We start from the raw sequence: 61,319 nt of genomic DNA, 5'->3' as shown, positions 1-61,319 counted from the left end.
GGTTCCTGATGAAATCCCATCATCACGAATTCCCAACCTATGAAGGTCAATTTATAAGTGCATTTTGTGTGCATTATTTCTTGTTATTTTTATGTTTATTTTGTGTGCATTCATTTTATTTTATGTATTTTTATGTGTTTTAAGTGCATGTGTGTGTATTTCACTCCTCGTGTTGATTTTGTAGGAAAGTGGATTTTTGAAGTGTGAATTATGGAGCAGCTTTGGTAGAAAAATCATATTTAATTTTAGATAGATCCAAATCCAATCTATACCGTTCAGAATAAATTTCAAGATGTTTTGAAGCTTCTGTCCAAATTTCAGGTCAATCCGACGGCTAAAACTTAAGATATGAATTTTTTCAGGATAACTGCGCGCTGAAAACTGGAGGCAGAACTTTTCAGGCTATGACGTGATTTTTTACTGTGCCATGGCGTGAACAGGTAAAAATTTAGCGAATCGAGACAGAACTTTTCACAGCTATGGACTTGACTTTTCTGCGCCATGGCGTGACGCGAACTGAAAAAATATTAATTTTCTAACATTAAAAGTTGCGATTATTTTGGGGCTATATATTTATGGGCTTTTTTGAACCCATAATTTAAGGGAGAGAGTTAGAACGCATGAGAAGGGCTGGAGAAATTTAGGGGTTTCCGAAGTTCCACACAACAGAAACGCAAAGGAGGAGGCGGCCATCCAAAGAGAAGAACGAGGAAGAGGGAGGAAACTTGAAGAACTCAAAGACTCGCAACACTAGTTTTCTCTGTCTTTCTTTTATTTTTGTTGGGATTTAGGGGAACCTACCCCCAAAACTTTGTTTTGATTTCTTCTTGAAGATTGAATTTGGTTTTTATGGCATTCTTGATTAGATTACTGTTTTTATTGATTATTTGGAGATTGATCAACATCGAATTGATTTTAATGTGTTATTATTGATACTGAAAGGAGATTTTATAACATGATAGGGTAATAGAGTCCATGGATCAACAACTTACATAGACATATGAGGTTGGATACAAGTTGATTGTCATAGTCCAATAGGTCGAAAGCTAGAGGATTCCACAAATCGTAAATGCAATTGCAATTGTTAAATAACACAAGGACAACTTGGTTATTGCACTTTTGTTAATTAGATTAATATAACTACGACAGAGTAATATTGATAGATTAGGGAATTCCGACAAAAGCATGACTTTAGAACTGAATTTCAATCATAAGAGAAGAAAAAGAGGGTAGGTGAACCGAGATCCTAACAATCGTTTATTTATTTTCTGAATTTAATTATTATTATTTTTGTTTTTTCCATCTTTTATTTTAGTTTATTAATTTATTATCAGGTTATCTGTAATTAACTAAAGATTATAATACTTGAGTAATTCTTGGTCCAGACATCAATCTCTGTGGGATGATACTTCGTAACTTTGTACACTAATATGTAGATTACTTGACACGTGCAATTGCTGATATATTCGAGCTTAATTGATATATATATTTAGGATGTGATTTTCAATGGTAGTATTGCTCGGACCATCAATGAGGCTACTGTATCTACCGAAAACAACCTAGAACGAAAACTCAAAAATTTCAAACAAGATCAAAATTCCCATGCCCCAGATGAATCACCTCATCACTGGCACTAACCCAGTCGAATGACTAATTAGGTCAATCCTAGGAAAACACCTAGACTAACCCCATGGCAATCGTTACCGCTGGCATACTCAAAATCCATGAGCTATCCTAGTTGATTAGTCAACTAATTCCAAGCAAACTTTATAAAATTACTTGCAATCAATCACGAATTGCTGAATAAGTAACACATGTATCATTACTTCAAGTTTGTACAATTTCTTTATTACAATTCCATGTAATATCATTACAGTATTCCGAAAATACAACAACATGTACATCCAATAACTTGATATGATACAACCAAATTCTGATGATATATTACAACTGAAATACTATTTACAAATACATCAATACAGTATTTAAAAATCATCGGACTTGTCTTCGCTCCTTGAGCATGAAGCTTCCAATCGACACACGCATCGATACAAGCATACTTCCGTCCAAGTCTCTCTACATGTCCTCCAGCGAAGAACTCCGGAGAAATGGCACGTGATAGCTAACCAGCTATGCTCTGCGTCATTGCATGTCAGTCAACTTCTTCTGCTCACGATCTACCATCAGCGTTCTTCTTGTACCCAAATCATGCTTTTGAACATGAAGTTTCCCGTATGCCTACCAAAAGCATCGATACAAGCCATACCGGCAAAACCATGTTTTGCACGAGTTTACAGACCTTACGCTTGAAACCTGTCATGCCTTAGGCACTCAAGGTATCTCCTGTGAAGGTCTATCTGACAATCTCTCAGCTACGAGTGGAGAATCACTTTGGACTGAAACCACATGGGTTATTATAGATCATTCGTTCCAAAAAGCCCTCAGAGATATTGGCGCGATATACCCAATCTTCTCTTCCAGTCTTCTTGGGCTGGAATCCATATATTCATCGATCAGCATTCCAATGCATCGAATGATGAACTGTCCACAGCAGTCAGTCTATCTATCGATATGCTACTACTGGTGTTCTCATCACTGCTGCATTCCTTATTGTAAAAACTTATGCCGCAAACCTTGGCAATGAAGAACAAATCTTCTTTCGCTAGGCCTCAATAAATCCTACAAGGATAATCAAGAAGTCTTATTTATCAATTTACTAAGTCCCCTTGCATGCAGCCTCTGATACCATAAATTGTAGCGACCCGACCGGACCCACTACCTAATCAGAGGTTAAAGAGCATAATTAAGCATGCATTAAATAAAATCACTGCGAAAAGACTTAAATACAAGCAGACCGGTAGTAGAATAACAAACCGGCCTAACAAACTCAATTTATTACAAACCCAATCGAATTAACTTAGATAAAAACCTACAGGCTAAATAATGCTGTCTTCAAGGTCGCTGGCTCCTCCAGGCTCCTGGTGCTCTAATCCTGCCACCTACACACTGCCCCGTTCGAAAAATAGGGTTATCCAGATACGTAAAAAATACTGGACGTGAGCTCTAAGCTCAATACGAAAAGCACGGATAAACATACAAATATGATGTCATGCAAAATGACCGGGTAATCCATTATCTAAGATAACTGTGTATACCGAAACTGCTCAGACTGGCGCTTGGGATATAAAGCTTCGTCACATCTGGGTAGCTAACCACTGTGTGACGACCACTCATTCTCGAATCACGGATGTCGGACCCACGGAGTCCTTCAGGGTATCAGTACCTAAGGGTTACTCGATATCAAACGTCCTAACAGAGCTGAGCAACCCCTAACTGGCTAATCTTCGAAAAGATATTACAGATGTACAGGCACAAGATTGATATATTCACATGGCCGCATAACAATAATAACATGCAAACACATAAATGCAACATATAAGCATTCATAATCCGCTGGCAATCTCAGTCAGACACAACTACTTTCGTACCTTTCTATAGGCAGTCCTAGTAGTTCCCACCTCTAGAGTTCCAAGCCTATCATCAAGTCTACAATACAAATACCCATGCATTCATTCAATAAAGCTCTAATAGCCTTAACTAAGCTATTGCATACTCCTAAATAATTTAAGGAGACCATAGCTATATCTTGCGTCTCCGTCGATCAGCCCACTTGATGGCGACTATCCCGCAACTAGGGCACTCCCCTGCTGCGACATCCACAGTCCTCAAACACGGCTCTACAAACACGAGCACTGCTCCGCTACTATTTCAGACATCTGTCTGACTATACTAAATACAAATTATTCCCTACTCCAACTCTAACATAGAGAGTACCCAAAGCCCTAAAATAGGACCACGAGGGCAAAGGGAGGGTAATTGCGGGAATTGGTGAAGAAATGCATGCCTCGGACCTTATATTTATAGGCATCGATCGGAACCTCCCGATCCTCGATCGAAACTTCCCGATCCATGATCGGAACGTTCGATCCTGCCATCAGAGCTTCCGAACATCCTCATCTACCACGTGTCAAATTCTCACTGGTTGACTTTGGATAGGGGTGATCAGAGCTTCCGATTCCTGTTCGTAGCTTCGATTAACCACACGTCATGGATGACGTAATTCGATCGGAGCTTTCGATCGTGTCATAGGAGCTTTCGATCACAAATTTCGGACGCATCCAGATCCCCTAACTTCGGAGCTTCCGATCTCTCTGACCCTCCGGACCATTTCTGATCACTTTTGGGTCTATTTCCGGGGCTCCGTTAATCCTATTTTAGAAGTCTCCTTCAAATCACGTTTTTACTAAATTCTAACATGAATAACACAATAATTACTCATTATCGGTTTTTAATTCTGGATATGGGCCACTACACATAGGCTCTAATTCTCGCAACTCTTCTCCACTAGTATATTGGGCAAATGAGACTCGATCAATAGGACATAATTTGCTTATAACATAAAGCTTGGCTTAATGGCTACAAATGAAGGATAAGAAATTCCAAAATTATAGAGTAATTATTTATGCTTCAAATTACGACTCCTTTTCATTCACAATTTCACGCTCTTATACACTTCCATTGATTTTTTCAACTTTTCACCCACCTTTCTTTCACAACTTTTTTTCTTTTTTTCAACAAATTTTTCAACCACAATTTTTTCAACTCTTTTTTTTTCTACTACCTCTTTTCAATCATTTTCAGTTCATTACCACCACACCATTCCTTTTTTCACAAATAAAATCTAGGAGCATATAAAATTTTAGCAATTCAATAACAGTTTTAGGCTATTCAGGTATTCAATGTAGGACCTTGAAATAATGACGAATGGGGTTTAATCACAGAAGTTTACACGCATGCCATTCGATTTTCAATAAAGCTCAACACAAGGTACTAGGGATTCATGCATTACTGGGTAGCTTGAAAGGCTCCAAACGAATTCAGAAAAAATTGCCTAAAATCATCCCTAATCACAGTTTTGCCCGTATTTCACCTCGAAGAGTGTTTGAACTAGTTCTAGACAAGTATCAATCCACAATTAAATCATACAAATCTCAATCAGTGCAGAAAAAGAAAAATCAATATATCTAATACCAGCAGTAAACGATGATTTTCAACAACTTCAGATTTTTTTCTCACGGTACCTCACTTGTTACTAATAAACGTTTGTAGCTCAAATGGGCAACTTAAGGATAAAATTATATTCTCAATGCAATTTAGGCCCAAAAAATCCAAACAATGCCTCAATCATATCTATGTCTTGTATGTCTCAAAAATCAGATTACAAGTAATTAATCATAGAGTAATATTAGGAAATTATATTCTTCACATGGTTCCATTTTTTTCAAAAATATTTGTCATATAGGTAGACAATCAATGGAATTTCAGTTATAGGCACAAAAAAAACTTTCATCAGCCATGCATCCATTTATTTCTTGACTTCTTTTTCAACTCAACTCAACAAAACTCTAATCTATGAAGCACACAATAAAGCTCAACAAACTCAACAAACTCAACTATCAACCAACTAACTTAATCAAACACTAAATCATCCCCCAAACTTAATATAATCATTGTCGATTAAAAACAAGAAAAAGAACACGGGACTTATACCTTCGACACCGAGCATCAGTACTCGGTGTTATCATCCTCCATGAGAAAAAATTCCAGCATGTAATAAACCATAAAATAAACCCTCGGGGAACATGAACATGCGTAGTAACGTCATGGCGAGCTTCATATGTGAATTCGCATGGAAAAAGAGCCCTTGGAGACGCATGGATAGGGGCTGCAGCTCGGGAATTGATGGAAACGCTGCTGGGGCTTTATGGCTGCGTGATTGCACTTGAGATGGAGCGCTGATAGGGAATTGGAGGGCATGGAGAGTAGCAGCTGGTAGGAGCTTTTGGCATGATGAAGCGCAGATGATGTAGCAGCTGGGAGCATGCACTGAAGGGGAGTTGGGATGCGCGATAGTGCTAGCGAGAGAAGGGCTTGGAGCGCGATAGCGCAGGATGGAGGGGGGTGGAACGCGCGATAGCGCTAGCTAGAGAAGGCTGGTTGAGAGGTGCGCTGATAGAGCTTATGGGAATGCGCCAACTAATTGGAGCTCGTTAGCGCATGGAGGTGGTGCTCGATGGCGCTAAGGTAGCAGCTCTTCGGGCTCTGCGCCTGGATAGTCGCTGTTGGTTGCCGCGGATGTGATGCGCGGCGATAGCGCTTGTTGTTGCGCTGTTCTCTTAAATCAGTGAAACGAAGCGGTAGGCGCGGGGCGCTTGAATGGAGATGCGCGGGCGCGCCTATTGCTCGCAAATTTCTTCAGGGTATGGCGCGGGCGCTCCGATAAATGGGGCGGCGCGCCGCTTTCTCGAATTTGATATTTCTGGAGCCTGAAAAAAATTGAAAATTAAGAAAAAAAACTCAAAAATTTAAAATAAAAAATACTTAAAACAATTAAATAACAAAAATTAAATAAACTAAAAATAAAATCAAATAAAATAAAAGAAAAAAAATGCTTGGGTTGCCTCCCAAGTAGCGTTTGGTTTAGAGTCGTCAGCCCGACTTTCACTTGTGTTAGATCTTCCCTTTCTCTTTAACTCGCCAAATCAATTCCAAGAACCGCCTTTTAAATTTTGCTTTCTTATTCTTCGCGGTTTTCTTCGTCGATAAATTTGGCGCTTTACTCTTTGATTCAACCTCAACATTAGCTCTTGGACAGCTCTCCAACTTCACAACCGGTTCAATTAAGCACAATTCTTCAATGGGTAGAGTGGGTGCTTTCGTGAATAAGTTGAAGACCACTCGGTCGTACTCCACACCCATCGATAATTCACCCTTCTTGACATCTATTGTGGCATCAGCAGTAGCCAAAAATGGGCGTCCAAAAATCAGCGGAGCACCATGATCCGCTTCAATATCCAAGATCACAAAATCCGCTGGGAAGATAAATTTATCCACCTTGACTAGAACATCTTCAACAATTCCTAGTGGATATGTAATGCTCCGATCCGCCAATTGCAATAAAATCTTAGTCGATTTCATATCTCCCAACTCCAGGCCCTGTAAATAGATAATGGCATTAAGTTAATACTGGCCCCTAAATCACAAAGTGTATTATTAAAATGAGAATCTTTAAGCTTTTGTGGCATCTTCTTTTGAAGCACCGCATTGCACTCTTCATTCAAATTCACCACCTCGTTCTCTAGCAGTCTCCTTTTCTTGGACATCATCTCCGTGATGAATTTTGCATAATTTGGCATTTGCTCCAAAGCATCAGCAAAGGGGATTGTTGATGTGAATTTTCTTGAAAATCTTCAAAAATTTGGAGAACTGCTCATCCAATGCTTACTTCTTGAACCTCTGTGGGTAGGGAAAGTGGAGGCTTGTACATCAGGTTTTTGGCTCTGGTATCGGACACCTTCTCTTCGACTTTTTTCTCAGATTTCTCCTCTTCAACAGCAAGTGTCTTGGACTCTTCAACTTCTTTTCCACTGTCTCAACTCTATGGCATTGCACATGTTCCTTAGAGATTCTCCTCAGTATTTGCTAGGGAACTGGCCGCGGTTGTTGTACTTTCAGGTGCATTTGCCCAACTGCCCAAATGCTCCAGTCTCCATGGATTGCAATACCGCGCCCATGTTGGCCATGTGCGTCTCCAAGCTGTCAAGACGGTAGACTCAGTTCTGGCCATCCTCTTACCTGATTCCTGCACAAAAGTACTAAACCAACATTCCTACCAAAGACGGCTTACCCTCACTCCTTATTTGCTCATGAACCCCGAAGGATTCAACACATTATTATTGATTAGCATAAGAAAATATTTTAATGATTTCGCAAGCATAGGATGGTAAGTATTAGGGACAGGGTTACCTCTGTACGATCCATTAACCTCGGTAAGCCATTTTAGGAGTGATATAATTAACTTCCTCTAGGGCATGTGATCCTTCAACTCCAGTTTCGAATCTGCAACATTAATCTCTATTTCAATTGAAGCTATCTGTGTAGTCAGTGCAGATAATTTGAGCTGGTGATGGATGTGAGAGGATCCACTGCATACATTCCAGCTGGCTTCTTGATCTCATACGCTCAGATGGCCATTGAAAAATATTAACCGTCATCTGTTCCAGCTATATCGTAGGCCTGTATGGGGGTTCCCTTTGGCAAAAAATTAGTTCCTCCAGAAGCCGAATCCACCGTTCATCCTTGTAGGCGCATTCAGTCCGTTGTAAAACCACTCGATCTGTTCCCAATCTGCAAAAAATTGTGGTTAGGAACAACGTCTAAGTAATTCTTTGTACCTTTCCCACGCCTCGTATAACTGTTCAGTGATACCAACGGACCGGAATGTGTTGAATCTCTATTCTTCAGTTGAGGGTGGATTTTGGCAGGTGGAAAAATATTTCGCAAAAAATTTTTCTGTCTTTCTCTCACCATAGTAGTGATGCTTCCTAGCGGCAGTTATTGCAACCCCCAAACTTCTGGTCTTGATCCTGTGGAAAAAGGAGACAAGCAGTAAGCGGAATAATATCCTCAGATACCACCATTTAATTTTTACATATCGGTTTATTCTCCAGAAGATAAAAGTACGTAGGTTGTCAGGTGAGGATCAGCAGTGGTTGCTCCCATTTAAATTGGTTCTGTTGAACCATATTGATCAAGGCCGGCTTCAGCTCTCAAATTTGTTTTGCGTTGATAGTCTCCACGAGCTATTCCAGAATAGTGAGCTTGGATTACTAGCTTTTAAGTGAATCTCTAATTGGCATCAGGGGAGCTTGTTGTGCTTCTTGTTCACGCCATTCTCTCAATTTCTTCTCTTATAGCTCTTCTTAAAGCACTGTAGCAGTGCGGCTCGATCTCCGGATCAAAGAGTAGAGAATTCGCACTTTGAGATCGACCGCATAGACTGCAATTAAAAATAAGAAGAAATTAATTAGTTTGTAACTTAAAAATAAAATAAAATTAAAAACTCTAAATTAAATATCTAGGACTATATTGATAAACAAGACTAAAAAATTAATCAAAATTTACTCCCGGCGGCATACGGCGTCCAAATAACTTGTTGAAAATTCCTCGCAAGGCCGTACGAGTGTCAATTTTTAATTTAGTGAATTAATTCAGATATCGATCCCACAGGGAGTAAAATGAAAATAAATCAGTACTTGTAATTAAATATAGTCTAAACTTTATCTATAATAAATCAAAAATTTCAGAATTTCGCATAAAATAAAATAATAATCAATGAGTTTTGATAAGCACGCACACAACTTTCAGATATAAATCAATCAGAAAAAAAAAAATGGTCTAGAGGTTTAGATTTCACCTGGTTTCAAAACAAAAAAACAATTCAATCCTAATTAATTAATCTTCATGAATTTCAGTCAATTAATAGCCAAGGATACACTCAAGTTTATTTTTTCCCTCTACCCGAGCAACAAAATAATGTTTATTCAACTTACAATTCAAATTTCAATATCCCTATTAAGAATTTAATCGCAGTGATCTATCACAAAACAATGTTCTTTTTAAACGATGCTATTAAAATTATACACTCTTCCGAGCTGTATTAAATTAATTAACAGTGTATTTTCCAATGGTCCTATTCAAAATCCCCTTCTCCCGAGCAATGATTGTCAAATAATATATAACAAATCATATTGTTGATCAGATAATTGGAAAAAAAAAAAGACAATCAATTCTAAGAAAAAAAACAATTTAAATCTAGACAGAACATTCAATTCAATAAAATCAAAAATTCATGGAAAGTGTCTACACAGGTTCCATCCGAACCTCTTACACGGGGGGGACTCTAAAACATTTAGTTCATTAATAATGAATTCTGAATAAAACAATAATTCATTAATCCAAACATAAATTCAGAATTAAAATAAATAAAAGAGAAAAGAAACAAATCCGTCGTCGATGCGTGTCCGGTCTATCGATCTCCGTCTTTGTTCTTCAATTAAGCTTCCATAAATCTTCAGAAATCACGATCAAACATTCACAAATCTCTCTGATATCTTACCCGTGCGTAATGTGTGTGGCGGCTCCTCTATTATCTGATAAAAGAATCCTTTATATACCTGTCTTCCAAAACCCCAGTTCAAAAAGCCAATAGAATTAATTTCCCCGAAATAATAAAACTTTCCAAACAGCAACGGGACGGGGGTAGCTGCTCAATAGACGGCGCTGGTGGCGCGCCTTAGTTTCGCTTTCTCAATCTTCAAGCCACAGCGCGATAGCTTTTCCTCTTCTCCTCATTAGCGCTAAATTAAGCGCTGACTTTTTGGCCCATTTAAACAAAAGCCCAACACTATTCCTCTTCTTTTTCTTCTCTTCTCTGTACGTTTCTTTCCTTCTTTTCTTTTTCCTTTTTTATTCTTTCCTCTTCTAAATTCCAAATAAATTCAATAATTTTTTTTTTCTCCACAAAATTCCATAGTTCACGGTAAACACAAATATAACAAAATACCCACATAAATTCGTTCGAAACAAACAATTAATAATTAAAATCATATATAAATTAAGTGTATAAATACACTTATCACTTCTCACCGAGGTTTGGGATGTATTTTGATGCAGAAAGGACATGTGGTTGCTTATGCCTTTTGACAACTGAAACCACATGAAGTCAGATATCCAATTCATGATCTTGAATTGGCAGCATCCCACAAAGAGCATGCAGCCTTTTGACTAGTCACCCGATGTTTGCTTCGAGCTTAAACAAGCTTCTTTCGAGCTTAAACAAGCTTTTGAGATGATCGATAGGGACAGGGATCAGAGTTATCAAGAAGGAGCGAGTCCTTGCTCAGCCGTCTCCGGGCAAAGCCTCACATGCCAAAGGAACTGAAATTGATGTTGAACGAGGTGGATAGAAAATTTGTTAATGGGCAGGGGTAAATTGGGTATAGAAAATATTTCTCAAGTTTTAATCCTGCAAACAAAAAATCAACCAAACACAAAATCATTTTATCTCAATATTAAAAATCCTTGTATAAAAATTACTTATCCATCATATTATCTTTTTATTAATAATCTCATCACATGTACCAAGCAGCCCCTTAAAGGATTAAGATTTCAAATATTGGTTTGCCTAACAGATACACGAAGTTTTCCGTTCATTTACAGATATAACATAAACAGCACCTGAGCTGAATTCAACTCAGGCGTTCCTGACCCAGTTCAAAGGTGAAAACAGACAAACTAATGTAGTAGCAATGACCCCCAAAAAAAAAAAGTTTCCCAGAAATAACTAACAAATTAACTTCTGAAGTAACAGAATCATGACTTCATCAGATTTCATGAAGGAGTAACAGAAGGATCTCCAAGTGATCCCCTATTCTACGAACGGATTCTAGTGCAGTAAGGATTATCAACAAGATGATGAAATGGAATCAGTAAAGTGAGGCTCCACTTTCTGGCAGCTTCTTGGACCTATAATGCAATTGACTAAATTAGACGACTATCTCTCGAGAAGACAGGACCTACTAAACCAAGCGACGATCAAAATCAACGTTTTTGCTTCTGAGACACAAAACGGATTCCTTGCTTCCCCAGTTCAAAATTCTTGGCCTTTCCCTCATCAAGATCTATGCAGACAGTTGATGTACCCTCAAAGACTTCTATTACTGTTCCCTGTGCCTGAAAAGAGATAAAATCGAGAAGTTAAATACCTATGCACCAAGTAATTGAAAAAGGTTGATCATTTGAAGAGGAACAAAACACCAACACAACCGGAAACTGTCAAGTTGGATTGGCAATACTTTATCAAATCACCAATTCTATGTTTGGGCAAGAGGGAACATTGTCTTGGAATCAGATTTCAGGAAAAACCAATTAAATATTTAGAAAAAAAAATTAATTATTTACAATTTAATTTTGGATCGCACATGGCCCATCCTTGGTACCAAACTCAACTAAAACCCTTGAAATCTAAGGTATCCTATAACACTTCATTTCAAGAGACTCACTCACCAGGCGTTTGTGGAAGCTGATGAATTTCCACCCTTTTCCCAGCAGCGTTTTTTCCTAATTTTTGTAATACCCAGTTAGCATCAGTGAACTCCTTCATTGTGTTGTCTTCTTGCCATTGAGATGCATCTTCATCTGCTTGTGCTGGTCTCCTACGTTTTGATCTTGGACCCCTGGTATATGTTATCTCTTCCTTCAGGGCAGTCTGGCTTCCGTACTTTGAATTGTTGGGAATTTTGAACTTTAAGTAAGGCTTATGATCTTCTTCTGATGCTTGTGGAATCGATGGAATGCTAACTTCAGGCTCGTCTTCTGCATACATCGTAGAAGATTCTTTGTTCCTTCCTGCTGAACTAGGATATCAGATCCACTCCTTGCAGATTCAATATCTTCGGTGGCCCTTTTGCCAAGTTTCTGAATGCTTATTCTTTGGAGAAACAGACTCATACCCATCATTAATGTCAGAGGGTTCTGAATTATCATTCTTGATGTTAATCAAGTTACCCCCACGTAACATGGAAGCTTTCACCGGGTCGGCATGGTAATGCCCTGCAACTCGAAAGATAGATGATTTTTTTTCAGCAAAAACAATAAAGGGGCCAAAACTACTGCAAGATGGAAAAAGAAACCTTCTTATCACTGGCTCAAACAGATCTATGAGTAATAAGTTTGTATCACGCGCTAAAAACAATAAAAAAAATAATTTTGTAACTCTGTTTCTCCAACATGAGACAATAGACATCTATCCTCATCTTGTAAATTTGGAAAATCATAGCCTGCAGAGTGCAGATACGTAAAATGATTTGTGCAGACAATACGGTCACATTTACATTGCATTGACTGATGAACCTTCATCAAATGAAAATCAAGGATTTTAAGTTTTCAGAACATTCACCGAAAGAGTTTTTTTTCCCAATTTCTGTTAAATTGAATTCAAGAGAAAGAATATTTAAGATGTGTGGCTACATGCTCGTAGATATCACTAGCGTGCAAATAGCCAAATAATGAATACAGAATTCCCAAAAAGATTCAGTTACTGGTAAATAACAATTGATAATGTGTAATTTTCTACAGAAAATGACCTTTAGCAGAAACTTGATACCCAACATATCACGAGCATGCAAGACTTGAATACCCAACAAGATTCAGTTGTCAGTCAGTAAATAACTACTTAAATTGTGCAATTTCTAACAGAATATGATGTTTTGGCAGAATAAACATCTAATTGTGTGCCCAGCAAAGCTGACCAATTCAATAGGAAAACGTATACACACAACATCACATAGAACTTACCATTTGATGAAGTCAAATCTTGTCCCTTTCTAACATTTGTTGCGTCAGATCTAGGAGTACTGGAGATATTTCTGCTTCGTCCACCCAAATGTATAACTAGCTTTGGTCCTTGAGCACCCTTCGCCACATTACCATCGTTGCCAATGTCCTCCTTGTTAGACAAATCATGAGGTTTATTACTTCTTATTTTGACTGTTCTCGATGTCTTATTTCCATTTGTTGCTGTAACCTCGTCTACATATTTGTGTTTAGAGACACCAGATTCATCAACTGAAAAAATGGCTTCTATTAAATTTCCAGTCACAGGATCAGAAATTTTTTCTTTCTTTTCATCACCTGGTCTATATCCAGACAAAGGTCCACCCATGTGATCTTCAAACTCTGGGGACCATCAGTTCCATGCGTAAAAGATGTTTCATTCCCTTTTTTCTTTACATACTTCTTGTTCGAGGTCTTTTTTCCATTTTCTTTGTTCTTTCTTGGTGAGTTATCACCTATCCCTTTTAGAGAGAACTTCAATGAACTGCTGGGTTCATTCTTTGGCAACAGAGATCCACTCTCTTCATCATCTGAAAAGGGTGAAATGTCAAATATTTCTTCTTGCGTTGGCAAACCAGCAGCTGCCTCAAGCTAGCAATCAAATCCTTATCGGCTTCGTCTCTTCTTTTCCAAAGCTTCCTGAACAGCCTCGTCAAGATTCCTAACCTGATAATGTGAGAGATATTAAGGGAAAATATGAGAAAGGGAGAGTTTACATGGCACACATATCTAAAAACCAGTTAAACCAGAAAATCTAACTGGCAGCATTCTCCGCGACAAGTAGGGCACACATATTGGAGATTTCCATCAACTTGAAATTGAAGGTACTTGGCATCACTACAATGGTGACCAGAAAGGTTGAGGCAAGAAAATCAAAGTACGATGCAATTAGATAGCGACTACTAAACAACCAGCAAGTTCTCTACACTAGAACACAAATTTGATGTTGTGCCAGATAAAAACAAAGCAACTTGAGAAAACAACTAACAAATTCCAACTAGTCATTAACCATTCTGTTAGGAGATGGAAATACCAACTTCCTTGAGAAAGTCATGGATCCATCCTATCGTTATGTCAATTACTGTTGACCAATTTGGAAAATATGGCCAAACTGATATTGCACATGCCTACAACTCAAGCCACGCATTCATGCCAAATCCTGTGATTGGGGTGCTAATTCAGGAGCCAAACAGCAAGGCAATGCAGTATAATACGTAATTGAATCCGCCCAGATGTTCTTATATTTCCAGTGACGAAAGGGAAATAAAAAAATGTTTCTGACTAAGTAGTGAAGACTGAAGAGGAAAAAGAAAGAAGATATTTCACGGCACAAAGCTGTGTTTTTTGGGGTTTCTGTTCACTTTTTTCACACAAAAATTTGTGAACATTTTTAAGAATGGCGAAAAGTGAAATTTTGATATAGTATTTGGCTTATATATATTTTGTGATGGGATAGGTAAAATAGGTAATAATTTGTTTAAATTACGTTTTAAAATAACTAATTTGGCAATTGAAAATATGACAACGCCAAAAATGAAAGGAAAAGGGCAACTGAAAAGGGTTGAGGAACAAGTTTTAGAGAAAAACCTGATCCCATCACAGGGACAATGTACCCAGCGTTGGCAGATATCACAGCAAACCATTGGTGTTGACTCGGAATCTCTGTAGACCTGCAATTTTTAGAAAATAAGCAATCACCTTGTTTTGCATTAAATCAAGTCAATATGTCACCTTGTTCATATCAGGTATGTAGGTCACATGACTCACATTTGGCGAATGAATACTGAGGATGCACATAAATCCACAGGAATATCATAGGCACTATGGTCGTACTTCAAACAAACAGGGGCAGTAGTTTCCCTTGACAAATAATCTTCCACACAGCATCCACCCTCAAACAAGTATACCCCAGAAACCATCCTGCAGCAATTCCAACACAGAATAATGAGAGGAGATACTTATGGTTACAAAATTTCCATGTTTTCTGGAGCAGAAAAGTGGATAAACCCTAAGATAAAATTTATGGGGGCAAACATTTATAAAGATATAAATAAATGCCCACACTATATATTCAATATATTTGTCATAAATTTCAAAATAATTATGCCTAGGTAGTTCGTTAATTAATTAAAGACTTGTTAAAAATCTTCAACTAAGGCATTAAATATAATTAAGATATTAAATTGTTTTGTATATGTTTAAGTTCGAGTCGATTGATTCAATTAGAGCTTCAAGTGTCATTAATAAACTTGGTCAAATTAGAGAAAAATATTAAGGGATTGCTTTTCTTCTGAATAAAAAAATATGAAGAATATCCGGGGATTGCTTTTCTCCTGAATTGCCACTCAGAGTTTAACACCTTCACGGTTTCAGCTATATATGCAAATGTTACTATCACGATAGGAAAGCAAAACCTATGAGGATACAATGACATCAGCATGGTTGTCACGATTGCACCCTGACCCCTCAGAAAATAATCCAAAAAACTCTCACACCATTTTTGTGATTGTGGTCAAATACTAAAACCCATTTTTAAAAAATCTCAACAATTGTAATTCGTCGAAAATACGCACTAGTACTTTATGCATCAAATGAATTGAAAAGAGAACATGATATCAAAGAGGTTGATATTATATTTCAAAAAAAAAAAAAGTGGATATTCTTCAGCTAAAAATCTATATTAATTTTTTATCTGTAAACATTGGAGAATCTAAGATGTAAAAGTAATTCCATCGGGACCAGGTGAGTGGTTTAAAACAACTGACATGATATAAACACCATATTAAGTGAGAGGACTTTACAAAAATAAAATAAAAACAAACCCCCCCACCCCCCAAATCATGATGTGCTAGCTCAGAGAAGCTTCCCTAGAACGCATACTAAAAGCTCACATTCGATAATGAATTTGGTCAAAACACTGAGGCCAGATAATGAAACGCTTAGATCTGCATGATCCAAAGATCAGTAGAGTCACAAGGATAAAAGAAAATATAAAGACAGAAAAAATTCAAGAGTAAAAAGGGAAACATTCAAAAATGAAATTCATACCGAACACTTTGGACCATTTCCTGGGTCAGAAGAACCACAGCTGTGGACACTTTGTATGCTTAGGACACAAATAAGGACAGTGGCCTACATTCTGCATGTTTAACAAAGGTGAACTAAATTGAGCGTAATATAAATATTGGTATAGTTGCAAGAATAATGCGATACGCAGAGCCACCTTAATGAGGGAGGTTTGCTGGCAAGTAAACCAATGGTATGCGCCATCATAATTCTTTTGCAAAACACAACTTTATTGGGATCTCCGGTCCTTCGACAAACTAGGGAGAAAGGCGAAAAGGCAAGGAAAAGTTGTATCTACATTTTCATTAATTTCCATAAACAATCAGAATTTATATGGGGCCTTCAAATCAGATTGTCCAAGAAAATATTTGAAGGGTAAAAAAATTTGCGTCCTCACTCCATCCTGGAAACATATTAAATCATCAACTTTTAATGAAAAAAGGTTTATTTTTAAGTAAATGGGTTGGTCAGAGCAAAAATGTTTGTGCCATGTATGCCTCAATTTTTTGTTTATTGTGCTAAACTGACAATCTCCATACACAATGGGTGAGAGGCACAAATTTTCTATAGAAATTTATCACAGCAGCATAGCTTTTCCGTAATGATACAGCACTATCTATAGTTCAGATTTTTAACAATCACCTCACATGTTCGGCATGAGGGGCAACTCCAAGAACTCCAATGAAAAAGATCTGCGAACCAAAAATTCCATCACAAAAGGTACAACTTACAAGCTTGCTTTCCACAATTTGTTGACCACATATTAGTACCTCTATTTCGAGACCAAGATTTTAGACAGCTCCTGTGATACTTCTTGCCACAACTATTGCAAGCTAGCATTTTTCCCATCCTTTCACTTCCGTCATTTTCCCCGCAAAAGCATAGCCGGCACATTACTTTGGTATTTGATTGACCCCTCTCTTCTCCAGCGACATCTCTCACATAACCCTGATAATTTGGTAAGCAGGTCAAGGAAACAGACGACTTTTTTAATCAGAATTATATTTACAAAACCTTAAAAAGGAAAGTATTCAAATGCATGTACCCTGAATAAAAATAAACTCGCATTAACCAACATGGTCACACGTGTGAGTACTATGCATGTAATTAGCATATCCCTACACATTACAAGTCAAAAGAATTCACTAATAACGGGTCGATTACTAAAACTAGATTCGTCAGTGACCATAAAGAAAATCTTAACTGTTCATAAAATCATGAACTAAAAGTTATTAATACCGTTACCAACAATTCGGCGACAAGCGACAATATCTGTTGCCGTTACACAATAACATTTAATTTCCAATTCAATTGATATCCTTAAAGGGCAACACCATCAAGTTAGCCGGAATCCGGATCATAAAAGCGGGTAAGAAACTGCTAATGCAATTATAAATTTCCCATGCACACGAGACCATGGTTTGCCCGGAACAGCCATTTAAGAACGGAATGGCGCTTATCACATCAAAGTTTCAGGCACATGATGTCCTGTAACAACTGTCGATTTCAGAAATTGGCGTCATAGAAGGTATCGGACATCACGAAACATTTTTTATGCTCTGTAGCGGCGCTTTTTTAACAAATCATGGTGATTTCTTGGGATTCTGAGATGATTTTTTTTGTTATGATGGTGAATTTTAAAATTTCTGAACTTTTTTAGTTTTCTTCCAAAAACTTCCACGGCCGTCCACGACAATTCCGTTAAATGTCAATAAAACCGGAACAGTAGCCTATACGAGAGACCTCAGCATCCGTGCCCTGACTGCATGGTCAAATTTTTCACATGGAAAAGAACTCCAATGCGGAGAAAACATTTGCTTGATCTCGTTGTAATCAACCCCAAAAACTATAGAACATATGCATTACAATACCTGATGCAAACATGTGGAGAACACATTTAGGGTTTTTTTTTGTGACAATAGACCTGTCAAGTTTTTAAAATTCAGACCTCAGTGATCGAAAAACACGCACGAGGTCTGTATCTTTAAATTCTTGTTTGCACAGACCTATTCTTGCAATTGACTCAACACATTTACTGGTGGATATTACCCAATAAACTACAAAATGCATCGCAATATCAAATGCACTACACTAAGGCGTATGATACGCGGAATTGAAAAGAAACATTAGTTTGGCAAAAAAAAAACACACACACACACATTGCATGAATACTAAAAACCCTCACCATCTTATCACCAGACTCAAACCTCCTCGCATAATCCTCGGCTACGCTTGAGGCGGCGGCAGCTTGTTTCTGCAGCGCGGTCCTCTTCACCTTTGCGGAAGCATCAGACGCTGACACTCCCTCCCCAGCAAGGGTTTCCGGAATTTGCGGAAGCGGAGCCGGGGAAACAATAACCTTGGGCACCTTGACCTGAATCGTGGCATTCTCCCTGCCTTTGATCAACCACGGGTCGTTCAAGAAATGCTCGACCCCAGCAACATCCTGCAAAAACTCCTTCAAGCCCTTCTCGCTCTGCAATCTTCGAGGAAACCCAAGTGTGCAAAAACATATCTTTCGACTGCAAACAACAGAGACAAAGATTTATCCCAACTGAAAACCCCACACACACTCCACTGCGCGTAAATCTACACATGGGTCGAAAAATAATGGGCTCAGTCCACAGATTAAGAGAGAGATTACCAGGTAATTGGGCAAGCAACATGAAAAGCCATCAAATTTGAAAACAATTATATATATTTCTTTTTTAATTTTCCTTTGAGCGAGTGGTGTGATGGTATTATTTATTTTTACGGTGCACGTATATTGGAAAAACCCATAATTATTTCCAGGGGGAAGAGGGAGACGATGGCAATTTGTTAATGATTAGGGCTCCGTTGGCTTATATATTCTCGGGAAATATGATTTTCCTCCACTCTATTTTATGGAATTGTAGATTTGACCCTTTCATATTATTATATATATATATATATTACATTAATTAAATTTTCCGATTAAAATAATTTTCCATTATTGGCTCGTCATGGGGTATAAAAAGATATGATTTTATTATATTTTTATTTAAATTAAAAATATTCTTTATGCTAGTCTAAATATCGTATAGTTGTTAAAGATTTATCGACAATCAGGCTTGAACTAACGAATCGTATCAAGCCAAATTATTAAGAAAATTCTACGATTTGAAGACGTGAATTTGGCATCGGCTCCAAATATTCTAAAATTTTTGTAAAGTTTTCAAACTTTTACCTAATCAACTAATGTATGTAAAAAGAATTTTAATTTAAATTTTATATGCTAAAAAAAATACATTTGATAGTTGTGTTTGTATTGAATATTTTTATCATTTTGTTGTTGTTTTGCATGCATTTCTGTGTTTTAATTACGTATTTTGTTCATATTTCATATTTTGTGTCTACATGATTTGTTTTCCGATTTTTTTGTGTAGGTTGTGCGTTTTGGAGGACATATAGACAGAACCTTGGAGCGAGGAAAATGATGCAAGGCATTTTTTAAGAACATTACTTTGACCGATCGATCAGTCAAAGTCTACCGATCGAGCGGTCATACGAAGAAAAAGCAGAGTTCGAACCAGAGTTTTGGCCGCTCGATCCTCAAGAGTCTACCGATCGAGCGGCCGTATGAAGAATGAAAACATTAGGGGTTGGAATTTTAGCTCGCTCGATCCGCAAAAGTCTACCGATCGAGCGAGCGGGTCTGTTCGGGAAGAATTTTTATTTTTGAAAAACTCTTTTATTTTGGACTCTAGCCTTTTATTAGGGCTTATTTTCTGTTTTGTTAGGATTATTATCAGAATTTTGAAGCTTAGAGACCAAGTTTTCCTTGGCGACTAGGTTTTGTTCTATCTTCTCTTAAGATTTCTTCTTTTCTTTTGATTTTTCTTTCGTTTTTTATGAATCGTTGTGGCTAGACTTTAGAACTTGGTTGAGGAAGACAAGCCCTTGATTTTGTTTATTCATGAGATTTTGATTTTTAGTGTTTAATTATTATTGAGTATCAAAAGTTGTTCTGATTTATTTCATGCTTGTGTGTGAGATTTTTGGATTGATCGCCCTAGGATTTCACTATACAATCTACTGCTAAATTAGAATTCAAATCCGTAATTGTTTGAATCAACTAATTTGCGAATCAACTATGATTGATATTTTCCTCTTGTGAATTTATTAAATTGTAGGAACAACAATTGACTAGGCTAAATACATCCGCTTGTGTATGTGTTATCTAGATTCGTCAGTTTCACTAGTTTGCATGCTATCGTGGATTTAAATCTAATCGCTTGTATTGGGTTAATTCATTGGTAAGGGTTAACTTAGAATACTTGTGTCTAATTAACTAAGATTAAGGTGAAACAGAAATTTGATTTTCAATGATGAATATTTGATAGGATTAATTATTTTTAGGTAATCGATGATCCAAAGAATAAATTCAAGGGTGTAGTCGACCGATACCAAGGCTTATTTCTCATTGATTTCTGTGTTATAATTTAATCTTGCATGATAGTGATAATATTTACTTTTAATTGCTGTTACTTTTTAGTAGTTAATTCCAAACTCAAAACTCCATTTATTTTATTTTAGAACACACTAAATTTCCCTTTTCTCGTGGGAACGATCCCTACTCACACTACTGCATATTTTGTTTATTTGATTTGAGTTGGGTAATTTAAGCGTGACACGACTTAGCGCTGCCAAATTTTGGCGCCGTTTCCGGGGAACGGTGTTTAATTTATTGTGTCTTTTTATTTTGTTTAATCTCACTCTCTTTTATTTTCTTTGTTTCTGGTTTTTCTCTGTCGTTCATGCTTTCAGAGATCGAAAAACTTTACACAGGAGAAGGAGAGAAAGTCGTAGAAGATAGGAAGAGGACGAGATTCATACTGAAATTCCTAAGGAAGAGATGGCGGAAAACGCAAATCTGAGCCTGAGACAATTGGGCACTCCTGATCCAAACCAACAGCCTTTATGCATTACTTTTCCTACTTTAGAAAATAATGCTACATTTGAGCTTAAATCTGGATTAATCCACTTACTACCCTCTTTTCATGGTCTTACAGGTTAGGATCCTCACAAGCATTTGATGGAATTCCATGTGGTCTGCACGAGCATGAAACCCCATGGAGTGACAGAGGAGCAAATCCAACTCAGAGCCTTTCCTTTCTCTTTTAAGAGTGCTGCTAAAGATTGGATGTATTACTTACCCTCTGGATCCATCACGACCTGGACTGAGATGAAGATGATCTTCCTGGAAAAATATTTCTCAGTTCTAGAGCAGCAAATATCATAAATGAAATATATGGGATCAAGCAATTTACAGGGGAATCACTTCATGAATACTGGGAGCGGTTCAAAAAGTTGTGTGCTAGTTTCTCGCAACATCAGATAAGTGAAAACTTGTTAATTCAATACACCTATGAAAGTTTGTTACCTCATGATAGGAGTATGTTAAATGCGGCCAGTGGAGGAGTCTTTGTGGATAAAACTGCAGTACTAAGCAAGGAACTTGATTGAGAATATGGCTGCAAATTTTCAGCAATTTGGCACCATACCATGATTGTTTCATGCCCCCGAAGTGAAATAATGAGGTAAATTTCATTGTATTCCTCTGTGCAACAACTGTATTGATCTGACGTATCTTGTGCGTACCAATGGCTGGTAGGGAATGGACTAGCTGCAAAGGCATGTGGTATCTGTGTATGCAGTGGGACATTGATACGGGACATGTGTTCCCTACACTTCAAGAAGAATACAGGTTGATAAGGTGAATGATACTGGCGGAATATTTTCCTGGACCTCTCCACTGCGGATCTATGATCAATATTCCAAATCATTCAATCCTGGTTGGAAGGAGATCAATCCAATTCTTAGAGACGGTAATCCTCAAGCGGATTCAAACTGGACCTCAGGCAAACCGCACAATCAGGCTTATAGAAACCTTACCCTCAAACATCAGCAGCGTACTACTAATTTCCAGCCCCCAGCGTGGAGTTTTCTCGTAATAATCTATAGTTAAGGATTTTGCAAATAATTACGTCTGTCTTTGCAAACAGAAATCCCTAAGAAAGTATCCAGAACTCTGAATAACCAGGATTGGACAGCTCGCCTCCGCAATCAACAAGCTGGAAGCAAAATCATTCATATGCTTTTCCTTCCCATAATCCATTTCCTAAACTCAAGAGAGAAGGCAAGTGCAATCTACTCTAAGGAATGAGTAGGAGTTGAAAGTCAAGTTGTATAGTTGTTGATGTTTCAACATAGGTGGTGATGAAAGAAGGTATGAAGGTGAAATGATGGAGTAGAACACCAAGGAAGAAGTGCACAAGTGGTTATGTTTTCCGTACTCTTTTGTTTATAAGACGGTTGCCCCTTTTCCCTTAGCTCTTATGGAGTCTAGAAAAGATGAAGGGATAAAGGGAACTTTATGAATCTTTTCGTAGTTGTGAGGTTAACATTAAATTGCTTGATGCTATTAAATAAGGTACCTCGATATGCAAAGTTTTTGAAGGAATTGTGCACATAGCAAAGAGGAAAACAGTCATTGAATAGGTGTGTTAGATAGTGGTGTTAGGTGAGATTGTATATGCGTTGATCCTTAGTATATTGCCTGCTCAAATGCAAGGATACAGGTTTGTTGTCTAATCCATTTCACTATAGGAATGTTAGATCTGGACCTTTCCAAAGCACCATGTTTATAAGGGGAAAAATTATAGGTAGCATCGATCAAATCGTTATGCCATATTCTATTTATTGAGGTCCTTGAAAAATCTTGGTCCTTTGAATATAACTGGAATTTTTCATGTCACCTAGTGTAGCTGATTGTTCTAATGCATACAATACTAGGAAAATAGTGGAAGATGTGTTAGTGATAAAGTGTTGTTATTTTAATTTTAGTATTTCCATGCAGATTTTTATGTGCTCGTCGGGACAAATGGTGGATCACAATAGGTCCTTTTCTGTGTTTGGCTGGACCATTCTTGCAAACATTCGATGACTAAAATTGATTTGAACAGTGGCACACATAGCTATGGAATTTGATGGATAAGGTTGGGGATGTGTTAATATTTTATGTTAGCCATGAAATTTTCTAACAGTGGATGTTTGTGTTTTTTTGCTGTTGATATTGTGAGTTTTCATTGGCTCTAGGAGTTCTTGTGTGTGGACCGGCTATTAATCGGTATGAATAAATTAAACTGGCAAGCGTACCAGGTCAAGTAATAATATAGTGGACAAAGGTCCAAGTGTCGAACCCACAGGGACTGTATAAAAATGATTACCAAAATCTATTTATTTCTACTTAATCTAGACTAATGAAAAAGGATTTCAGATTTTAAACTAATGAATAAAATTGCAAATAAAATTAAATTAAATAAAATAAAGCAGCAGAAAACTTTGGATTACTTAAAATTTGGGAAAAGTTCGATCAAGGACACACGTAGGTACCAGACAATTCATGCAACAAGCAATCGATCTAAGATATCAGACTTAATCTTAATTTACGGGAATTTTCCTAATTTATTCAAAGGTCTATTTCTAGAAAAATCAAACCTATTCAAATTTGACGGATTAATATTTCATAATTCTAATCAAATCCAAATGCATAAACACTGTGAAAATTCAGTAAAAACCTAAACCGCATAATGAAACCGAATTCTATTTCTAGTCAGTTTTACACTATGTTGAAAACCAAGGTGATCGAATTCGAAACCTCCTCTGTACAAATTGGAATCGATTAACCAGCAAACAATTAACTGGCCAAGAAATTTGTAAGGCAAAGATAAATCTGATAATCAATAAACTCAATTAAGTCTGAAAATCTCAAATAAATAAATCAAGTTTTTACATAAACTGTCTGGCCCAATCACGTGGCCTTGATCGAAATAAAGAAACTACTCACTAATAAACATAATTCAATAATCCAAAATTAAAAACATAAAATAAAAATACTAGAATAGCAGAAAATCTGAAGAACTCGCTCCTAGCCGCCGCCTGTGCTCTCCAAAGATCCAAAAGTTCGGAAAAAGGGCATAAAAATTCTATTTATATGGCCGCGCCAATTGGAATCTAATTCAAACTAAAAATCTTAAAACTTAGGTCATGCGGACACACGCGCGCGCGCGTAGTGTTAAAAAACAGCTAATTCTAAATCAACTCGCGCGCGCGCGCGAACTTCCCTGTAAGCTCTCTGGTCATCCCTTCTACGCACGCACGAGAAAGAGGCTCGCGCGCGTGCGGCTTTGCCTTGGCAGCTTCTTGATTCTTCTTCTGTGCACGCACGAGCAAGAGGCTCGCGCGCGCGCGCGGCTTTAACGCACAGAAATCCCAAATTTTGATTAATTTCCTACAAAATTCAACCAGGTGAGTCTAATGCAAACACATAACATAAAACACTAATAAAACTAACGAAAAATAACTTAAATGCATGCAAACTAAACACAAAATGCTATAAAATAATGCATACTAAATACACTTATCAACACCCCAAACTTAAACCTTGCTCGCCCTCGAGAAAGACATGCAAAAACAACATGCAAACAAAAACAAAAGTGAGGACAAGTCATGAAAGTGCAAAGCCTCTGAGAAGTTCAAGTACCAACAAAAATCACCGAATTGCTTTCAACTTTTCACAAGACATCTTCGATTTAATGTGAACTTGTGTGTGTGAAATGTCATTCCAGTTTCATACAACTTAGACCGAATTCGTCTCAAGTCTGCTTAGCAACCTATGACAAATCAGTGCAAGTTTCACTCTTCAAGTGTCTCCTCCTCTCAACAATCCTCTAGCACAAGCACACTTCCCTTGAGAATAAACACGCACCGCCGGATTTTGCACCCGACTATTGTTAAGCCCCATTATTACCCGCAGACTTAGCTATAACTTGATAGGATTAGAATTTCAACCCCCTCGTCTATAGCCCGGATGGAGCATCAATCCCATTGAACCCGCAGACTTAGCTATGGAACAGTAATTGGGATTTCAATCACTCTCCAAGCCCAGATTGAATTGTTAGTAATTTTTTTCTAAAAAATTTGATTATTTTTAGGAAAACACCCCTATTTTATCCGCAAACTTAGCCATGGATTTCAATTACGAAACCACAACCCGGATGGAGATGTTAATTTTCAAAAAATTTATCCAATCCCATTGATTTTTTTTTTCTTTCGCAAACTTAGTCACAACTAAGATAGGATTGAAAGATCAATCCCCTCGTCTATGACCCGGATGGAATTGGCTCTTTTATATATATATATATATATATTTTTTTTCAAAAAAAAACTGGTGCGCTCAAAATCATCAATGTAGTGCTAGAAATCATCGAAAATCAAAAACACAATCAAGATCAACAAACCACCTATTGCCGTGCAATGGTCAAACAGTCAGAAATTTCATCAATTCTTTCGCTACAATCCACTGGTTTGACATGAGTGCATAAAATATTCACGGTTTAACCTACAGTTTCTCATGTCCATTCAAGATCAAAAAATTTTCAAAAATCCATTTTTTCAACAAAAACTTCATCATCATTGGCAATCATGACTCAGTACACAAGCAACAAAATGAAATGCCATGTTTACGAACTGGATGCAACTACGACATAATAAACACAAATAGAATGACAAAAAACATGATAACTAAATAACTAAACACCAAACACCCCCCCCAAACTTATCAAAAGCATTGCCCTCAATGCTTCATAAAGACACAAACACAAGAACAACAAATAAACAAAGAACACATGCAATGCAAAACAAAAAACAGAATGCACAAAACATAAAAGAAACTCCCCTGGTGACTAGTCGTTGTCTGCCTCATCGGGAATGGAGGGATCCTGTGGGGCGACCAGAGCATATGGAGGTGGTACGGTGGACTTGAATGGGAATGGAGGTGGGTAAAGCGGAGCCGCTGGAAAGCCCGAAGTATCAAGTCCCAATTGCGTCGCCATGCTGCGCATAATGTCTTCCACATTATGTAAGTGAGTGGAAGTAGCCTGAAAATAACTCATGGCATAGTGATCAAAAGCTGAGCTCTCGATGGCCATGTCTTGCACGGTGCGGCGAGGAGGAGATGTTTGAGGTGCTGGTCGACTTCTAGAAGAACTCCCCACTTGAGGCTGACCGCTACAAAATTCTAAATTGCGCTTTGCTTTTTTAGATATAGCAAGCTTCGCATCGACGGTCTTGAAAGGTGGGAGCCACTCCTCATCGGAACTAATCGGCACACCCCGCCTGGCGACATAGGGCTGTGATTGTATGGGGAAAATAGAGACCAACCGTCGGATTCATCATGGAATACTGAATGGAATCGTGGATAAGGTTGCCCACATCAACCGGCCATCTCTTCGTGATAGCGTAAACTAGTATAGCCCTATCTGCTTGCACGTCAACAGTATGGAGCACGGGTAGAAATCGTCGGGCAATGAAAGCATACCACAACACCGGCTCAAGTTTCAGAAATCTCTCCGAAAAATGAGTGACACGGAGAGGATCATGCCAATGGACGCCCGTGTAACACAAATCGCTTAACATCAAAGAATAATCTGGAGTATCCTTAAAACGCCTTAACTGACTATCATCTACAGCAGGAGTATCATACAATCTATTCAACGTCTCGGCATCATATGATACGAGTTTGCCTCTAACAAAAGCTTTCGAATCATCCCTGGAAGGGGCATTGGCATAAAATTCCCGAACCACCGGAATAATGGCAGGTTCGGGTGCTCGACAAAACACAGACCATTTCCTTTGAATAATCCCCAAGGCAACAGATTCATTACAATCCAAAGTAATCCCACGATCAGCAATAAGATTTCGATGTAGTCGAGCATGCTCGTACCTTTCTTGGGCTTCCAAGGAGACAAATTTGTTGGAGAATTGAGCGGAGGATGAGGAGCTAGGGACAATAGGGCCTGATGAACGGACTCTCTTGGCAGGCATGGTGGTGGTCGGCCGGAGCAGAGGCGGTGGGCGGCGGTGGTTGTTGGTGATGCACGAAAGAGTGCACAAAAAGAGGATTCCTACAAAAAATTGAAGGCCCCAAATGCAAGCGCGATAAAAACTCCACAACTCTGCAATTTAAGAGAGAGAACTTCAAGAATTAATGGAGAAAGTGGAGTAGAAAAATTTGGGGATTTAGGGTTTAAGAGAAAAAAAGTAGAAGAGAAGGAGAAAAGGAATGAAAGAAAAGAGGGGGGAGGGCCCGTTTTTCTTTAATCTGCGCTCCTCGCGCGCGCGCGAGGAGGAGCCTCGCGCGCGCGTGAGTCTATAATTGCCGACACTGGATGGTTGTTCTGCGCGCGCGCGAGCAAGAGGCTCGCGCGCGCGCGATTGATCCTCAAAGTTTCTGGAGCGCACGCCTGCGCGCGAGCGAGCAAGGGGCTCGCGCGCGCGCAGTGAAACTGAGCAGAAATTCTACCTGCAATACGAGAAAAATGAGAAATAAAAAAAACAATAAAATAAAATAAAATAAAAAAATATATATATAATATAATAAAAATAATACTGGGTTGCCTCCCAGCCAGCGCAAAATTTATAGTCTATAGCCCGACTCTACCTCCCTTTTTAATTTGCCGGGTCTTGCAAGTCGACGGCGGTTTGTGTCTGATCCACAATACCACCTCGATAAATTTTTATCCTATGCCCGTTAACTTTGAATGCTCCTGTAGCCGGACTAAAAATTTCTACTGTACCATACGGCATCACTTGTTTGATAGTGTACGGTCCTGTCCATCTCGAACGAAGCTTCCCTGGAATGAGCTTCAAGCGTGAGTTATATAGTAAAACCTCTTGGCCTACCTCGAATTCACGCGAAACAATACGCTGATCATGCCACTTCTTGGTATTTTCTTTATAGATACTGGCATTTTCATAGGCCTCCAACCTAAGCTCGTCAAGTTCATTCAATTGCAGTAATCGTTCTTCACCTTTAGCCTGCACATCAAAATTCAGAAATTTAGTAGCCCATAGTGCTTTATGCTCAAGTTCTACAGGAAGATGACATGTTTTACCATATAACAACCTAAATGGAGAAGTTCCTATAGGTGTTTTAAAAGCAGTTTGATAGGCCCATAACGCATCATCTAATTTATTTGACCATTCTTTCCTGTTTGCATTCACAGTTTTCTCCAAAATTCTTTTCAACTCCCTATTCGAAATTTCAACTTGGCCACTAGTTTCGGGGTGATAAGGTGTTGCCACCTTGTGAGTAACCCCATATTTTGTCAAAAGATTCTCAAATTGTTGGTTACAAAAGTGGGTTCCTCCATCACTGATTATGGCTCTGGGGTACCATATCTAGAAAATATGAATTTTTTCAAAAATTTTATAACCACCCTAGAGTCATTCGTTCTACAAGCCAGTGCTTCAACCCACTTAGACACATAATCGACCACAACCAAAATATACTTGTTCCCCTCGGACGCAGAAAATGGTCCCATGAAATCGATACCCCACACATCAAAAACTTCACACACAAGAATATTATTGAGGGGCATCTCATGTCTTTTAGAAATATTACCCACATTCTGACACGCATCACAAGCAATCACATAGGAAAAAACATCCTTAAATAATGAAGGCCAATAAAACCCCGACTGAAGTACTTTGGCGGCGGTGCGACTTGCACTGAAGTGACCTCCAGTCGGACCTGTGTGACATTGTGAAAGTATAGATCTTACCTCTTCTGCTGGAATACACCTACGAATGATACCATCTGCACAAATCTTAAACAAAAATGGATATTCCCACAAAAAATATTTCAACTCAGAGAAGAATTTCTTCTTCTGTTGATAAGTTAAATGCGCGGGAAGAAACTTACTTGACAGATAGTTAACGATGTCTGCATACCATGGTAGGTTGGATACCTCAAACAACTGCTCATCAGGAAAATCATCGTGGATCACCTGTGTTTCAGCGCCTTGATTTTTCAAACGAGAAAGGTGGTCCGCAACTTGATTTTCAGCTCCTTTCCTGTCAACAATTTTTAAGTCAAATTCTTGTAACAATAAAACCCAACGAATTAACCTGGGTTTTGCATCCTTTTTGCTCATCAAATACTTCAAGGCCGAGTGATCCGTGTGAACTATGACTTTGCTCCCCACCAAATAAGATCTGAACTTATCCAACGCGAACACGACCGCAAGAAGCTCTTTTTCAGTAGTTGCGTAATTCAGTTGGGCAGCTGACAGGGTGATACTGGCGTAGTAAATCACATGAAGTGCCTTGTTCCTTTTTTGTCCAAGCACGACTCCCAACGCGGTGTGACTGGCGTCACACATCAACTCAAACGGCAGATTCCAATCAGGAGCTACTATCACCGGAGCAGTTGTTAATTTCTCCTTCAAGATTTTAAAAGCCTGCAAGCACTCCGCAGAAAAATTAAAAGGCACCTCTTTGATTAACAGATTAGTCAGGGGTTTAGCAATAGAAGAAAAATATTTAATAAATCTCCTATAGAAACCCGCATGCCCAAAAAAACTCCTAATGCCCTTCAAATTTGTGGGAGGTGGAAGTTTTTCAATTACTTCAAGTTTTGCTTTGTCTACTTCCACACCTAACTCAGATACCTTGTGGCCTAAAACAATGCCCTCTTTCACCATGAAGTGGCATTTTTCCCAATTCAATACCAAATTTCTCTCCTCACATCTCTGCAACACTTTTTTCAAATTAAACAAACATGCATCAAAAGATGATCCTACCACAGAGAAATCATCCATAAACACTTCTATGAACTTTTCAACCATATCATGAAAAATAGCCATCATACATCGCTGAAAAGTGGTAGGGGCATTACACAACCCAATTGGCATCCGTTTATATGCAAAAGTACCATACGGATAAGTAAAAGTGGTTTTGTGCTGGTCCTCAGGTGCTATAGGAATTTGCATATATCCAGAATAACCATCCAAAAAACAATAAAACGCATGCCCTGCAAGTCGCTCAACCATCTGATCAATAAAGGGAAGGGGAAAGTGATCCTTACGGGTGGCATCATTCAGTTTCCTATAGTCTATGCAAACCCGCCACCCCGTAACAGTTCTCGTAGGAATTAATTCATTGTTGGAATTTTTAATTACAGTCATTCCCCCTTTTTAGGCACTACTTGAGTTGGACTTACCCATTCACTATCAGATATAGGGTAGATAATACCTGCATCAAGGAGCTTGATTACCTCCTTTTTCACTACCACTTGCATGGCTGGGTTAAGTCGCCTCTGTGGTTGAGCCGATGTCTTATACTCCGCCTCCATCAATATTTTGTGCATGCACATGGTTGGACTAATCCCCTTGAGATCGGCCAAGCTCCAACCTATGGATCTTATGTGTTCTCGAATCACACGCAATAGCTTTTCCTCCTTGCAACCTGTCAAATAAGATGAAAAAATTATTGGCAGTTTATCGTTCTTTGATAAATACAAATATTTCAAATGAGATGGAAGTGGTTTAAGTTCAAGAGTAGGGGGCTCGTTGGTGGATGGCTTCAACGGTTTTGGAGTATGGTCGAGCTCCCCCATCTTGGTATTGATGAGTCTGTCCAAGGGTAGACTTTCATCCAAATATCGTGCTACTTCTTGAACTGCCTCACTAACATGCTCTTCATCAGTAGCACATGTCACACAAATTTCTAATGGATCTACCGACAACTGTTCCTACAGAGAACACTCAACCAAATCATCAGTAATATCAATTCTGAAACAATCAGAATTGTCTGCAGGATATCGAATGCCATGAAAAACATTAAAAATTACTTTCTCATCATTCATACGTAATATCAACTCCCCCTTGTGTACATCAATCACTGCCTTTCCAGTGGCTAAAAATTGTCTACCCAAAATAAGAGGTATCTCACGATCTTCTTCCATATCAAGCACGACAAAATCCACTGGAAAAATAAACTTATCAACCTTTACTAATACATCCTCTACAATCCCCCTTGGATATTTTATAGATCTATCAGCCAATTGTAGGGAGATATTAGTTGGCTTAACTTCCCCAATTCCTAGCTTTTCAAAACATGAATAAGGCATAAGATTAATACTTGCACCTAGATCACATAAAGCCTTATTAAAAAATGATTTTCCAATAGTGCATGGAATTGAAAAGCTACCGGGATCCTTAAGTTTCGGAGGGAGTTTATTTTGTAAAATGGCAGAACACTCCTCCGACAACTTCACAGTTTCAAAATCCACCAGTTTTCTTTTGTTAGACAAAATCTCTTTTAAAAATTTTGCATAACTAGGCATTTGAGCTAAAGCGTCTGCAAATGGAATATTAATATGGAGCTTTTTGAAAATCTCAAGGAACTTTGCAAATTGATTATCCAATTGCAGTTGCTTTGCTCTCTGGGGAAATGGGAGTTTACTCAAGTCAATAGTATCATTACTAACTGAGTGCGAGGACTTACCTTTCTTGCCCGTAGGCGTCGAGTCTGACTGCTTTGGTTCTTCCTCCAACTCCTTTTCTTGGACTAGGTCACTTGCTTCCTTGTCTTCAGGATTCTTTGCTTCAGTGTCTGCTTGCGATCTAGTTACTTCCAGAATAGCATTAACATCCTTTGGATTCCTCTCAGTATTGCTAGGCAAAGATCCTGCTGGTCTAGTTGACAGCTGTGTAGCTATCTGGCTCATCTGTGTCTCTAATCTCTGTAACATTGCCTCCTGATTCTGTAGACGGGTCTCAGTACCAGCTACATATTTCATCATAATTTCTTCGAAGGAGAGCTTCTTTTCTACTGGCTTTGATGTATTAGCTGTAGGATCTGCAGTTTTCCATGAGAGGTTTGGATGGTTCTTCTAGCCAGGATTGTAAGTATTGCTGTATGGATTGTACTGCTGTCTCCTTGGTTTCCCATGAAGTTTGCTACATCAACTTCAAATACTTGTTGTTCGTCAGGCTGTTGGACTTTCACTTGGTTGGCTGGAGATGTCTGCATAACTGCCATCTGATGAGTAAGTGCATCGATCTTCGCATTAAGTGATGTTAGTGCATCGACCTCTAAAACTCCAGCTTTTCTCTCCTTTTTAGCATCTGGCCATCCAATGTTGCTTTCAGCCATATTTCCAATAATTTCCCATGCATCTGCCGGTGTCTTCCTGAATAAACTTCCGTTAGCAGCAGCATCCAACATGGATCGGACAGATTGATCAGCCCCATTGTAAAAAGTCTGAGTCTGTTGGCTCTGAGTGAGATTATGTTGAGGGCACATCCTCAACATATTTTTGAATCGAGTCCAAGCAGCATTTAAAGATTCAGCTTCCTTCTGCCTGAATGAGATGATATCAGAGAACAGTTTCGCCATTTTTGTGGGAGGAAAATATTTATTCAGAAAGGTCTGAACAAGTTGATTCCATGTAGTAATAGACCCAGCAGGCAGATCATCTAGCCATTCAGCAGCTTCTCCTTGTAGAGAGAATGGGAATAACCGCAGTCGTACTGCATCAGATGTTATCCCATTCACTTTGAACGTGTCGCAGATCGACAGAAAACGCTCCAGATGAGCGTAGGGGTCTTCTACAGATGATCCCCCGAATCTAGCTTGCAATTGAATAAGTTGAATAGTAGAGGGCTTCAGCTCGAAATTGTTTGCCTCAACAGCGGGGCGAACTATACTAGATCCATAACCTTCAGTTGGCGGACGGATGATATCCCATACAGTGCGATTATCTGCCATCTCTACTTCAGATTCAGATTCTGACTCTACTTCTAGATTGATAGATTTCTTGGCTTTTCGGATCTTGCTAAGCGTGCGCTCGATTTCCAAATCAAGTGGTAGTAGTACCCTCAATCGAGTGTTACGCATGCACAACAAAGGGTACCTGAGAATCGCCAAAAAATTATAATCAGAAATTCAGAAGATAAGTAATGTCTAATCTCAAGCGAAATAAAAATTTTGATATCAAAGACAGTCCCCGGCAACGGCGCCAAAAACTTGACCGCGTTAATCGGTGTGAATAAATTCAACTGGCAAGCGTACCAGGTCAAGTAATAATATAGTGGACAAAGGTCCAAGTGTCGAACCCACAGGGACTATATAAAAATGATTACCAAAATCTATTTATTTCTACTTAATCTAGACTAATGAAAAAGGATTATTTCAGATTTTAAACTAATGAATAAAATTGCAAATAAAATTAAATTAAATAAAAACGTAGCAGAAAACTTTGGATTACTTAAAATTTGGGAAAAGTTCGATCAAGGACACACGTAGGTACCAGAAAATTCATGCAACAAGCAATCGATCTAAGATATCAGACTTAATCTTAATTTACGGGAATTTTCCTAATTTATTCAAATGTCTATTTCTAGAACAATCAAACCTATTCAAATTTGACGGATTAATATTTCATAATTCTAATCAAATCCAAATGCATAAACACTGTGAAAATTCAGTAAACACCTAAACCGCATAATGAAACCGAATTCTATTTCTAGTCAGTTTTACACTATGTTGAAAACCAAAGTGATCGAATTCGAAACCTCCTCTGTACAAATTGGAATCGATTAACAAGCAAACAAATAACTGGCCAAGAAATTTGTAAGGCAAAGATAAATATGATAATCAATAAACTCAATTAAGTCTGAAAATCTCAAATAAATAAATCAAGTTTTTACATAAACTGTCTGGCCCAATCACGTGGCCTTGATCGAAATAAAGAAACTACTCACTAATAAACATAATTCAATAATCCAAAATTAAAAACATAAAATAAAAATACTAGAATAGCAGAAAATCTGAAGAACTCGCTCCTAGCCGCCGCCTGTGCTCTCCAAAGATCCAAAAGTTCGAAAAAAGGGCATAAAAATTCTATTTATAGGGCCGCGCCAATTGGAATCAAATTCAAACTAAAAATCTCGAAACTTAGGTCATGCGGACACGCGCGCACGTGCCTAGGACGTCTCGCGCGCGCGTAGTGTTAAAAAACAGCGAATTCTCAATCAACTCGCGCGCGCGCGCGAACTTCCTTGTAAGCTCTCTGGTCATCCCTTCTGCGCAAGCGCGAGAAAGAGGCTCGCGCGCGCGCGGCTTTGCCTTGGCAGCTTCTGGATTCTTCTTCTGCGCACGCGCGAGCAAGAGGCTCGCGCGCGCGCGGCTTTAACGCACAGAAATCCCAAATTTTGATTAATTTCCTACAAAATTCAACCAGATGAGTCTAATGCAAACACATAACATAAAACACTAATAAAACTAACGAAAAATAACTTAAATGCATGCAAACTAAACACAAAATGCTATAAAATAATGCATACTAAATACACTTATCACTATTCCACTGATGTGAGTTCTTATTCAGTTTTCAGTTATTCTTTATTCTTATGAGCATGCGGACTGCATATCTATACTGTTTATGAATTCAAGGACGAACTCATGTCTTAGTGGGGGAGAAATGTAAGGCCCGGGATTAATTTATATTAATCCGAATTTATTTAATTTTAATCCGAGCATATTTAATTTTGGAATATTTAGAGTTTTGATTTAAATTCTAATATTCTTAAATTATTTAGGATTAAAATTGAATTAAAATAAGGGCCGAGGACCAAATTGCAATTCTCTTATAACTTATCAGATTTTAAGTGTAAGAGTCAGCTTATGCAACGTGTAAGCATGGAATTTTGTTCAGAATTTTGAAGCCAAGAACAGAGAGCTCGATTGCTTTCATTTCTCTTTGAGTTTTTGATCTTCAAAACCTTGTAACTTTTGAACCGAGTATCTGATTTCGATTTTGAAAAGTGTTCTGGAATCCTTACGACAAGAGCTTCGATTTGGTATAAGACTTTATATCTTTTAGCATGGTTTGAATTTCAAAAATTTACAGATATCAGATATTGAGTTTTCGGTTATGTTTTGAGTTGTGTATTGCGTCTAGTTTTGACACCGGATCAAAGTTGAATGCTTGAAGGGATTGATTATGATTTGTAGCATGTACCTTGACAAGTATAGCTGCTGATATATTGTTTTATGGCTGAGTTTTATAAGATATATGCTGATATATGAGTTGAGTTACAAGTTTTGAAGTCGGGAATTACGTCGGTTACCGATTTTGAATCGCTACGTTGTTTAATCGAGTTTTGGAACTGTTTTGATAGCCGAATTCTGAGTTGATGTTGTTATTGAGATGTTATCAATGTTAAAGAATGTGTCTTGTTCAATTTCAGTCACGTTTGGAAGGCCAACAACACGAGACGCCGACTTTGAACCGAAGAAAGTTGATTGAGGTTTGAATTGGTTTTGATTGATGAAATATTGATGGTTTTGACTCATTTCTGAAATGATAGGTTGAAATGAAGTTTGATATGAGTATTTTGATTGTTATCTTACAGATTTGAAGAGTTCAGAACCTCAATAAACGAAGGTATAGTGACGACATCGCGAAGTAGGGACTTTGAAACTCAAGAACGATTATCTTTGAGTTGGCCCACAAAAATCACATACTTGTTTATGTTTTGATTTGATTGTGGTGTTGTCGATCCATCTCAGGTAGTGGATATTTAAATTTGAGTTGATATGATGTTATATCGAATTGATTCTAAGCCAAGGTTGCGGTTAACCTTATTTGCGAGTCGTTTACGAATTCGTTAGATGGATATCCATGTCAAGATCAGTTATGAATCTTGATGGCTTCGAAGTTATGTGAATCAATTCGTATTTAAAGCGTTTGAGTACTCTATTTGTTGAGTCGAGTTTTAAATAGAGTTAATATGATTTATTTAACGCTTTCGATATGTTGGTTATACTGAGAATTATATCTCACTGGAGTTTATCCGGCTGTTGTCTTGTTTTGTATGTGTGCATGACAACAGAGAGGGCAGGAGCTGATCATCGACGTCATTGATAGCTGGGAGAGAGTCTAGCACGTGAGGACTCGGGTTGTAGATGATTTTTTGAATGTTAGAAGCATGGAACCTTAGAACTTGTGGGTTTTGGAATACATGTTGAAACTTGAGATAGATTATGTCGTTTATCGTTTCTTTAGCGACTTGTTCGATGTAATAAATACATGTATAGATGCTTGAGACCTTGTTTATATTAATATGCATGATTTGGATCTTTTATATCATGTTTTAGACTTGAGTTTGATGAATTGGAAGGAGTTGAAGGGATCAAATTTACGGACAAAGAACATGGCAAGTTTTTGCTCCAGGAGGCACCCCCGCGGTAATTTTTGATGGCTCGCGCGCAGCCTGGAGATTAGCCTACTGTTTTGGAAAAAAACAGGGGCGCCCCCGCGGTAGTTTTTGGTGACGGGGGCGCACCCCTTTTTGAAAAAAAAAAAATATATATATATATTTTTGGATCCTTTCTTTCCTTATTAGATTAATGATGCTTATTCATTAATTGCCCTTAAGATATGAGATTAGAAACCCGAGGCCCCACATTTTAATTATTTGATTAATTGTTTAATTAATCATTAGTTGCCCTAAGACGAGATTAGCAACCCGAGGTCCCCACAACAGGTGGTATCAGAGCGTAGGTTCTGGACTGAGATAGAAGCTGAGCGGGGTAGAGTGAGTCACATGCATTTATAGTATTGCATGATTATGCAGTATTTGATTCGATGATTTAATAAATTGCATGTGCTCTTGATCTACTATTGAAATTGAATTGATTAATTTATTGATTTGTAAATTTTCGAATTCTTATCGATGTTATTATAAGAATTTCCCCGGGTGATGTAAGCACCCAGAATTGAAGAGAACAGTGTTCTTTAGGTGATGTAAGCACCCCAGACTGACAGCATAGTATGACCAGACTGAACAGAATGGTATGGTCGGATTGAACAGAACTGTATTATTGCTCAGCTGAACGAAGTATCTCTGATTGAACATAACAGAATTGTTCATCAGCAAATGAATATATGTTGCTGCAGATAGAAGTTGAATTGAAGAATTTGATCAGTTGTTCGAATATCGGATTAGATTGATTGAATACCGACTTCGAAAACCTAGCAACCAGCTGGTGGATTCTGATGAAGAAATGATGAGAAGGCAGAGGTATATTGATTGTTGGTAAGTTCTTAGAACAGAATTTTTTTTATTATTCTTTGCCACAACGGATAAAAATGATGAGAAAGGAAAATATACCCTCTTGAAGCTGAATATTTTGAATTTTGAGGAATGCCTTATTAGAATTTGCAAGCCTACTATGATTCTTCGAATTGTGGATGATAAGAATGAAGCTCAAGATTGAGTTGTTTAATTATGGCTTGAATTCAAAGATTATGTCTGAATAAATGTTGACGATTGAAACATGTTATGAAATACATAGTCTTGTTTAATAAAACTGAAGCTGAATGATGAAGCAAAAGGACTGAAATTGTAAAGATGCACTACAAGAAAAACGCAAAAAGACAACGGATTTTCCCTACGACAACGGATAAAATCTGTTGTCTTTGAGGTCAAAGACAACGGATTTTATCTGTTGTCTTTGAAATCAAAGACAACGGATAAAATCCGTTGTCATTGAGCGTGCTTTTAACAACACCATCAATTATAATATTTTTTCACCCACTAAGACAACGGAATCCGTTGTCGTTTTCCATATAAAAAACAAAAAAAAATTACAAATAATATACAAATTTAAATATTATAAATAAATCAAAATTTAAAATTTCAAAAATAAAATTTAATATACAATTTTTTAGTATTACAAATCATTCGAAATTAAATTATAATGCAATGCACACTACAGAAAAATACAAAAAAAAGTTCAAATCAAATGATTAACGAAAGCCGATAACACTTTCTGACTTCAGAATCTGGGAAAATCGGACAGAGAGACTAGACGAAGATGTCCCTCCAGAAAAAACACACTTGTACAGTTTTCACTAGCTACATAATCCACATCCGGTGCCCATGAAATTTTAGAAGAATCGATGTAATTCATCGTTTCACCACATGATAAACTCAAGAAACCTGTCCCATTGAAAAAACACAAATCCTAAATTATAAGAGCACATGACTAAATTATTTCAGGACTTGCAACCAGTTTCTATCTTATCTCTTTCATGTTCTCTACTCTGTTCTCTTATACCTGAGTATAATTCAACATATAACAGTAAATTTCAATGGCCAGCAAAAACAAAAGACACGAAATCCCAAAAAAAAAACAGTAAAAGCAAAAGATCATATAATTAGGTATCAACTTCCATGAGTGATGAAAGAATGAGCAGTGTCATCATTATATTACAGAGAAGAGAAAAGCAATTGAATATATGGATGTCCACAGCCAAAAACTATTACAATAGCGGTAAAAAACTATAGATGATATGCATCAAAGTCAATCATGGGTGCATCCTCCACCCTTCCTATTATAACAATTATCAAGCAGCCAAAATCATGGCTTTCGTTAGGAGAAGATGAAATATATATAACAACCTACTTGCCAATGCAAGTAAAAAAGTAATCAGATTCCAGTATTCTACAGGGCAAGGGTTTGCAGTTTATCAACATGATAGGGATCCAATGCATCGAGGGTCTATACATAGTTGGGAAAACTATAAAGACCTTATTACCTGCAAAATAAACATAGAAGGGAAAAACATGAAAGGAATGATATAGTGCTGTCACGAGAATCTGTAATCAAACCAAACCAAATACAGGGGAAAATGATTTACCTGCATCTTTGTAAGCAATCCTTTCTTCTCTTCCTCAAGTTATCTGATCTAGCTTCCAGGAAATTAGAGATGAAGGTATAATAGAACAGAATCATGTTAAAAATTTAAAAACAACAATATCTGGCTCAAAAATAAAATATCGATCATTATAGATGTGCATACCTGTGCAGCTTGATTTTTTGAGAGCTCTTCACCTCTAGTCATGTATCATAGCATGGCGTCTGTCTCTGACAGCAGTAGCATAGCAATAAGAACGCGAAATTTATTCGGGAAATTTGCAACTTTTAAAAAGCACGATTTGACCCCGTAGTTTCTTGGATTCAGAACATAATAGATCAGATTTCATGAGATCTTGGGCTAACATCCAGGGAAGTTTCCGATTTGTTTCCGTCGGAGTTAGAGCGGTGATGGCGGCTGATTGGCGCTGGTCGGTAGTGAAAAATAATAATAATACAACAACTATACTAACAAAGATTTTAAAGAAAATAAACCTTACTCCTTCAAGTGGACTCAAACTAAGCTCCATGGCAAGGTCATAGCAACGAAGATTGTTATTAATCTGTCATTGTCAAAATCTATCAGAAGAAGACAATCATAAAACAAAAAAATCAACATTTAGCTGTTGTTGCAGCAAGCTGAATCACAATTATGAAGTGTCATAGACACCCGTTTCATTCAGAGTATAACCGCATATACATGTTTGCACGGCCCTAACGAATAACTCCAAATACTCACAAAATTATATATGTGTATGCGATGTTCATAAATACCTCGTGGAGGCGATAAAATTGGCAGGAAGAGAATCGAAAAACTCTGGACAATACTGAGAGGCCTCAAATCTACCAAGAAGATATAAAGGAACAAAATGATATCACACAAATCATTCATGGAATGAGCTTTCACCAAGTTATTAAAAACTTTTGAATATAAATTTCTTGTGAAACACTGAAAAAACATGCTAGCTGAAGTTAAATTTTCAAGAAAACATCAAACACAGTCCATAAGAGTTTCCAAAAGGGCATATCATACAGATTGAATAGTCTTATTATAACTCGTACGATAATTGTTGTATATGATTGAAATTCTGAAAATAAGGAAGTATCTTCAAATCCATGAAATGTAATCCCAAAAAGAAAATTATTTGCAAGCTCAAAGCCAGATATTGTCCATCGTACATAACAAATACCCAAACTTGTCAATATTTAATCAAAGTGGTAAATACGTACATTCGAGATCAACCAAAATAACAACTTTCAAATACAAAAACCGGAAAAGAAGAGAATGAAAACAAAAAAAAATAGAAAAAACAATTGAGACCCAAAATCTCGAGCAAAACAATGCATCTGCACATAATCTATTTCAGGTTCGTTCATATGAGGTCTAAGACAGAAGGAAAATTACGTACTATATAATATAATGAGGTCATAGCTTTAATTGAAGGCTTTGAGCACACAGGAACAGACAGGCAAATCAACCTCGGCACCGCACATGCTGCTCGCCCCTCAGCCACAGACTGGAAACCATTCCCGACAACAACATCACTCATATCCTGCAAGATATATTTTTATTTCCAAACCAGGCATGAGATTTGATATTCATTTTTCCAAGCCCAATGCAAACTCCCTTGCTGCTTTACTGAATCTTTAACTAAGATTTGATAGATGCATTAGATGCCAACCTGTTCACAAAAGAAAAACACGATTTAACAAAACTACTGAGGTGCTGTAACATTGGAAACTAGAACCAGAGCTTCACCGGCAAAAAGAACAAACAAAATTGCTTGGGTGTCCAGTTTACTCCGCCATTTGATCAAGCCTTACATAGAGCAGCTCTTACGTCTTAGCTTAGAACCCAAGATAAACATGGAGGAGTAAAAAAACATGGAAATCAGCTGGAATCAAAGCAATAAAAATGAGGGCAAACAGAATATTTATACATATACATTTGCCTCAAGCACTACTTATGGAAAGCCCACATAGCAGCATCCTTCTAAACTAAAACTCAAACAGAATTCATCTGTTGTCTATTACCATATTTGTTGTAGTGATGCGTATGGATAGACTGACCAATCAAAATATGGTGAAAAGACAAATGATTTATCACCTGTTGGCTAAAGATGCAAATATGGGAGATGCTACATGGAGTCCTACCATGGAAGCAGATGATAACTCCATCCTCATAATCAGTCAAGTTAAATTCACCCAGAATAATTTTGGGTAAGAAAATAAGACAGCATAAATATTACATAACGCATAAGAACTTTTCAGTATGGTTCCTTCCAGTTATTGAAACATTGGTAATTTGTTATCTAATAACATGGTTTATTATTTGGATTTTAGCCACATCAATTCATGTCGTAAGAACTATTAAAAGGTGTGAATTCTGTATATCTGGACACATAATAGGGCACGGTCCAACTAAGGTGGGAAACTCTTGAAGGCCACCGTCATCCTTAATGCCATTATTATCCAAATTTTCCCATTTTCTAGTGGTTGCTTTTTCGGTAAAGGCATTGTAGTAGCCCGTAACCAAAATCAGTAATTGAAGGATTAATCATAATTACTTGGGTAAAGTTCGGAAGCTCCGATCAGGATCGGAAGCTCCGAACAGGATCGGAAGCTCCGATCGGTATTACGTCAGGCATGACGTGTGGCACGATCGGAAGCTCCGATCAGGACCGGAAGCTCCGATCACCCCTATCCGGAGTCAACAAGTGATATTTTGACACGTGGCAGATCAGGATCTTCGGAAGCTCCGATGGCAGGATCGGACGTTCCGATCGAGGTTCGGACGTTCCGATCAAGGATCGGAAGTTCCGATCGTTGTCTATAAATAGAAGGCCGAGGCTTCACTTTCATTTGCCAATTCCGAGTTCTCCTTTCCATTCTAGTCCTTTTGGAGCTGTTCTAGTCTTCTTAGGCTTGGTCCGGAGGTCGGCGAGACGTTCGGTAGTCGCAGCGGAGTTGTGCCCAAGTTCTGGAGACATCGACATCAAAGGGCTAACGACGGACGAGGGTATAGCTTTTGCTTCCTATAAATATTTAGGAGTATGCAATAGCTTAGTTAAGGCTTTTAGAGCACTTTAATGATAGTAGTATCATTTGGCAGTGTAGAGCAGACTATAGGCGTGGACCTAGAGTTGGTAGAGCTTGCTCTGTTTCGAGGTACGAAAGTACTGTTCGAGATATCCTGACTGAGTATGCATGTATTATGTGACTGCATGATTTATATGCCATGATATTATGCTGCATTCATTTGCATCTTGATGTATCTCTTTCGAGATGTCTGTTAGTAGGGTTGTACCCTATCCTGTTAGTGGATGGACTTCCATCGATTTGGGTCCGGCGTATCCACGGTTATCTCGGTATGGGAGCCACCTCCTGAAGCGACGGCACAGCGTGCTACATACCAGGGCCCGGTCTGTCTCTATTATCTGGTCCTTGACCTCGAGTCTATAGGGAGTTCACTTTGCATGCATGTATACTCATACTCTTGCACTGAGCGTTTTATGCTCACGTCTCGTACTCTGTATTTTCTGGACACCCTATTCCATAGGGCAGGTTTGCGATTGGACGAGGAGGGTGGATCCAGGAGGGGCTAGTCAGTGGTTGGCCAGCTGGAGCTTCGCTTAGGTTTTACTACTGTTGTTTGGGTTTATACAGCTATTCGATTTGGTTGTATATTTTTTTTGGATAAATTACAGATTCCTTTTCTTGGGGTTGTATATTTGTTTATGGATTCCGCAGTTTTATTCTGATATCTATTTAATTAAGTTAATTGCATGCATAAGTTCTGTTTAGTAGGTGATCCGGGTAAGGGTCACTACATTTATGGTATCAGAGCATGCAAAATAATTATTGGGATTTAGTCTCATCTTGATGTATTTTTGTAGATGTCAAATCGTGACGACCATAGTTCTCATGGCAGTGTTGGTGGGCGTTGGGGTGATGCGGACCAGGAGCCTCGTCGAGAACGGCGTCATCGTCACCATGACGACGAGCGTTTCACTGTGCGTCGATTCTTAGCTATGGGTCCTAAGCCCTTAGTTGGGGGTGATTCTCCGGAGGATGCGGAGAACTGGTTAGACCGCATGGAGATGACTTTTCAGACTTTTCAATGCACCGAGGAGCAGAAGGTGGAGACCCTTGGCTATCTTCTGGATGGGCGTGCGCAGAGGTGGTGGAGGTTTACTTCTGCACCTTTCGTTGCGGCGAGAGGAGTGGCCACCTGGGCCGAGTTCCGCACAGCTTTCCAAAAGCGGTATTTTCCTCCTGCACTCCGTCAGTCAAAGGCAGGCGAGCTACTGAGTCTGCGACAGGGAGCCATGTCTATCGATGAGTATCAGCAGAGGTTCTTTGATCTGCTATCCTATTGCCCCGAGATTGCTGATAGCTCAGAGATGAAGTATAATATGTTCCTTCAGGGCCTTAACCCTGAGATCCATGACCGTGTGGCGGTTGGCAACGACATTCCTACGAGGGTTTGGTGAGCCGTTGTCACCAGGCAGAGGACAGCATTCGGCGGAATAGGTCTTTCCCTCAGTCGAGGCCTGCTAGTTCTTTGGGTCCCCGTGCCCAAACTTTCAAGAAGTCTGGATCTTCTTCTTCCTCTGGTTCTGGAGGTGTTGTTCGTTACGGTAAGAAGGACAAGTGTGATCACTGTGGGAAGAACCATCCATCCGACAAGTGCCGTAGAGCTTCTGGAGCTTGTTTCCGTTGTGGAGAGACTGGTCATATCCGGAGGGATTGTCCACTGTCTGGGGGAGGCGGTTCTGGATATGGTTCAGGATCGGGTTCCCAGGCCACCGTACAGCAGAGGTCGTAGGGACAGTCTGCTGGGAGTTCTCATTTGAAGCCACGAGCTTCTGGCCAGGTGTTTGCCCTGAGACATGATCAGGCTGTGGAGGAGAATGAGAAATTCATCGCAGGTACATTTCTGCTTTATGGTATACCTGCTCTTGTACTTATTGACATTGGTGCATCTCATTCCTTCATTTCTGCACGTTTTGTTAAGAGGCATAAGTTACCATGCATTGCACTAGACGTAGTGATGTCTATTTCTACTCCGACGGGCCAATCTGCTTTGGCTAAGCGTCTAGTGATGGGTTGTCCTTTAGAGTTCGAAGGGAACATTCTGTTAGCGAATCTCATGGTCCTGGCGATGGACGACTTTGATTGCATTCTTGGAATAGATATGTTGACTACCTATCGAGCTTCAGTGGACTGCTATCAGAGATTAGTACGCTTTCATCCGGAGGGGAGTGAGAGCTGGTTTTTTTATGGTGAGGGAGCACGACCCCTGATGCCTTTGGTATCAACTTTGAGAGCCTGTCGATCTTTACAGTCCGGCGGGGAAGGCTACCTTATCTATGCAGTTGATTTGTCCGCTGAGAGTATTGGGATAAAAAGCATTCCTGTTGTGGATGAATTTCCAGATGTGTTTCCTGATGAGATTCCGGGTTTTCCTCCTGCTAGGGAAGTCGAGTTTGACATAGAGTTGATGCCGGGTACTTCGCCTATTTCTAGAGCACCGTATCGTCTGGCTCCGTCAGAAATGCATGAGTTGAAGAATCAGCTACAGGATCTTTTGGACAAGGGGTACATTCGTCCTAGTGTGTCTCCTTGGGGAGCTCCTGTTCTCTTCGTGAAGAAGAAGGATGGGTCGATGCGGCTGTGAATTGACTATCGGCAGCTGAATCGAGTCACTGTGAAGAACAAGTATCCGTTGCCTCGTATTGATGACTTGTTTGATCAGCTGCAGGGCACGTCAGTTTACTCCAAGATTGACTTGAGATCTGGATATCATCAGTTGAGAGTCCGTGATCAGGACGTAGCCAAGACTGCATTCCGTACTCGCTATGGGCATTACGAGTTCCTAGTGATGCCATTTGGTTTGACTAATGCGCCGGCTATATTCATGGATTTGATGAACCGTGTCTTCAGGGAGTACTTGGACAAGTTTGTTGTGGTCTTCATTGACGACATCTTGGTGAATTCACGTAATACGGAAGAGCATGTTTCTCACTTGCGGTTGTACTACAGACTCTTCGAGATGAACAGTTGTACGCCAAGATGAGCAAGTGTGAGTTCTGGATGGATAGAGTGGTCTTTCTTGGCCATATCATATCCAGGGAGGGGATTTCTGTTGATCCAAGCAAGATTGAAGCAGTACTTAATTGGTCGCATCCGACGACAGTTGCTGAGATCCGTAGTTTTCTGGGTCTAGCAGGGTATTATCGTCGCTTCATTCTGAACTTCTCTCAGATAGCTCGACCGTTGACGCAGCTTACCCGCAAGGGTGTGGATTTCGAGTGGTCCTCCGAGTGCGAGGAGAATTTCCGCGAGCTTCGACGGCGGTTGACTTCTGCGCCGGTGTTGGCATTACCGTCAGGATCTGGAGGGTATGTAGTTTACACGGATGCTTCTCTTCAGGGGTTAGGCTGTGTCCTGACTCAGAATGGGCATGTGATTGCATACGCTTCTAGACAGCTGAAGCTTCACGAGGACAACTACCCAGTCCATGATTTGGAGTTAGCAGCCATTGTGTTTGCTTTGAAGATCTGGCGTCATTATCTGTATGGCGAGAAATTTGAGATCTTCACCGACCATAAGAGTCTCAAGTATTTGTTCACTCAGGCGGAGTTGAACATGAGACAGAGACGTTGGATGGATTTGCTTAAGGACTATGATTGCGAGATTAAGTTCCATCCGAGAGCTGCTAATCTCATCGCTGATGCTTTGAGTCGCAAGGTGCGATTATCCGCACTTCAGACTTGTTCGATGTCTAGTGTGATCAGTGACTGTTGTACTTCAGGTTATACCTTCAAGCATAAGAAAGGTATGCAGAGTATCCAGATGTTTGCGATATTATCTGAGCCAGCCTTGTATTCGCGGATCCGAGATGCTCAGATGTCTGATTCGAAGACCCAGCGTTTAGCTCGTCTAGCTAACGAGAGTAGCTCGTCTGGATTTCATTATCAGTCAAATGGCTTTCTGTGTTTGTCTGGTACGCTTGTGATTCCGCACGATGAAGAGTTGCGAGAGGAGATTTTGTCTCAGGCGCATCGCACTAAGTTGAGTATTCATCCTGGTAGCAACAAGATGTACAAGGATCTACGTACTCGTTTCTGGTGGAAGGGAATGAAACGCAGTGTTTATCAGTTTTTTTCGAGATGTTTGGTGTGTCAACAGGTCAAGGCAGAGCACCGATGAGGAGGATTACTTCACAGTCTACCTATTCCTGAATGGAAATGGGAGTTTATCACTATGGACTTTGTGACCCATTTGCCGATATCCCCGAAGAACTGTGATGCTATCTGGGTTGTGGTGGATCGACTCACCAAGTCAGCGCATTTCATTGCCTATAGCCGAGAGTACTCTGTGGATCGCATGGCACGGATGTACATTCAGGAGATCGTTCGACTTCATGGAGTGCCTGTGAGCATTGTCAGCGATCGGGACCCCAGGTTTACTTCTAGATTCTGGGGGAGTGTTCAGCGTGCGATGGGTACTACCCTCAGTTTGAGTACAGCCTATCATCCGGAGACTGATGGTCAGTCAGAGCGCACTATCCGTACTTTAGAGGATATGCTTAGAGCGTGCGTCATGGATTTTGGTTCAGCCTGGCAGGATCATTTGCCGTTGATCGAGTTCGCTTACAACAACAGCTATCATACTAGTATTGGGATGACACCTTTTGAGGCGTTGTACGGGCGACGTTGTCGTACTCCACTCTTCTGGGAAGAAGTGGGGGAGAGACAGGCTGAGGGACCGGAGTTTATCCAGCAGGCGATAGATATTGTTGATCAAATCAAGAAACGGATTAAGACTGCACAGGATTGTCAGACCAGTTATGCTAATATCAAGCGTAGGCCTTTGCAGTTCGAGCTCGGGGAGAAAGTGTTTCTGAGAGTGTCACCTTTCCGCAAGATTCTCAGATTTGGCCTTAAGGGCAAGTTGTCTCCCAGATTTATCGGTCCGTTTGAGATCTTGGAGAGCATTGGCGATTTGGCTTATCGACTAGCTTTGCCACCGCATCTATCCAGTATTCACGACGTGTTCCACGTAACTTTGTTGCGACGGTATGTGGCGGATGAATCTCATATTCTGCAGCGGTCTGAGGTTCAGGTAGACAAGGATTTGACTTATGTTGAGAAACCTCTTCGTATCCTGGATTATAAGGATAAGGTTTTACGGAACAAAGTCATTCCTTTGGTTTTAGTTCAGTGGCAGCGCCGAGGCACTGAGGAAGCTACTTGGGAGCTCGAGGACAGGATGCGCAAAGACCATCCTGAGTTGTTTTGATTTCATTCTTTAAGTTATATTCATTTGCAAACTCTGTAAACGTTTGATTTGAATAAAGAATGTTTCTGATTCCTGTATTTGCATTCGGTACTTAAGATTTGATTTCGAGGACGAAATATCTTAAGTGGGGGAGAATGTAGTAGCCCGTAACCAAAATCAGTAATTGAGGGATTAATCATAATTACTTGGGTAAAGTTCGGAAGCTCCGATAAGGATCGGAAGCTCCGAACAGGATCGGAAGCTCCGATCGGTATTACGTCAGGCATGACGTGTGGCACGATCGGAAGCTCCGATCAGGACCGGAAGCTCCGATCACCTCTATCCGGAGTCAACAAGTGATATTTTGACACGTGGCAGATCAGGATCTTCGGAAGCTCCGATGGCAGGATCGGACGTTCCGATCGAGGTTCGGACATTCCGATCAAGGATCGGAAGTTCCGATCGTTGTCTATAAATAGAAGACCGAGGCTTCCCTTTCATTTGCCAATTCCGAGTTCTCCTTTCCATTCTAGTCCTTTTGGAGCTGTTCTAGTCTTCTTAGGCTTGGTCCGGAGGTCGGCGAGACGTTCGGTAGTCGCAGCGGAGTTGTGCCCAAGTTCTGGAGACATCGACATCAAAGGGCTAACGACGGACGAAGGTATAGCTTTTGCTTCCTATAAATATTTAGGAGTATGCAATAGCTTAGTTAAGGCTTTTAGAGCACTTTAATGATAGTAGTATCATTTGGCAGTGTAGAGCAGACTATAGGCGTGGACCTAGAGTTGGTAGAGCTTGCTCTATTTCGAGGTACGAAAGTACTGTTCGAGATATCCTGACTGAGTATGCATGTATTATGTGACTGCATGATTTATATGCCATGATATTATGCTGCATTCATTTGCATCTTGCTGTATCTCTTTCGAGATGTCTGTTAGTAGGGTTGTACCCTATCCTGTTAGTGGATGGACTTCCATCGATTTGGGTCCGGCGTATCCACGGTTATCTCGGTATGGGAGCCACCTCCTGAAGCGACGGCACAGCGTGCTACATACCAGGGCCCGATCTGTCTCTGTTATCTGGTCCTTGACCTTGAGTCTATAGGGAGTTCACTTTGCATGCATGTATACTCATACTCTCGCACTGAGCGTTTTATGCTCACGTCTCGTAATCTGTATTTTCTGGACACCCTATTCCATAGGGCAGGTTTGCGATTGGACGAGGAGGGTGGATCCAGGAGGGGCTAGTCAGTGGTTGGCCAGCTGGAGCTTCGCTTAGGTTTTACTACTGTTGTTTGGGTTTATACAGCTATTCGATTTGGTTGTATATTTTTTTTGGATAAATTACAGATTCCTTTTCTTGGGGTTGTATATTTGTTTATGGATTCCGTAGTTTTATTCTGATATCTATTTAATTAAGTTAATCGCATGCATAAGTTCTGTTTAGTAGGTGATCCGGGTAAGGGTCACTATAGGTATTCCTCGAGCTATTAGGATTTGGGTGTGAAGTTTTGGAATTTGTAAAGGGTTTGTTGGCAGAATTAGAAAAAGAAGAAGAAAAGTTTTGTGCTTTGACTTGCTGGCGGGGTTGAGGATTCCTTTCATCCATGATCGAAAGCTTGCCTTCGGAATATATTTTTTCAACAACTTGTAGTCGTCTACCTCTGCAACAACCATAGCACAGTCTTTAGAATCCTGGTTTTCTGTACGAGATGCTCGAGCTGCCATTAGCACGACAGTATCTGCATCAACGCCTTTTGCAAAAACGAGTAAATTAACAAGAAATGCTCAACTTTTTTGTCTTGATCTTCACATCAATATTCCAATAAAAATGACTAAAACATGGATAAAAACATGCAAATCATATGATCATAGTTATATTTGACCGATCTTTGTATAATTAATTATTCACATATAGAAACTTAAATATATGTATCTTAGATAAATCTGCACATCATAAAGTAGAAAACAACACATCAGCCAATGTTCAAGAACGATTCAAAATAATGGAGTAAAAGATACATAGAACCAAAGTATAGCACTAGTTAGCTAGCAACTAATTAACTTACATTTTTTTACGGAATGTCTGAACTCAATTTCTTTGTGTTTTTCTGGGCTCTCTCCCTATAGAAGTCAATCCACATATGCAGAACACACAAAATGTTGACCCCAATTCCTGATCCTATGACGAAAATCCAAGAAATCCAAGCCCAAACAGGTAACACGCCATCACCTAAACCACTGGTGAAAAGCAATCCTATCTTTTACGCCAGCAGTGGTCCAATAATCCCCCTCACCACACTGTAGTATGCATAAAAAAACGGTGACAAGAACTCAAGCACAGCAGCAGCCTTAGTCGATTTGTTCTTGCGAAATCTAGCTAGGATCCATGTGTTGTGGCACATAGTTGTAGAATCAGCAAGAAGCAACATCCCAAGAATCACGTGTAACAACCAGATCAATAAAATCGTACTAAAAAAAAAAAAAACTCAAAGTATGAATCAAATAGAGAAATCAAAAAGCTCATTACTCATTTGCTAAATATTAAAAATATTAAAATACTTTGAAAACAAAATATACTAAATATTTTGCAAGGTATCAAGAAAATCTTCAGGAAAACCGATCAAACAAAACTTATAATACCAAAACTCAAAGCTAAAGAAGGCTGGAACGGAACAGCAGCCATACTCGCCGGATCGTGATTCATACGGGCTGCAAGAACACAACTACAAATTAGATAATTTCTAAAATTTTGAATCCACGCTAGAACATCAAGAATCGACAGAAAATCGGCGTTGAAACTCACCGGAGAAGAAGTGCACAGAAGCAAGTCGCAGCAACACTTCGGTCGCACGAAAAAAGGGCTCGAATCAGTCGATCTACGGCTCAAAATGAAGATTATGTTGTGGGGAACAAAACCCCAAAACGGTTTTTTATGATTCAATAGAAAGGACGGCGATTCGACGACAAGAATGGGCGGCTAGGGTTGAGAGATGAAAAAAGAATCGCGATACAGAGAAGGCTTGAAATGGAATAAGTGGTGCACGTACAAGCAAAGGAAAATAATATCATTTATAAAAAATAAAAAATAAAAATAAAAATATCAAAGACAACGAATTATTAGATATCGTTGTCGTAGCTTCAAAAAAATCCGCTAAAAGACAACGGTTTTTAAAAACCGTTGTCTTTGAACTTAAAAAAATGCACAAAGATAACGTTTGTCAAAAACCGTTGTTGTAGCTCCAAAAAAACCCGCTAATAGACAACGTTTTTTAAAAACCGTTGTCTTTGATTAAAAAAATGCTCAAAATACAAAGGTTTTAGTAAAAACCGTTGTTAAAGAGTACAAGACAATGGTTTTGACACAAAACCGTTGTCTTTTGAGCGTTGTTGAATTAACATTTTCTTGTAGTGATGCTACGGTGTGTGAGAGAAACACATATTTAGCTACAATTTCTATTTCAGAAGTATACAGAGGATCAGAATGAAATTGCACCTGAGAATGAAATTTCAGGTAACAGATTTATTTTGTTTTGACTTGTTTATTATTGGTGCAATAGATTCATGATAGTTGAAAGCTTATTATATGATCACCTCTGTATCAGAAAAGAGACTGTGTGAATTGAACTGAAAAATGGAACTACTTCTTCGATGAACTGAAACTGAATTTGATTTTGTTCATATTGAGATATCTGTTTATGTTTCATGATAGATGATGATGCAATAATCGAATACATATTAGTAGAAGAATTGATGATAAGAAGCGATAAAATTAGATCAGCAAGAACATAATGTGCATATGAATATAACGATATGATATAGAATCTCGAATTAAGATTCTGTTATTTCGTTTTGATATATGATGTTTGATTACAGAAATATTCCGAAATCAGTATGCTAATGAATAGAGATTACAGATATATTCCAGTAAGCTTTTCGACGTTAGTTTAAGTTGTGAACTGGAATTTAATTGTGAATTGATGAGTTTATGAATTGAATACTGCTTTTGAGGTTTACAAAATTGATGATGATATGAAAATCAGTTACAGATGAGTCTTTATTTGATTCTACTGAAGTTATTACATCATAAAATCATAATTTTTGAAATTAGTGATATCGATTATGAGGTTTTGATATTCGACCTCAATCGATTTGATTGACTCTTATTCTTTTATAGAGTCTGATTTGATCTACTCGTCTTGAGTTGAGATGCTAGTGAGTTGTTTTCACTTAGCATATTCTCATTCATATTATTGTTCTGTGGATGACCTTGACTTAAGTGAGTTTCCCTGATTATGAATTTCAAGAGTTACTGATTGTTTGATGTATACATTCAGTATATTATAATATTTTTGGCTCGTTACTGATAGAAATTTCAATTCAATTCTTGGTAAAAGTTTGGGTTGATGATATGATTTGTTACGAATTGGAAATAGAACGAAGAAACGAGATGAATATTTGATTGATTGATCTTTGAATTTATGTGCTTGAGTATCGAGATAGATACTAAAACAGTCAGAATTGTTGTAATCCAAATTAAGTGAGAATTGATTTGGAAGGATTAAAGCACATTGAGATGAGATCAAGTTATTAGAATTCAATTAAGAAATAAAAATGAAGAATGAAATAGGCATTCGATCAATTGATTTCAGATTTTTTTGTATTCTGGTTTGAAGATTCAGATGAATATATGACCAATTAGAATGATTTTTTATTGAAAGCAATCCAGAACTGTTTAGAAGATGAAAGAAACACAGAAAGTAAACTGAAGTGATGAGAATTTAATACAGAATGCCATATAGAGATATGAATTGAAGCCTCAGATCAGAATGAATGAATTCTATGATGATTGATTATCTGGTTGTTCTTGATATGTCCGAAAAGAAATATCAGATTTTGAAGATAATGCACAACAATGAATTTAAAAGTCATCCAATACTTGTTTTATCAGAAGATAAAGCAAATAGAGGTAACAAAATTAGTACGTTTTTTAAGTTAAACGTACAGAAAGTTTCTGATGAAGTTGAAAATCATTGATTAGATTAGTTCAATGACAGTTTAGGAACTCCATAATTGAAATGAGATTATGATTTAAAAGAATACTTTGCGAAACTACCATGATGAAACAGTATAGATGATGTAAACAGGTGGTAGTTATGAACAGATTGATTAAAATTACTGCATACGATCATCTGTCTGTGTAATCAAATCACTGAATCGTGATTAGATTTGTTTCAAGACGAACAGTAAGCCAAGAAATAATGTTTCAGATTGAAACATTTGGTTTACTATTACATTGTAATACAGATGATCAGAAGACATTGAGTACTTTTTGAGGTAAAGGTACAACATATTATTGTTGAATTGAAAGAATAGTCAGAGAAGATTAATCGAAGTTCGAGAATGAATTTTATCTGTCATGATACTGATTATCAACAGCTCTGAATACTTTGAAATCTGTGAATACATCATATACTCTGATTAATAGATAGTCTGAATAGACTAATCAGATTTGTAGAATACACTGTATGAGATGTGAATAACAGCTATCTATTCAGATCTGTGAAAAAAAAAAAGAGATATGATGAAATTACAGGAATGATTAAAATCTATTGTCAGGATTAAGACTTTAGATTTATTCGACAAAATGTGGCATAAATTGATTGATTGATGTTCTGAGAGTTGGTTATATGTGATTGCATTATACCATTTGTCGATTGATGGATTATCTGAGTTTATTTTCTAGATATTGAGACTATTCTCAGAACTTTAATACCTGATTCGATATTACTTGTCTTGATGTGTCGCCCCTTGATGATTATAATTACTGGGATAGCTAATGAATCGATTTTGAGATAATGTTATGATGATATGATGAAAAGAAATCTGATTTCCTTGTGTTGAAATGATACTACCGAAGTATATGACATCAGGTCAGATATGATTTGTTGATAGCAGATCAGAGTTTATTTGAGACACAGAAAAAATTAGAAGATGAATCTGTACAAAATGAAAACAGAGAAGAAGAATCAGAATTAGTAATTAAATGATAGATATAACTTTTGAAGCTAAAACTGATTGGTTAAGAGAAAGAGTTATTTATTTTTTTTTTGTTTGAAACATCATTCAATTCAAAAGTGAGATAGAGCAGAGTTGTTTTACAGATTCAGAATATGAATGAGAATACCGATTTTGAAGCAATGAACAGAATAAAAGTGTAGATTTGATATATGTTCTATGCATAGCATGGAATAATATGGAGAAAGAAACAAGTTGACACTGGAACTGAATTTCACTTACTAAGATGTCAGATGGAATTGATGATTTGATTGAACGATTTAATCTTTTCAGCTTGATATGATGGATCTAATTTATTTCATGTATCTATGTAAAGGAAGTATCAATCAATTCTTCCTACGTGCGTTAATCCGGTGAGATAGATATCGAAAATAATTCTGAGTTAAGTCAATTAGTCGACAAATCTTTGATTGAAGAAAGAAACAACTCAGAACGAATTCTTTTCAATTACTTAAAGTACAAGAGAATGGAAGCAGATTCGAAGAAAGAATCTGATAAGACATGAAGAGATGGGATACAAAGTTTAGAGTTATATGATTGAAGTGATAATAACTCCAGATAATTATTCAGTCTATCAGATTGAATAGTTCAATTGAATGTGATTTCGAGGATGGAATCATTTCTTAGAGGGGAGGAATTGTAAGGCCCGAAAATATTGAATTATTAATTATGGGATTTGAGAATTAAATTCCATATTATGGGCTAATATTGTAGTGACCCTTACCCGGATCACCTACTAAACAGAACTTATGCATGCAATTAACTTAATTAAACAGATATCAGAATAAAACTGCGGAATCCAATAACATTATACAATCCCAAGTAAAGGAATCTGTAATTAATCAATAATATACAACCAAATCGAATAGCTGTATAAACCCAAACAACAATAATAAAACCTAGACGAAGCTCCAGCTGGCCAACCACTGACTAGCCCCTCCTGGGTCCACCCTCCTCGTCCAATCGCAAACCTGCCCCATGGAATAGGGTGTCCAGAAAAACACAGAGTACGAGACGTGAGCATAAAACGCTCAGTGCGAGAGTATGAGTATACATGCATGCAAAGTGAACTCCCTATAAACTCGAGGTCAAGGATCAGATAACAGAGACAGACCGGGCCCTGGTATGTAGCACGCTGTGCCATCGCTTCAGGAGGTGGCTCCCATACCGAGATAACCGTGGATACGCCGGACCCAAATCGATGGAAGTCCATCCACTAACAGGATAGGGTACAACCCTACTACAGACATCTCGAAGGAGATACAGCAAGATGCAAATGAATGCAGCATAATATCATGGCATATAAATCATGCAGTCATATAATACATGCATACTCAGTCAGGATATCTCGAACAGTACTTTCGTACCTCAAAACAGTGCAAGCTCCTACCAACTCTAGGTCCACGCCTATAGTCTGCTCTACACTGCCAAATGATACTACTATCATTAAAGTGCTCTAAAAGCCTTAACTAAGCTATTGCATACTCCTAAATATTTATAGGGAGCAAAAGCTATACCTTCGTCCGTCGTTAGCCCTTTGATGTCGATGCCTCCAGAACTTGGGCACGACTCCGCTACGACTACCGAATGCCTCTCCGACCTCCGGACCAAGCCTAAAAAGACTAGAACAGCTCCAAAAGGACTAGAAAGGAAAGGAGAACTCGGAATTGGCAAATGAAAGTGAAGTCTCGGCCTTCTATTTATAGACAACGATCGGAACTTCTGATCCTTGATCGGAACGTCCGAACCTCGATCGGAACGTCCGATCCTGTCATCGGAGCTTCCGAAGATCCTGATCTGCCACGCGTCAAAATATCACTTGATGACTCCGGATAGGGGTGATCGGAGCCTCCGGTCCTGATCGGAGCTTCCGATCCAACCACACGTCATGCCTGACGTAATATCGATCGGAGCTTCCGATCCTGTTCGGAGCTTCCGATCCTGATCGGAGCTTCCGAACTCGCCTTCGGAACTTCCAAACTCTACCCAAGTAATTATGATTAATTCCTTTAATTACTCAATTAGGGTACGGGCTACTACATTCTCCCCCACTTAAGATATTTCGTCCTCGAAATCAGATCTTAAGTACCGAATGCAAATACAAAAATCAGAAACATTCTTTATTCAAATCAAACGTTTACAGAGTTTACAACTGAATACAACTATAAAGAATGAAATCAAAACAACTCAGGATGGTCTTTACGCATCCTGTCCTCAAGCTCCCAAGTAGCTTCCTCAGTGCCTCGGCGCTGCCACTGAACTAAAACTAAAGGAATGACTTTGTTCCGTAAAACCTTATCCTTAAAATCAAGGATGCGAAGAGGTTTCTCAACATAAGTCAAATCCTTGTCTACCTGAACCTCAGATCGCTGCAGAATATGAGATTCATCCGCCACATACCGTCGCATCAGAGATACGTGGAACACGTCGTGAATGCTGGATAGATGCGGTGGCAATGCTAGTCGATAAGCCATATCGCCAATACTCTCCAAAATCTCAAACGGACCGATAAATCTAGGAGACAACTTGCCTTTAAGGCCAAATCTGAGAATCTTGCGGAAAGGTGACACTCTCAGAAACACTTTCTCCCCGACCTCGAACTGCAAAGGCCTACGCTTGATATTAGCATAGCTGGCCTGATGATCCTGTGCAGTCTTAATCCGTTTCTTGATCTGATCAACAATGTCTATCGCCTGCTGGATAAACTCCGGTCCTTCAGCCTGTCTCTCCCCCACTTCTTCCCAGAAGAGTGGAGTACGACAACGTTGCCCATACAACGCTTCAAAAGGTGCCATCCCAATACTAGTGTGATAGCTTTTGTTGTAAGCGAACTCGATCAACGACAAATAATCCTGCCAGGCTGAACCAAAATCCATGACCCACGCTCTAAGCATATCTTCTAACGTACGGATAGTGCGCTCTGACTGACCATCAGTCTCCGGATTATAGGCTGTACTCAAACTGAGAGTAGTACCCATCGCACGCTGAACACTCCCCCAGAATCTAGAAGTAAACCTGGGGTCCCAATCGCTGACAATGCTCACAGGCACTCCATGAAGTCGAACGATCTCCTGAATGTACATCTGTGCCATGCGATCCACAGAGTACTCTCGGCTATAGGCAATGAAATGCGCTGACTTGGTGAGTCGGTCCACCACCACCCAGATAGCATCACAGTTCTTCGGGGATACCGGCAAATGGGTCACAAAGTCCATAGTGATAAACTCCCATTTCCATTCAGGAATAGGCAGACTATGAAGCAATCCTCCAGGTCGTCGGTGCTCTGCCTTGACCTGTTGACACACCAAACATCTCGAAACAAACTGATAAACACTGCGTTTCATTCTCTTCCACCAGAAACGAGTACGTAGATCTTTGTACATCTTGTTGCTCCCAGGATGAATACTCAACTTAGTGCGATGTGCCTGAGATAAAATCTCCTCTCGCAACTCTTCATCCTGTGGAATCACAAGCCTACCAGACAAACACAGAAAGCCATCTGACTGATAATGAAATCCAGACGAGCTACCCTCGTTAGCTAGATGAGCTAAACGCTGGGTCTTTGAATCAGACATCCCTGGCTCAGATAATATCGCAAACATCTGGATACTCTGCATACCTTTCTTATGTTTGAAGGTAAAACCTGAAGTACAACAGTCACTGATCGCACTAGACATCGAACAAGTCTGAAGTGCGGATAGTCGCACCTTGCGACTCAAAGCATCAGCGGTGAGATTAGCAGCTCCCGGATGGTACTTAATCTCGCAATCATAGTCCTTAAGCAAGTCCATCCAACGTCTCTGTCTCATGTTCAATTCTGCCTGAGTGAACAAATATTTGAGACTCTTATGGTCGGTGAAGATCTCAAATTTCTCGCCATAAAGATAATGACGCCAGATCTTCAAAGCGAACACAATGGCTGCCAATTCCAAATCATGGACTGGGTAGTTGTCCTCGTGAAGCTTCAGCTGTCTAGAAGCGTATGCGATCACATGCCCATTCTGAGTCAGGACACAACCTAACCCCTGAAGAGAAGCATCCGTGTAAACTACATACCCTCCAGATCCTGACGGTAATGCTAACACCGGCGCAGAAGTCAACCGCCGTCGAAGCTCACGGAAATTCTCCTCACACTCGGAGGACCACTCAAAATCCACACCCTTGCGGGTAAGCTGCGTCAACGGTCGAGCTAACTGAGAGAAGTTCAGAATAAAGCGACGATAATACCCTGCTAGACCCAGAAAACTACGGATCTTAGCAACTGTCGTCGGACACGACCAATTAAGTACCGCTTCAATCTTGCTTGGATCAACAGAAATCCCCTCCCTGGATATGATATGGCCAAGAAAAACCACTCTATCCATCCAGAACTCACACTTGCTCAGCTTGGCATACAATTGCTCATCTCGAAGAGTCTGCAGTACCAACCGCAAGTGAGAAACATGCTCTTCCGTATTACGCGAATAAACCAGGATGTCGTCAATGAAGACCACGACAAACTTGTCCAAATACTCCCTGAAGACACGGTTCATCAGATCCATGAATATAGCCGGTGCATTAGTCAAACCAAATGGCATCACTAGAAACTCGTAATGCCCATAGCGAGTACGGAATGCAGTCTTGGCTACGTCCTGATCACGGACTCTCAACTGATGATACCCAGATCTGAAGTCAATCTTGGAGTAAATTGATGTGCCCTGCAGCTGGTCAAACAAGTCATCAACACGAGGCAACGGATACTTGTTCTTCAAAGTGACTCGATTCAGCTGCCGATAGTCAATGCACAGCCGCATCGACCCATCCTTCTTCTTCACGAAGAGAACAGGAGCTCCCCAAGGAGATACACTAGGATGAATGTACCCCTTGTCCAAAAGATTCTGTAGCTGACTCTTCAACTCACGCATCTCTGACGGAGCCAGACGATACGGTGCTCTAGAAATAGGCGAAGTACCCGGCATCAACTCTATGCCAAACTCGACTTCCCTAGCAGGAGGAAAACCCGGAATCTCATCAGGAACACATCTGGAAATTCATCCACAACAGGAATTCTCTCTATCCCAATACTCTCAGCGGACAAATCAACTGCATAGATAAGGTAGCCTTCCCCGCCAGACTCTAGAGCTCGACAGGCACTCAAAGCGGATACCAAAGGCATCGGGGGTCGCGCTCCCTCACCATAGAAAAACCAACTCTCACTCCCTTCCGGATGAAAGCGTACTAATCTCTGATAGCAGTCCACTGAAGCTCGATAGGTAGTCAGCACATCTATTCCCAGAATGCAATCAAAGTCGTCCATCGCCAGGACCATGAGATTCGCCAACAGAACGTTCCCTTCGAACTCTAAAGGGAAACCCATCACTAGACGCTTAGGCAAAGCAGATTGGCCCGTCGGAGTAGAAACAGACATCACTACGTCTAGTGCAATGCATGGTAACTATTGCCTCTTAACAAAACGTGCAGAAATGAAGGAATGAGATGCACCAGTGTCAATAAGTACAAGAGCAGGTATACCAAAAAGCATAAATGTACCTGCGATGACTTTCTCATTCTCCTCCACAACCTGATCATGTCTCAGGGCAAACACCTGGCCAGAAGCTCGTGGCCTCAAATGAGAACTCCCAGCAGACTGTCCCTGCGACCTCTGCTGAACGGTGGCCTGAGAACCCGATCCTGAACCAGAACCTGAACCTCCTCCCCCAGACAGTGGACAATCCCTCCGGATATGACCAGTCTCTCCACAACGGAAACAAGCTCCAGAAGCTCTACGGCACTTGTCGGATGGATGGTTCTTCCCACAATGATCACACTTGTCCTTCTTACCATAACGGACAATACCTCCAGAACCAGAGGAAGAAGAAGATCCAGACTTCTTGAAAGTTTGGGCACGGGGACCCAAAGAAATAGCAGGCCTCGACTGAGGGAAAGACCTGTTCCGCCAAATGCTGTCCTCTGCCTGATGACAACGGCTCACCAAACCCTCGTAGGACATGTCGTCGCCAACCGCCACACGATCATGGATCTCAGGGTTAAGGCCCTGAAGAAACAGATTATACTTCATCTCTGAGCTATCAGCAATCTCGGGGCAATAGGATAGCAGATCAAAGAATCTCTGCTGATACTCATCGATAGACATGGTTCCCTGTCGCAGACTCAGTAGCTCGCCTGCCTTCGACTGTCGGAGTGCAGGAGGAAAATACCGCTTTTGGAAAGCTGTGCGAAACTCGGCCCAGGTGGCCACTCCTCTCGCCGCAACAAAAGGTGTAGAAGTAAACCTCCACCACCTGCGCGCACGCCCATCCAGAAGATAGCCAAGGGTCTCCACCTTCTGCTCATCGGTGCATTGGAAAGTCTGAAAAGTCGTCTCCATGCGGTCTAACCAGTTCTCCGCATCCTCCGGAGACTCACCTCCAACTAAGGGCTTAGGACCCATAGCTAAGAATCGACGCACAGTGAAACGCTCGTCGTCATGATGACGATGACGCCGTTCTCGACGAGGCTCCCGGTCGGCATCACCCCAACGCCCACCAACACTGCCATGAGAACTCTGGTCGTCACGATTTGACATCTACAAAAATACCTCAAGATGAGACTAAATCCCAAGAAATCTTTTGCATGCTCTGATACCATAAATGTAGTGACCCTTACCCGGATCACCTACTAAACAGAACTTATGCATGCAATTAACTTAATTAAACAGATATCAGAATAAAACTGCGGAATCCAATAACATTATACAATCCCAAGTAAAGGAATCTGTAATTAATCAATAATATACAACCAAATCGAATAGCTGTATAAACCCAAACAACAGTAATAAAACCTAGACGAAGCTCCAGCTGGCCAACCACTAACTAGCCCCTCCTGGGTCCACCCTCCTCGTCCAATCGCAAACCTGCCCCATGGAATAGGGTGTCCAGAAAAACACAGAGTACGAGACGTGAGCATAAAACGCTCAGTGCGAGAGTATGAGTATACATGCATGCAAAGTGAACTCCCTATAAACTCGAGGTCAAGGATCAGATAACAGAGACAGACCGGGCCCTGGTATGTAGCATGCTGTTCCGTCGCTTCAGGAGGTGGCTCCCATACTGAGATAACCGTGGATACGCCGGACCCAAATCGATGGAAGTCCATCCACTAACAGGATAGGGTACAACCCTACTACAGACATCTCGAAGGAGATACAGCAAGATGCAAATGAATGCAGCATAATATCATGGCATATAAATCATGCAGTCATATAATACATGCATACTCAGTCAGGATATCTCGAACAGTACTTTCGTACCTCAAAACAGTGCAAGCTCCTACCAACTCTAGGTCCACGCCTATAGTCTGCTCTACACTGCCAAATGATACTACTATCATTAAAGTGCTCTAAAAGCCTTAACTAAGCTATTGCATACTCCTAAATATTTATAGGGAGCAAAAGCTATACCTTCGTCCGTCGTTAGCCCTTTGATGTCGATGCCTCCAGAACTTGGGCACGACTCCGCTACGACTACCGAACGCCTCTCCGACCTCCGGACCAAGCCTAAAAAGACTAGAACAGCTCCAAAAGGACTAGAAAGGAAAGGAGAACTCGGAATTGGCAAATGAAAGTGAAGTCTCGGCCTTCTATTTATAGACAACGATCGGAACTTCCGATCCTTGATCGGAATGTCCGAACCTCGATCGGAACGTCCGATCCTGTCATCGGAGCTTCCGAAGATCCTGATCTGCCACGCGTCAAAATATCACTTGATGACTCCGGATAGGGGTGATCGGAGCCTCCGGTCCTGATCGGAGCTTCCGATCCAACCACACGTCATGCCTGACGTAATATCGATCGGAGCTTCCGATCCTGTTCGGAGCTTCCGATCCTGATCGGAGCTTCCGAACTCGCCTTCGGAGCTTCCGAACTCTACCCAAGTAATTATGATTAATTCCTTTAATTACTCAATTAGGGTACGGGCTACTACAAATATTGATTTGAGAAGTTATAGAAATGATAGATTTAATTTCCGAGCCAAAAATATTTAA

General features: G+C 39.5%; 1 long non-coding RNA gene and 1 pseudogene across 1 annotated transcript; both read right to left on the bottom strand.

Annotated features, from left to right (window-relative positions):
• Positions 1 to 12,346: 12,346 nt before the first annotated feature.
• Positions 12,347 to 19,162, bottom strand: LOC140861415 (uncharacterized; annotated as a pseudogene).
• A 20,275-nt stretch (positions 19,163 to 39,437) lies between these two features.
• LOC140894782 (uncharacterized) lies at positions 39,438 to 40,718 on the bottom strand. Its single transcript, XR_012153941.1, has 3 exons — positions 40,697 to 40,718; positions 40,347 to 40,619; positions 39,438 to 39,500 (listed from the first exon to the last, which is right to left on the bottom strand). It is a non-coding gene; the product is annotated as an uncharacterized lncRNA (long non-coding RNA).
• Between the last annotated feature and the right edge of the window lie 20,601 nt (positions 40,719 to 61,319).

This window comes from Henckelia pumila, chromosome 4 (assembly GCF_033568475.1).
Source record: "Henckelia pumila isolate YLH828 chromosome 4, ASM3356847v2, whole genome shotgun sequence".
In the NCBI taxonomy this organism is placed as follows: domain Eukaryota; kingdom Viridiplantae; phylum Streptophyta; class Magnoliopsida; order Lamiales; family Gesneriaceae; genus Henckelia; species Henckelia pumila.
Note: the sequence above shows the minus strand (reverse complement) of the source record. Positions and strands in the feature narration are given on the sequence as shown.